Source organism: Trifolium pratense, linkage group LG2, assembly GCF_020283565.1.
Source record: "Trifolium pratense cultivar HEN17-A07 linkage group LG2, ARS_RC_1.1, whole genome shotgun sequence".
Classification (NCBI taxonomy): domain Eukaryota; kingdom Viridiplantae; phylum Streptophyta; class Magnoliopsida; order Fabales; family Fabaceae; genus Trifolium; species Trifolium pratense.
Genome location: NC_060060.1, coordinates 11,851,112 through 11,910,437, shown reverse-complemented (window position 1 = coordinate 11,910,437; position 59,326 = coordinate 11,851,112). Strand labels below are relative to the sequence as shown.

The following is a 59,326-nucleotide window of genomic DNA, read 5'->3' as shown; positions in this document are numbered from 1 at the left end:
CTATTTTGGCATACAACGCCAGATACAAATTCCTCAACGGTGTTATTCCAAGCCATTTTTCTTGCCATAAAAGAAGTGCATTACCATCTCCCAACAGATTACTAACATGAAAAAAAAAAAAAAAATCTGTTTTATTGTTTTTATAAGACAACCATTCATCACATTTTCATTTTCATAACACAATCAGTCATCACATTTTCATACAATGTCTGGAGGAGGAAAAAAGACTGTCCACCAAATTATTAAAGAATTTGAAGATAGGGCAAAGAAAGAGATAAGAACAATGCCTCAACGTCAAACAATAGAAATGAGCAACAAATGCCGAGTTTAACCGAGTTAACTCGGAGTGAAAACAGTAAACTCGGATAAATTCGGGCGAGTTAACATGTTTTTCCGAGTTTACCTTTTTAAACTTTTCTGGCCTAATTTCATTTTTTTTGGCCCATTAGACAAAAACTTTCACTGCACGTTTTTCGAAGAAAAAAACACAGTTTGAAGATGATGTTGTAGACTTTTATTAGGAGACTATAATTAAGTAAGAAACTTATGAATATTCTTATTTTGAATTGTTATTTGGATATATATATATGATTTTGTTGAGATAATTATGTATTTTGATGCAAGTTTATGGATATGATGCTATTTATATGGTGATTTAGTATATTTTGGCTTTATAATAATATTTTGAAATATTGTGATATATATATATATATATATATATATATATATATATATATATATATATATATATATATATATATATATATATATATATATATCATCCATGCATTTTTTGAAAAAAATTGAAAACCATTTGATATGTTATATATATATATCGTAAAGATCATCCATACATTTTTTGAAAAAAATTGAAAACTATTTGATATGTTATTGAGATCTATCAAAATTAACGGTTTATGGATTTTTATTGAATACCATTAATTTTGATAGGTCCTAAAACCATTTTATATAATAATTATATAATTTATATATTTTAACACACATGCAAGCATGCACGCACGCATATACGCACATACACACAATAAATAAATAAATAAAAAATCGGTGCCAATAAAATTCGAGTGCCCATAAAATTGGCTTTACACTCTCAATTACTCTTTCTAATTATACCAGACTGGTTTGTTTTAAGCAACAAATTTATTGCCAGCATTTAAATTTAATCATCTCAAGAAATTTGAGACAAATTTCATACCTCACAGAAAGTATGTCTACATGGCAAACTGTGATATGTTTGTGTGTTTGCAAAATCTTGCAAACATATTACAAATCCAATTTGCCCAAATGGAGGAGGGTTAGATGTGTCATACGTTGACACTGTCACCCTCTCTAGTCAAGCAGCAAGGCATGCTCGGTTTCTAAACCAAATATATATACGGTATACCCCAGCATACTAATGCAAGGGATACAATACCTTTGAGCGTTCCTTCTTCTACTCTCTATGTTCACCATTCTTCTTTTTTATTCTCTGTTTTGTTTCTGTCATTGTTGCTCTATTTCTATGCAAGGGTTTGTTTTTTCATTTCCTTTTTGTTTGTGTTTTATTTTCCTTCTCATCTGTTTTTGAGTATATTGATTTTTGCATACTCTCCTAGGTTATAATTTTTAATTCTTCAAATAGATTTCACCACCAAAATCATAAGAGTCTAAAAACACTAAGTCTATTTTAAAATTTAGTTATAATAATTATATAATTTATATATTTTAACACACATACATGCATGCACGCACGCATGTACGCACATACACACACTAAGTAAAAAAAATAAAATTGGTGCCCATAAAATTTGAGTGCCTTGTCTGGTTGCTTCTCTCGAATCCTCCAGTTTCCACCCATACATTGAACTAATTGTGCTTTGCCCTTTCTCTGGTCTTATATTTAGGAAGCCAGAGGTAAAAGTAGTTAACACTTAACACCTTTCACCAAATCTATATGGTTGTTCAGTCATCAAATATTTAACGGTTATTGCAATTAAATAAACAAAATCCTTCTGTAAAATAACACTAATAACAACTGGTTGTAGAAACAAATATGAATGTATTAAAAAAAAAAAACAACTGGCACAAATTACACTCATATCTGTTTTTACAATCATTATCAAGCCTCAAAATGTAGAAGTGTTTAATATATATACAAATAAGAATAAACAAAATAAAAATTGAGAGTGGTAGTACTCTAACAATATTAGCAACCCCTACTGTTACAGTGCCTACTATAAACATAAGCACAACTATACATTACAATTACTTACAATGCCTGCTGTTACAGTACAAAATTATGCAGCTGAAGCATTGTGAATGAATATTTTAGAACTTAATATGTTACAAGTTGAGATTTAGTATTAATCTTAAGAAAGGCAAAACCAATATATCACACATCCACAAAGATTGAGGAACCATATATAAATCATATCAGCTATATCCATCAATTCAAAGTAGCTCTTATCAAGCATGTTGAGGAATTCATTTCACTTTTTGTTTTTTGAGAACAATCCTAGTTTCTTCAGAAATGGCGATTTTCTTGATGATCTATTTTCTTCAGTGTGACTGCTGGATTCTCCAGAAGTGTTGTTGGTAATTGGTTGAGAGGATCTATTATCTTCATTCTCAACATCTTTAGCATCTTTCAAAAGTTGAATCAATTCCAAGGCACTTTCCTTTCCTTTATCATTTCCATTCTGTGAGATATAGAAAAGAGTAGTGATGATATTCTCTTCCTCATCCAAAATCAACTTACAATAATCCACACTTTGAGAGCATGAACATAAAGATTGTAGAACAGAAAGTGCATGTTGTTGCTCCTCATTACTTCCGGTATCAAGTATTTCAGCAATAGAAGATATGCATCCCCTAGTTTCAACAATTGAGTTTCTACCCTCTTCAGTGTCACACATGTTTTTCAATATATATATGCAGTATCGCAAAACCGATCTGTCTTTGAAAAATGGAAGCAATTTTTGGATGCAATTGAGAGATACCATGCGTGGACAAACTTCACTATTGAAGGACAAATTGTAGATTGTTCTTATAGCTTTTTGTTGGAACTCTTTGCTATCAGAATCAAGCAACTTTAAGACAGAAGTGAGTGCACTCGATGCTGCAATTTTGGTTTTACTATTTCCATCTCCAGAAAGTTCTTCCATTATGTCAAGTACTTCTCCTATCACTTCTGAATCAAGAAGATTTGCCAACTTTATGAATGTATCTTCACTTATGTCAGCCATACCATTTCTGCATTAAATTTTCACACAAAAAAGTCATTCTAATATCGAAACAAGGTGCAAAGATAAAGCAATCAAGCAAACAATTTTTCAGGTCTGCAAGAAACTTAAAATTGGCGTGGATCAACTTGGTCACTGAAATGATTAATATTTTCAAAATAGCTTCCGAGATTCAAAATCCTCGATCACTAGTCCACAACGGACAACTTTAGGAACTAAGTTGACTGACCCCAAATGATTAATGTGATCGAAAGTTTTCTATTTCAGACACTACTTTGAAACATTTATAGCTTTATTAGACTAAGTTAACTCCGTTCTACAATTTAAGAAACTTTTTGGTGACTCACTTTAGGACAATGCATCAGATAGAGATAGAGAACGGTTTTTGAACCATTAATAAGACCACATTTACAATTGAGAATAGTTTTATATGGATAAATGTTTAATAGTAGTTTTTATAAAACACCATACAAAGATCAAAATTGGGTAAGGAAAGAAAAAATCATACCTGCAGTTGTTCACAAATTCCAACAGCAGCTGAGTTCCGTCTCTCAGCGCTTTTGCGTCTTGCAGATCATATGCATTGCACAAAAATCTGACTACTGGTTCAACTAAATTTTCAGCTGACACAGACAAAATAGCTTGGCTATTACTTTTCATATGATCTTTCAAATCTTCAATGACCTTACATTGAGAATCCCATTGAAGATCATGAAGTGTAGGCAAGAGCATCAAATCTGAATCATGTATCTCTGGTACATGAGCTCTTTGCATGTGAGACTGAGAGTTTTCACTACTCCTGGCCATCATCAAATTCAAGTCATGATTAGGCTGAACTCGTGACACATCTGAATTAAAACTAGTATCCAATGATCCAAGAGACATGTTGCTAAAATCCATTGGCAAGTTCAAATCATTGAAATAACTTCCCAAACTCTTGATAGAGGTGATTGAAGCATCCATTAAGTGAAAATCTTCTGTATGTCTACTTGGATCAGGAATGGAGACACCGTTACTTTTGCACCACTTTGATATTATGTCCTTCATGGCAACATTTGGAGTCAATGTCGTATGAGTTAGTTCCATTTTTGTTTTTGGACATGTAGTTTTACCTTCATTAATCCACTTTCTTATCCACATTCTTTCATACGTAACTCCAGAAGCAATGATAACAGGATCATACATCAATCTTAAGGATATTGGACACTTATATTCCTCAGGCGGTGTCACTCTATCCGACTGATTCATGTGAGTTCTATTCTGATCAAAGTTCATGCTACGTTCCGACTCAACTCGATTGCTTCGTAGAGAATTGCGACTAGAGTTATCCCTTGCAATTTCTTCTCTTCGAGAATAAAAATTCTCAATGTGTTCTCCCGCCACCATGTAGTTTCCATGCTTTTTCAATAGATACATAAGATATCTCAAGATCTTCCACTTTTTCAGGTCACTTTGTCCAATTTTATCTAGCAACTTCTTGATCGCCCGTCTCTCGAATAATAAGGCCTTTTGTGATGTTATATTCAGTCTTGGTGCTGCAAACTGAAGTGCTTTAAGTTCAAAATCTTCCACTGAATCTGAATTTGAATTACCATGCTGAAGCAGTTCCGTTAAAACTTTCCCAGCCTCTTCTTCGGCATAGTCCAGAACAAATGTAGCACACTCAAGATCATCAATTATTCTAGAAACCTGCAACAGAAAAGATAAAACTCAGTTTGGATTAACTTGTTTATAGAAGTTCTTCAACTACAATAAGTACTTATGTTTTTAATTTATGAAAAAACACTTAGACTTATGAAAAAGTTATAAATTTTGAAGAAAAAATTGACTAACCTCTACAGCCAACAGAACTGGAACCATACCCTGAATGGGAATTAAGCTTTGTTCTAATGACTTTTTTGCCTTTAGGCATCTTGTAAGTACTGTATCCCCTGTCACAGCCTGAAAGCAATTTTAAAAAACCAAACAAAAATATCAATTAAACCTGTTACTATGAAGTACAAACCATCGATATTATCCGCATAAGCTTGATTAAGAAATAGCAGTCATATTTCATTGACTTGTTAAGAAAGCTATACAAGTTAATTTCATTATGTTTGATAAGAAAAGGTACACACCAGGTAGAGTTTGCTGCATTCAGAACAATGTTGCAGAAGTAGTCTGGCTTTCTCAATTGAGTTGTGCAGCGAACATAGAGACTCTATTCCGGATGAGCATCTAGGCCTTGCTTCCTCTATGTTTGGAAGTATCCTCATGATGCTTTCGACTATATTCATCAGTTGTATGCATATTTTACTATGTGCCTGTTAATTGAAAGAATTCTTAGTTCTAAGTTCTAACATCAGTTATGAGTATATGTAGCACGGATACAGATATGAACACCAGACACGACACACACTAACATGTTTGACACCAACAATAATTTGAGAAAATGATATATTCAATGTAAACATATGTATCGGTATCGTGTCAGTGTCCATGTGTGTGATATCAGGACATGCTTAATCCGACGAGTGTTCGTGCTTCATAGTATAGCAAATATCTGAATGGAAGAGAAATCACTTAACATAACTAACTCTTATGATATTTTTTGTGAACAATTAAATCATTAATTCATACAATAAATATTGAAAATAGAATATCTCAACTGCAATTGTAGTATTTATTTATATGTACCTGAAAGGAGCGGGTATTTAGTAAAGTCTCCACGTTTTCACCACTAGTTGTTCTCATTAGTGTCCTACAGCTATAGATTAGAGAAAGAAAGAACATATAATAAGCAACAAAACAGATTCATGAATTTTTAACTTAAATGAAAGAACAAAATTCACTATATAAGGACAAAGTTATTTTGGAATAAAACAAGTAAAACAAAAGTAACTTTCATCACCTAAATCTAAATTTAGAAGTTTAGAAGCAGTCAACTTTCAACAAACATCTTTGAACATAATACTATACTATTATTATATGATATTCTGCAATATATCTTATTTTATTACTCAACAAGCAATAAAAAATTAGACGTGAGTTTAGCAGAATCACGGTGTATCACGGTAATTTTGGTAAAAACTACTTTTAGTTTTAACAAAATTATGGTGTCGCCATAATTCCAAACATGCACTTATAATTCTCTCCGATCAAATTGTAAGTCATTGGATTAATCAAACAAGTGATAAATCTAGTGTCTGACAATTTGACCTGAGAGGAGCGCAGAGAGTATTGTTGTACTATGTGCGTCATGAAGCTACCAAACACAGTTTGAACGTAAGGATAAAATAATAGAAATTTGAAGAGTAAGGAGAATGAATTACCTAGAATTATATGGTAATAATTAAGAAACAAGTAAGTAATCTCTTCCTATGCTTAACAATAGTGAACAAAAAGCAACGGTTGAATGAAAATTTGATTGATGTATAAAAAAGTGGCATAGTATTTCCCAGCTTATCATAATCTCTTACATTAAAGAGAGAAATTTAAGAACAAAAAATGGAAGATTGATTGATGAAAGAAAGGATGGTAAAGAAAAGGATAATGAATGATTAGAATGAAATGATAAAAGAATTAGAGGTATTCTATTGGTGCAAGTATGTGGTGGCGGGGTTTCAAGGAAAGAGAGAGAGTCTCGTCAACGTGAGAGATTAAGCAAAATATGAGTGTTGGGATTTTCCATGACCAAGTCGAGAGAAAAACAAACAACAACCTCATCATATTTGCGGCTTTCTATGTCTTTTTAGGTAAATTAAAAGTATTATCATAGTGACTAGTAGACATCAGAGATATATCTAGTAGTACTAATCTTATATCTCTTTGTTCATATATATATATACTATATATATATATATTTGCGGCTTTCTATGTCTTTTTAGGTAAATTAAAAGCATTATGATAGTGACTAGTTGACATCAGAGATACATCTAGTAATACTAATCTTATATCTCTTTGTTCATATATATATACTCCCTCCGTCCCAAATTATAAGGGAAAATAAAAAAATCACATTTATTAAGAAAAAGTAAAACATGAGAATTTGAAGTATGTTTTTGTGAATTTTTCTTGGAATAAGTTGCATAGGAAGATGTAAAAACCATTTTTATTGGTTGTTGTTTATTGAGAAAATGAGAGAGAGAAGAAATTAAATGCAATTTGCATTTAATTTTATGAAAATAAGGAAAAAACATTCTTGAAAATGATTTTTTCTCTTATAATTTGGGACAAAAAAAATGGACTTTTTTCCCTTATAATTTGGGACGGAGGGAGTACTATATATATATATATATATTTGCGGCTTTCTATGTCGCCCAATAGTCAAATTATTTTAAGGAAAATGCTACTAGTACTAGGGAGTACAATAATTTCCTTTAAAAAAAAAATACTTTTAAAAGTATAAATAATGTTTGTTTCATGTAAAAATTCATTTTTATTCACTTTTAAAAATTGAACTTCTAGTCACTAAACTACTTGACAAAAAATAAATAAATTAATATATTTTTAACTTTCTTGACTAGTGTCATAGGGAGCTTCTTTTGACTTCATTATCGAGTCTACAAGGCAGTAGCCATATTCGAAGGCAACTTCAGTTAACTACTGATTGATGCATAATGACTAAGTTAATTAATGATGCAAATTTTGAGGCATATGTATTCCAATTACTTTAATCTTATCACATTATATGTAGGCATAGTATACCGTTTAACTTGAGTGATGTGAGTTTGTTCACGGATTTATCATTTTTGTTTATACATGTACTCTACCAATTTAAACGAATGAATATATTTTATTTTAGGAAAAACGTATACATCTATGTTTTACATTGGGGCAAATATTGTATCTTAGATAATTTTATCATTTTTAACAATTAGGTTAAAAAAGACGTAATAAAATTTATAGATTCAACGGTAAAAAATATATTTGTAGACGAAGTTATTTTTCACTGCCACTTGTCTATTTACTATCTTCATTTATCTTTAATAATGTAAGTATATAAGTATAAAATAGTCTATAAAAAGCAAATATAATTTAAAAAAGATAGTTTTTTTTAGTTAAATAATCGGGTGGTTAGATCGACGTCCTTGCAGCTATTAATTAAGTTGTACAAGTGACACAATTTATAATAAATATAAACAAAACTTTAAAATTTAAAAAGAATTTTGCTAACGAGTGTCTCTAGAATACTATTTAAGAATTTTATTTTTAAAGAAATTATTTATTTAAAAAGTTAAATATTTTAATTTTTAATGTATTGACTTCACATATTTTCATAAAAAATTAATTAATGTTCTAGAACACTTGTTAGCATTTTCCATTTAAAAATAACCAATAATAGAATCATATTTGTGAAAAAGTACAATTAAAATTCTACAATAAAACCAAACAATAAGTTGATTTAGATGATAAGATATCCTCTCAAACACATCATCACGAGTTTGGTTATTTACTTCTAAATAATTAGTTGAAAGGAAAAAACTAATTTTATATGTCTTACATATATTTGATAAAGATCAATATTAAATGGATGTGAAAAATTTGTACTCTGGTCCTATTTAGAAATAAATTTAACTTTTTTGATACATTGAAAAATAAATGTTATGTAATCTATAATATAGATCAATTCATTCATTTTTCAATGTACAAAAACAAATCAAATTTATGTATAAATATGACTAGAGGGAGTACTAGTATCTATATGAAGCATGAACAGAAACACGGACACCGGACACGACACCGATAAAAATTTGAAAAAATGACATAATTTAGTGTAATTATAAGTGTCCGTGTCCGTCCGACACGGACACCGACACATGTACGACACGGACACGCCTAATCTGAAGAGTGTCAGTACTTCGTATATAGCACACAGACACCGACATGTGTTCGACACGGACACACCTAATCTGAGAAGTGTCGTGCTTCGTAGGCATATAGTGTAGTACTCCAAATCTACAAGCATACGATACCACTAATGATGACCAAATCTATGATGCGATGAGAACAGTCATCATCATTGTTATTGAAAGTAAACTTACAAGCCTGTGAGGGCTGTGATATCTCTCGACCGTCCATCATGAGGAAATGAGGTGGGTAAGCGATTAAGGTGGCTGTGACATTGACTGGGACAAAAACAACTTACGTTAACAACCCACGGACTCATTGAATATGCAACGACGAGTAAAAGTAAGTTACTGGTAGTAGTACATTTTTTGTAAAGTCAAAAGGCAAATTTTATAGGTGTGGAAAATTATGATTTAGTATAAAAGTAGTAGGTTGACCACAGATAATTTTCACGCGTTATTTTTATGCATGTTACGTAGGTACACATAGAGCTGGGTATACGGACCAAGGTCCGCGGGCCAACCCGTTTAACCCGCAGCCCGCGCGGTCTTAAGACCATTTTTTTTTGGCCCGTTTATATTTTTGCCCGTGTGGGTTGGACCGTTAAAACCGCGGGTTATGCGGGTTAAATCCGCGGGTTCGCGGGTTAGCCCGTGACCCGCACTCTTTTTTTATATATATAATTTATTACAAAATTTACCATTTATAAATAATTTGGTCCATATCCAAATCCAACACTTTTAACAAAAAAAAAAAAAAGTCTAAACCTAATTATAAAAAGCAATAACACACTCCTATTTTTACTCACGTGGACAACAACAACACAAAACATCAGGATCCAATTCAAGTGTTACAATGGAGGCATCAAGCAGGAGTGACTATTTTGCTTCAGTTTTCAATTAGTTAATTATATACATTACTGTTTTGTTTTTGAATCGGTTGGTGGTATTAGATTTTTGGTTGTACTTTTAATATTGGTTTGAATTATTAAATTTCTTTTTTATATTTTGAACAAGTTAAAGTTCTTATTCAATATCATATGGGTTTATTTTATGGATTTGAAGTATGTGTGGAGAAATAATTACGATAAAAACGAGTTGAATTTGATTTTAGTTGCATTATTTTCAAAGAGAAGATAGATAAACTCAATGATATATCACAAACTTTATTTATTTTTATTTGTTAGTTCAAGTTATAACATAAAATTATTAATAATATATTTTTTTTTAGCTTTTATTATATCAATATTTTACTAATTTTGTTTATTTTTTTGAAAAAAGTTTTTTTTTTGTAATAGTCCGCGGGTTAACCGTTTAACCCGCGGGCTTACGCGGACCGAACTCGGACTTAATTTTAAAACTCGTTTATATTTGATGACGGGCTTGTTCGCCCCGTTTAATATGCGGGCTTATGCGGGGCGGGTTAAACGGGGCGGGCTAGCCCGCATACCCAGCTCTAGGTACACACATACCATATCTAGAAAAATGGATGAAATTAAAATTAGTTTTCAATTTTCATCCGGTCCAGCGTTACGTCAAAGTTAAAATTGGTGGGCGAAATATTTACAAATACTTTTGACACTAGTTCCTAAAATGCGTGAAATGAAAAATATTAAATTTAGAGATCGTGTACATTATTAGGATGTGTGTATACGCGCGCGTGCTCGGTGCAGAGCTTCGTTGGTGAAGAGGAGGTGATTAGTGAATCTCAACAATGGTACGAGAGAATTAAAGCCGTTAAAGTCTTTATTGATATTGAACGGACGTTACAGTTCGGTCCGTTGGTATTCCATGAAACTGTTTATTAAGAAGTCTCACATCGAATGAGATGATGGCTTAAAGATGAATTTATAAAATAGATGCAATATTCATCATCTTACAAATTAGATTTTATAAGATTCATTTCCTAATTCTAAAACTAACGTGAGCCTTGGACATAGTTCAAAACAATTTTATTTATATTTGTTTGGAAAATAATACTATAGTTTCGTTTATAAATAACAATCACCAGTCCACTCACTGGTTTTTGAAAGAATCTGACTTGAACAAAAGCACTTCTTATTGGACTACCAAAATTCCAAAGTCAAAAAAGACTACCAAAAAAAAGCACTTCTTATTGTGATCGGGACGTGAACAATGATATAGAGGTTGTGGTTGTGGACAAATCAACCTCTCTCTTTCTCCAATTCATTTTCCAAATGTATTTGTCTTTAAATTGGATCCACATATAGTTTTAATCCTTTTCCACTCGAAGAATCGTTCTATCTCAATAAAAAAAGAAAAAACGTTTATTTATTAATGTCTTCATCATCTTCATAAACTTGACGTTAATTTTGGTTTGGAGTTTATGAAGATTAAGACAAAGAAAAGAAGATTAAAGATTAAATTGTACATTTTATCCTCTAATTAATTTTCACAAACTAATTTTGGCTCCCTAACTTTTATAATAGTATTTTTAGCCTCTAACATTAGCCCCTTTTACGAAAAGTTGTCCCCCTTATTGATTTTGACCAAATCAGCGCACACATAAACAATGACTCACATATTACATTAGCATGTTTTGTCACACAGACAATGACTCACATATCACGTGACATGTAAGTCACTCTGTTCACATGTGTATTGAATTGATCAAAATCAACGAGAACAATCTTTTACAAAAGAGCTTAAAGTTAACGCGACAAAAGTACTATTGTGAAAGTTAGTGGAATAAAATTGTAAGTTTGTGAATATTAGGAAATCAAAAGTACAATTTAATCTAGATAAAAAGTAAAATAAAAGTAATTGTTAGCGATTTACAATTAGATATAGTAGACCTACAAATTCAATGATTTTCTTTCTAAAAAATATAATTAAATCTTTGTGGAAACAAAAATACAAAATGCATTTACTTGACTATATAGTCAAGGGGCCAAAACTTAACAAAAAAACAATTATATGACTAAAATGAAACCAAAAAATTAATTAAGGTATCAAAAGAAAAACATAACACACACAAATACGGAGTACATAAACAAACAAACACACACTAAATGACAAAGACATTTAGAAATGTAAAATATATAAATATAAATATTAAGTTATAAATAAATAAATTTAAATGAAAATGATTCATAATAATATACTAAATTTTTTAAGTGGTAACATTATAAAATAAAATTGTTAATTTTAGTCTATAAATTTTAGTTCAACCGATAAATATCAATATTGTTAGATTGAACATTTTTATCTAATAGGTTAAATTTAGAATTTTACAATTATGTGTGAGTTTTAGTAGTATTTACCGGTTGTCATTTTATCCACATACGAAGAAAGAAAGAAAAAATCAACTGTTATGTATGAGTTTTAGTAGTAGTATTTTTCGGTTGTCACTTTATTTTCATATAAAAAACAATTCAAATCCTTTTTTATTTTAGATATTTATCAATAGTAGGTGCAACTATTTTTTTTTATTTTGTGTGTCACAAGATTGGGTAAGAAGCCCAAAATACCACTACAACCTATTCTTTTAAAAAGGTTTTTTTTTTACCATTTAATTTAGTTTGAGGGTCAGTTCTGACATTAAGTGGTTTCAGCCCCCTTCTGATCGCAGTTATGGAGAATCGAACCACGGTTCTCCCTACTAAATTTAACATCAATCACCACTAAACCAACTAACGATTGATCATTTTAAAAAGGTTTTTGACAACAACAAAAAGTGGTCCAATAAAAAAAAATACTATAAAGAGGTACACAGACCTTTGTCCTTCTTGTGGTGAGACCATTCTTTGCAGAAGAGCCAATGACGTGAATACATGAGCTTCTTTCTGCACAATCTGATAGAGTAGTGCAAGGTACACATAAAAAGAAACACAAAAGGAAAGAAAAATAGTAAAAAGAAAATAAAAATTAAATGATATATATAGTGAGAAAGAGTATTCTTATGGGAGTAAAAGAAAAAATTATCAGCCGTTTGGATAAAAATGTACAGATGAGATTAAAAGAAAATTTAAGTGGCTAAAGTGCTCCAATATTCAACTATCTTAACTTGGAAATGGGTAGATTGAAGATAGCTCCTTGCTTGTTGTATGCAGGGGTAGGCAAACTAAACTGAGCCATAACTAAGTTTTAAAATTGAAATAGTTTGATTCGGTTCATGATTATCAGTTTGGTTCGATTTAGTTCGGTTTAATGGTTCGGTTCACTTTAGTGAAAATGTTAGTTAGGGTTTGGTTCAGAATCATAAAACCCAACCACTTTAACAGTTCGGTTTGGTTCGAAAGACAAACAGTTCGGTTCGGTTAATTACTATGGATTTTGAAAACAGTTTAGATCAACAGTTTCTTTGATTGTATTGTGAATCTGTTCTTAGGTGTTTCTGTTCGGCCGGGGTTTTTGTTTGTTATTGATTGCTTGTTTGTTGTTTCTGGGGTGTAGTGCGTTGGTGCAAATTGTTTTGTTTTTGGACTTGTGTTCCCTTCCCTATCTGGTGTTGCTCTATCCGTGGTTTGTTTGTTCTTGTATTTTGCTTTCATTGTTTTTGGGTTAGAGTCTTTGAATATCTCTTATACTCTCTTTAATTCAAATTTTGATTACAAGAAAAAAAATTATAAATCCTAAGGCAATACTTTTTTGAAGTGATAATGATTCCATATTTAGAAAATAGTAATATTATGGAAGAACAAAGACCACCAAATTCAGATTCTTCACACTTCATATGCTAGTCACTCTCACCAAAGGATGTCTACTTCCACTGCCCCCTAGCTCACGATACCGGAATAGCAATATATGTCCACTTGCAAAATCAAGTTGAATGAGTGCAAATGCTTTTCCCGGGAATCTACCATCATAATATCCCCCAACATATATATGTGGTATAATTTTATTTTAATTTTTTATAAATAACATATGAACTATGGGATAAATGTACTGGTGCTAAGATTCTACTAGATTTATCGGTGGTTCAGTGAAAAATACAGGGGCTAAAAGATATGATTTAATTATTGGCAGCATGTAAGTAAAAGTAATCAATATACAAACTATAGTGGAGATATGGAATAACATTTTATTAAAGAATCATGCTACTAGGGTGGGAATGGGATGGATAGCTCAACTAAGAGTTATCGAGTTGGAGGTATAAGGTTTAAATTCCGACAAAGAAAAAAATTAACATAACATTGTAATATACTACAGTAACAACTAATAATTTGTCATTTTAAAAAAAAAAAAATTATCATGCTACTAATAATACACTTTTCTCAAGACACATTAGAGTCCTACTAGTACTAATAATACACTTTGGATAACTGTTTATCATAGCTAGGTTGATGTTTCTTATAGGTGAATTTGGAGAGCAAATGTTGAAGAAGGTTACACGGTGAGGTTTATAATATTTTGATTCATATTGATTAGCTGATTTTGGTAGAGATTGACGATATTATTTGGAACAAAATAGTTTCGTTGAAGGGTAGAATCTTTATTTTGAGGTTATTGTCTAATCGAATATATCTACAAAAGATAATATGTCTAGATGATGAATTGTTGATTTTGTTCTTTGTTGTGTTCTAGTGATTATGGAAAAGATGAGAATGTTACTCATTTATTTTTTAAATGTAAGTTTTTTTTTTTATAAGCTTTGGGTTGATGTGCTTATAAATTGGTTGGATATATATTGTGCTTTATCTGTTGATCTTAAAGAGTGTGTTCTTCAGCTAGGTGGTGCTCATGTTTTTCTAAATTAGGTTAAGCAAAGTATTCATTTGATTTAGATGACTTATTGTTGGATTATTTGGCAAGAAATTCAATGATCAGGTGATATCACATATTCAACTATCGGATAAAAAGTTAAAGTTTTTATTTGGTGGTGGTTTAAGACTAAAAAGCCGAGTTTTAGTTTTGATGTTAATATGTGATGGAGTAATAATTTGTTCTGTATAGTTTTTTTTACCTTGACTTTCTTGATGTTCTTTACCTTTTTTTTCCACCACCAACATCTGATCCACTGGACCGCTTAATCTGAATCATGATCAGTTCTAGTATCATGTGATTTCAGTCTCTTCCCTACTAAGTTCAGCGTCAATCACCGCTTGAACAATTAACGATTGGTTGAGGCTTTAAATTTTATTTTTCTGCTTTCACCGCCAGTTTAATCTGGTTCGGGAGTCAATTCTGGCATAAAGTGGTTTCAGCCCCCTCCCAATCGCAGTTATAGTGAATTGAACTGTAATTCTCCCTACCAAGTTCAGCATCAATCACCAATAAATTAACTAAAGATTGATTGCAGTTTTGATGTTTGTGCTAAAATGAATTATGTTGGTATCTACCATTAAAAAGCATAAGATTCTACAATTTTAAAAATATAAATAGGAATCTTGGTTTTAATGATAAGTCACATTTGATTCCAATTCCTAAAATGTTAAACATTTGAGGTGGATATAAAGGCTTCCTATAAGCATAGATCTAGTAAAAAAAAATGTTCAAAATATCCGTATTCTATATTTGACTTGCCGACTTTTAAAAAACAGTATATACGTCATCAACTTTGTATCACTGTACACAAAAAAAAAAAAAAATCATCACTAATTTTATTTCTCAATTTCTATTGGATGTATCTAAAAGACGAATGGTCCATATCATGTTGAGAATCAAATATTATTATCGGAAATGAGAAATTACATTAATAGATTGTAAATTGTGTGTCCCGTGAGTTGGCAAGGACATTGCACTATATGTGCAAGAATTGATGTTTGAATCCCGTCATTATTCACATTTAAGGTGGATTTTCTAACGACTAAATTATTTGAAAAAAATTGTAAATTGTGTAAGAACTTTGTATTTTTTTTTTGGTACATAAAAAAAAGCTTTGTATTTAATTCAAGGGAGACACACTCATGTTAGAAAGAAGATGATATGAGAGATAATTCATTGATAAATATCCACTCATTGATATCTATGTAAAGGGGGTCTAGTAATTATACAAAAAAAAGAAAAGAAAAGAAAAGAGTGTAGTAAAAAGTTGAATAATCTCATTAATCCAATATCATATCATATCAAAGATCAGGTGTGTGTTAGGAGTTAATTAGTACAAAGATTAGTAGTTTCTTAAAACACATTAATATTGTACAATAGCGTGGCTAATATTGTTGTGGCATGTATGAGCTAAGTATATAATATTTTTTAGAAAAGTTGAGACCGAACACTTTACAAGTAAGAAGACATATAAGTGTAATGGCTTAATATTTTGTGTTAACATGCAGCAGTGTTAAACTCATTTGTATATAGTTGTTCTGAGCACAATATGTAGATAATCTCTCGACTGCGTTATCGTGACCCAACAATGATATCAGAGTCAATGACTAATAAATCTAATATCTTTTGGGTAACATAACCCACTTGTATAGTTTTTTTTTTTTTTACATGAACTCACTCACTTGTATAGTTGATTTGAACCTAATATAAATAATCTATAGACAGTATCTTCGACATGGGCGGATTCAAAGGGGGGCAGGCAGTGGCCAAAGCCCCCCCTCCCCCCCCCCCTCTCATATATATGTATATAATAATATATATTATCAAGTCTTAACTCAACTATCTATTTACAACACTTTAGTTTAGTATTATACATACATAAAATAATATTATAATATGATAAAAATACACGCATAAAAAAATAGTATATATATGGGGAGATCAAACAGTGATTTCTTCTTTAAATATATGAGATGTTGTCAATACAGCGTATTAAAATAATAAAAATATTTTTAAATCTGTCTATTATTAGTAATGTTTTGGACAAATTGACTAATACAAAGCATATTTGAGGATCAAACTAACAAACAAAAGATAAATTTGAGGGTTTGAGAATCAAAATAATTAAAAAAATATATATATATTCAAGAGTCAAAATAATTGTTCTTATTTTTGATCCCCTGTATAGTAAGTTTCTGGATCCGTCCCTGATTTTTGATAAAAAAAAATCCCACAGACTATAGTGTACTATATAGAATAGAAAAGCAAAGTTCAACTAGCCAATGATTTGCTTAAAATATCAATGCTAAATTCTCCCAAAGAATATTTCTAAGAAAACAATTAAATGAGTGTCTTTTGATCAAAATTCTCCTCTTCCCACTTGTTGTCCATTGTCCTGATTCTTGTCGTGGAAAGGAGAACAAATCATCACCTCAATTTCGACCCATTTTGAAGATTTATTCATCCTACAAAATTAACTAGTAACCCCACCAACATTGTTCTTCCTATTTATATGGAACCATTCTTCTCTTGGCCACACTATGATCCCTTTGTTGAGAATAAAGAATTAGAGATTCACTTAGAAAGAGGAATAGCTAGTGACGAGGGTCTCAATAACAATGAAAAGTGGTAAATACAAAGATCAATCACAAAGATTAATTACAAAGAAAAAAATAGTAAAGCATAAATGTATATACTAGACTACTCCAATCCAATTATAATAATAAAAAAAATTACATATTACTCCCTCTAATATTTTTTTTAAAGCATAGATGTATACTAGACTACTCCCTCTAATTCTTATTATAAGAAAAAAATTATATTTTTTAGGATCATTGGCTAGATACATCAGTGATTCAATCAATCTACAAAATAATTTTTTTTATAATAGAAATCCTTTTTTTAAAATAAATTGAAGAAAATAAAAGATAGACTAAAATAACACTAACAACCTATTTTATAGTTCTTAAAATCACTTTTAAACACTATTTAATTTATTATTATTTTCGTAAAACAAATGTTGATTTTTGTTTGCTTGTAAAAATGAAATTGATTTGTTCACATATTTTAACTCAACTAATAAATAAATACTGATATTGTTAGACCAAACTTTTTTCCTCAAGTTCGAACGTAGGATTTTTAATCTATTATTATTATTGTAACTAAATAGATAGAAATTATGAAAAATTGTAATAATTAATTGAATACAAAGTATTTTTCAGATAAAATAGTTTATAGATTTTCTTTTTATAATTTTTTTCGTAAAAATGTTGATTTCTATTTGCTTGTAAAAATGAAATCGATTTGTCCATAAATTTTAACTCAACTAATAAATAAATCGATATTGTTAGGCCGGACTTCTTTCCCCAAATTCGAATGTAGGATTTTATAATTGTGCGTATGAATTTTAGTTGTATATGTCTTGACAAAAAAAACAATTAAATGATTTTTAATATTGATTATTTGATAATGAAAATATGGATCACTTCTCAAAGAACAGAGTTGATGATTTATTAGAATCAATAAAAAGAAAGAAAAAAAATTAATAAGAGTGCTGATAATAGTAATGCAGTAAATCATGAGCAAGGTTAGTGAATGATTAAGAAAGCAACTAGTAACAATTAACAAAGAAGTGACAAAACTAACAAACAGAAAGAACAAGAATTTCTTTTCAACAATGATTAAAGCTTGCGTAGCACGGAACAGTACTATTTTATTGCATGGATTATGTGCATTAAGTAAATGATGCTGGTTACCCCATTCTTGATTCTTCCCATAGCGTTCAACAAAACATATATATATGGCGCATAAGAATCGGTAATCACCAAAGGATGAAGCGCAGGAAGCAACAATCTATCCCACAAAATTTATAGTCGATGTGAGATTAATCGTTCGCCCTTAAACTTAATAAACTTTCCTCTTAAGTGAATTTCATGTCTTGCATGTCACTTTACTTGATTTATGATGTATTTATACTCAGGTGTCAGGATCGAGCCAAATCAAAATTTTGATATCACTTGTTGAGAGTAAGAGGAAGTACCGCGAGCAACAAATAAAACCAATCACGAGCACAAGAGACCTTAAAACATATTCACCAAAATTTTAAATCATTTGATATATGAATTATATTTAAAACGTGTTTTTGGTTTCTATTTTAATTGAAACAAGATTTTATAGTTCTTAATAATTTCTAATTTCGGGATTCAAGTCCTCTATTTTCCAAGTTTCAAATTATCTTTTCCACAACTAATTTTGTGGCTTATTTTTTATGATGTGACATATATATTTAATAATCATCTAAAATTACATTTGATGATATGATATTGCTGATTTGAACTAGAAAAAATAAATCTCAAACTTGGTTGTGTGAAAAAATCTAAAAACTTATTAATTGGTTATTTTACTAAAATCTCCTTTTGGGGAGAAAGGTGGAATGTTATAGCACTATGGACAATTTGGAAGACATAATTGTTGATAACTTGCATTTGAAGTTAATCAATGCTATTGAGATTGTAATCAAATATGTTATGCAATGCAATACCCCCTAAATTAATGTGCTACATTGAGTCTGAGTTTGCACTTTGTAGTAACACTAACATTAGAATCTTTAATATGGATTCGTTTCAATCTTTCCTTGATGCTATTCATAGCTAGCATTTTAACACAAAGAAAAGATCCTGGAAATTAATGGAAATTAATTCCAAGTTGCAATGACACAATGAAAACATAATGAAGTATCTTTCCTTAATTAAAACAAAAGTGTGTCCTTTGATCTTGATTCTCTTTTTCCACTTGCTGTTTATGTCCTAATTTATCTTTTACTCCAAAATATCATCATGTCACAATATCTTTGTCATTTATGGGAAGATATATTCGGTCATGCCACTAATTAACACTATATACCTTTCCTTCTATATATTCATCTCTTTGCCATACAATCCAAATATAGAGATAGAGTACTATAATTTGTTCTCTAAAGCAAACCATCATTTCATTTCATTTCATTTTGTGTTCTTGTTGAAATGGCATCTTGGACAGCAAGGCAAAACAAACTATTTGAAGAAGCTCTTGCTATATATGATAGGGAAACACCTGACAGGTGGCACAATGTTGCTAAAGTGGTTGGAAAATCTGTTGAGGATGTTAAAAGACATTATGAGGTACTCATAGAAGATATCAAGCGCATTGAGCGTGGTGAGGTTCCTTTTCCATATAAAAAAGGTATGACATTGCTAAATTTGACTCTTTTTATTTGTTTATAACTTTATATTACTCTCTCGAATCCATATTATAAAGAGTTTGTTTTTTTAAATTCGTTGAATGATTAATGTATATGATATATGTCATATATATATTATCTATATATTAGTTATTCAATGATTCTAAAAAATGATTTTTTTTTTTTAATTATAGTAATCAAGACTACATCAAGCATATAACCCTTTTAATTTTGTCAAAACCCCTAAAAATAAATAACCCTTCTAATTAATAAGTCAATAAGAAAAAATGCTAACAAGTATCTGTAGGGTACTTTTTAAAAAACTTAAATAGTAAGTTTTTATAAAACCATGTGAATTCACTGTATTAAAAACTATAATGTTTGTCTTTTTGAATATGTAACCTTTTTTATCTAGAATTGTCAAAGAGCTGAGTGTCTTAAGGGCACACGTAAGTAAGACGAATACAAAAATAACTCTAATTAAGTAATGTGTCTTGTTTATTTTTGTTATTTATATGTAATGAAGCCGACGATCGAATTCAGGACCTCAAACAAACTATCAAAATCTCTCACCATTAGACCAAAACATAATGGCTTAATAATGTGTCTCGCTAACAAGTGCTCTAAGAGAACTAATTAAAATAACAAAAAATAAACCCACTTGAGTTGGTGCATTGGTATTGGCTTGGGACCTGGGAGTGTGCTCCTCTTGAGGTCTGAGGTTAGATTCTCTCTGGCGCCAATTTGAGTGGGCTAATTTAGCTTCTTCAAAAAAAAAATAACAAAAAAAAAAGTTTATGTTAAAAATGATAATTTTTTACAAAAAGTTTTTCCCTAACATGTTATTTATTTTTTGATAAATTCCCTAACATGTTATTTTAATGCTTGCAGGTTAATCATTATTTAAAATCCAAGATTTGCAGTCGACATCTTCCGTGTGCCTTAGCAAAAAAAATGCATCTCCAAAAGTGATTTGTAAAGGAATTTGCTTTCCATGTAAACTGTGTTATTTATAGGTTGTGTTTGTTGTCCCATGTATATATCACTCGAGTGAAATAAAATTGTTTGTCAAGTTATTTCCAAGGTTTTATAGGATTATTTTAGGCCAAATACACGGTCATTTAAATTAGATTTTTTTTTTTACCTAAAAACAAAAGATTTTTTAGAAAAGTAATCATATAATGTTTTTAGTAAAATTTGGTTTAAAATTATTTTTAAAAGAGTTTATTAATCATTCAAACAAAATTTCTTGATTTAAGACCTCAAACACATATTTTTCTTCCTGGATAGGCCAAATAAATTGTTCTAACCACACTATGTAAATAACGCAAATATTTTTTAAAGTTAAATTTGTTGTACACTTTAACAGACTAAAAATAATTTAACTTGTTACAATTTTTTTCGAAGGACCGAAATGTTACAAATATTTAGTTTAAATGATCAAATATGTTAAACCAGGGCCGGTTTTGACATTTTGGAGGTCCACGACAAATAATTAAAAGGACCCCTAATAAGTTTTTTTCCATTTTTTTTAAAACAACATTATCTATTTAAATTGAAAATAGCATATGGCCGTCCCAATACATTTGGAGCTCCCAGATAAACTGGATAAAAAAACCCTATAAAGATAACATAAATTTAGTAAAGTTAATGTTTTTTATTTAAAAAAAATGCAATTTTTAAAAGAGAGTAACTTTTTTTTAAAGAAAATGAAAATATCAATAATATAAAAACTGTCATATTCTAACCAATAACAACAAAATACACCTTAAAAAAATAATAGTGTTTTTAATCTTGTAAAAAAAAAACTTACGTTTTAATAAAAATTGCAACTTAATTTTAAAAATGAATTATTTATTTTCAAAGAAATAACAAAATATAGTTTTTTTTTAAAAAAAGAAAAAAATTAAAACTATTTGTAAGCTATAGAGTAATTCTGTTTATAAGAAACTCATTATTTTATAAAAGGAAACAATTTTTGTCATATTCAATATGAAATATAAATAATATTAAATTAAAATTAACTGTATTTATTATGCATTGATCACTTAAAATAAAATCAAAAAACTATTATAAGTGGGATTCAAACACACCACCCTCAACACCGGCACTAAGGACTCTTGCGCGCACCACTAGACCAGGCAACGCTTCATGAAAATGTTTTTCCAAAACATATACATAACCCATATTTACATGATGGACTTGAAAAAAAAATTTGAGGCACCAATATTTTGGAGGCTCTGAACTGGGGGCCTGGTTGCCCCGGCCCAAAACCAGGCCTGTGTTAAACACATTTTCCATCAAGGCCACATTATGCTAGACTAGACTTTGTAACTTTATATTTGTTCGGATTTTAGAATTCAAACAAATAAAAACTGTGAAAATAGTTTGCAAGTCCCATAAATATAAATGAATATAAATTATTTTTTACCAAAAAAAAATCTTAAAACAATAATATGAAAGCAAAAATATATTAACCACTAAGATGATATGTTCAAAGTATATTACAAAATATTCTCATAACTTATAGACTAAACGTGACAAAGTATTAAAATCATCATGCAAAAAAATGTGTTTGTTGTGGAGCCCCCTTACTCTTCCTCGGTATCCGGTCTGATTAGGGATGACAATGAGTGGTACGAGGTAGAGTATTATAGTATTTATCTTCGTACATGTAGTTTGAACAATACTCGTATCAGAATCTATATCCACTAAGAATAAATCAATCAATTAGAATATATCATATAATTATAATAGATTTTTTTTAAAAAAAAAAAAATCAAAGATTTTAATGTTGATTTGTGAAAATTGTAAAAAAAAATCATTAATCAGGTTAAAGTTCATATTTTTGTTAACATATTCACATTGTATTTGCATTATGATATAAATAAACATTGGGTGTTGTTAACATGTGCATATAAGGCACATGTTAAGTGTAACAGCCCGGGCCCCTTTTCTACGTATTTAGTAGGCAATTCCGGCTGTCACCTATTAAGTTTACTCACTTATTCTCAATTTATTCAATTTGGAATTATTAAGTTTACTCACTTATTCTCAATTTACTTCATAACATATCCATTCTTTGAATGACTAACATATGAAAATTTTAACAGAGTCAAAGACCCTTTTTGAAATATTCATGAACTCAGAGACCTATTTGAGATGTGATAACAAAAATGTTATACAAACACAATAATTTGACAAATATACAACACATATTCACTTTTTCTAAAGAAAAATCATGGGACCACACATAACAAAACACACATTTCCACATGTGTTGTATATTTGTCAATTTATTGTGTTTGTATAACACTTCTTTGTTTATGCCTGAATCATCATTAGTTGAAACTGATCGATCTACGACGCACCAAGACAGGAAAATCAATCTATGCTGCACACTCAAAAAACAAACTATGCTGCACTTTGGCGACAAAAATATATAATAAAAAAGAAAATTTATTTTGCCACCATATCAATTTTCTCGCGCGCCCTACGAATTTACCAAAATATAATTGTCCGCTATTTAGGTAGCTGATACCCCAAATACACCCTACCAATTTTTTTTATAACGTGTGCAACTTAAACAGCGGACGATATTTACAAAATTTCTCATTTTTATAACACCCGTTACTTAAGTAACGGAAGGATAAAAATAGAAGCTCGTAAGGCGCGCGAAGTAGGTAGGTGACAAGAGAAAATCTCAATAAAAAATCCATGTGAATACTGAAATACAACAATGAAAAATGGCCCATGGGCTAAGAGCCCACTACGGTTGTAAACTGGTCCAAGTGAATTGCTCTTCACGCAACGACAATACCTTCTTCTTTCTCTTCCAATTCCGCTTAAACCCTAACAAAGGGTTTAACCTCGCGCCATGAACCACCGAACTTCTTCATAATAATCAAAATCCAAACCGCATTCTAATTCCATAACAATGTCCACCGCTAAATTAACCTCATGCGCCGCCATAGCAGCCGCCGCAGCGGCTTCAATGTCCACTCGCTCCGATCGTGCTTATTCCGAATCTTACTTTCGTTTCCCTTTTTTCTCTTCTTCACCTTCCAATTCATCTTCTCCGACGGACCAATCATCTGACAACAAGTCGGAGTCTCCACCTTCTGAAGAATCTAACAACTCCGGTTTTGATCCTCAATCGTTTGAAAGAGCTGCTAATGCTTCCCGTGAAATCAAAAATTCTCCTCATTTCAAAAAGGTTTTTTGATTTTCTAGAGTTTAATCTGCATATTTTTGTTATAATCTAAACAAGTATTAATTCGAGTTTATTGAATTGGTAAGGGTTATTAATTATTATTATAGTTTCGTGATGTATTTTGGTTTTGCTCTTCAGGTGAAGGAATTACTGTATAAACAGGAACAAACTCGGCTTGCCGAGATAGATGCTGAAAAAATTCATTATGAACTTATTCAGATTCAAGGAGATATTGTAAGTAATCACTTTATAAAAGATTGTTTTCTAAGCTTTTATGTTGAGTAGTTTTTAAGTTGGTTTGATTGGTGGTTCAGACTCGTTATATATATTCTTATATAGTTAGTTCTGTTTTGCTTAAGACATATGCTTTATGTTGTTAGAAGTTTGTACAAAAAATTGTGTATTTATTTAGTATTCAAATGCTACTAAAATTTTCAGTGAAGTGGGAAACTAAGCTCAAATTAGAATTAAAGAACTAGTATATTCATGTTTAAAGTTTGTTTTGAATTCAACAACCAACTAGAAACGGGGAGAATTAGAATTATTACCTTTACGATTTTCCTGTTTTGAACCAAGCTATCCCTATATTTTAAACTCGTTATCTTTATCATCATGATCCTCCCGCTAGGCCATAAGTGCAATGACAAATTGACAATGATTAGATGGTATTGGAAGTTTATAAAGAATATAATTTTGGTTAGCTCTTAAAGTTTTTTAGGTCTCTTTTAAAATCAAACAATTCCAACGAATTGAGTATGATTACATGTGTGATAGCACCTACTACACCAGGAATATCAATCTATAATCTGTGCCAAATATTTTGATTGCAGGACAGGGTGCGTAACATGTACGAAGAACAACGGAATCTAATACAAGAGCAGAACCAGAGGCAGGCTCAGGTGTTACGATTGGAAGATGAACATGCAAGGAAAAGATTGCAGGTGCAGGCTGAACGAACAGCAATATACTCTTTTCATTGAATATGTGAATTTTTAAAGTTCTGACATTTAATTAATGTTAGAATTTAGAAACATTGTTTTTCCATGGTTAAAGGTCGTAATATATGAAAATCATGCGGAGCTTGATCTTATCATATGGTTTCTAAATTCTTTTTTGCTCTTTTAGTCTAGGCACTTGGTGTTTTTTTATTTATAGAAATAGAAACATCAACCTTAAATTTTGTTTTAGAAATATGACCTTTGCTAATGATTGCCTTGACGATTCCTGATATTTATCCCCTTTCTTGGTGTTCAAAACACTAGTAGTAGGTGTGTCAAAAAAAAAAACACTAGTAGTAGGATTTATGATGAAATTTCCTTGAGTAGCCTAACTGTGGGTAAATCTTTGCCTTGACGAATCCTGAAATTTATCCCCTTTATTTTTTGGGTGTTCAAAACACTGGTAATAGGATTTATGGTGATAAATTCATAAAGTAATCTAACTGTGGGTAAATCTTTGAATGTTCAGAATTAAGCTTCTACATCTTTGAAATTTTTAAGACAAATCTTGAGCAAAAAATAATTACCCTTATCCATAATTTTCCATTCGCAGACAGATCACGAAAACCAAAGGCGACATAATGCTGAGTTGGTCCAGATGCAAGAGAAATCTTCTGAAAGAAAGGAGCAGGCAAGACAGGCTACTGAAGAACAGATTCAATCTCAGAAGCGTCAGACTGAAAGAGAGAGAGCTGAAATAGAAAGAGAAACCATTAGAGTTAAGAAAATGGCAGAGGCTGAAGCCAATGTCCTTGAGGCAAAATTGACTGCGGATCATAACAGCAGAATGCTTATAGATCGGATGCATGGGGAAAGGGATAAATGGCTTGCTGCAATTGACGCTACTTTTAGTCATATTGAAGGTATGACAACTGATAAGAATTCCTTTGCAGAATATATTTTTGGCTTATTTATGAAGTTCATATTATGTGCATTGACTGGTTTGTCTTTATTAATGTATTAATATTAATATATGCATAGATAAATTTCTATGTAGTTTCCTTGTATAGATATATGTATTCCTATTTGTAACAGTGATTATTGCATGTAAGTGTGAATGCTATTAACTTATTGGCCATTGCTATTGATAAATTTTTCCAAATAATATCCATAATAATACAACAAATTAAATTGTCATGTATGTGTAAAACCAAAACTTATGATACCACTCAAGTCCTTCCATGTTTGTGTGTACATATCTATGGTATTTCTTCTGTAATTTTCCATCGCTGAAAAGTATCAACGCGTATTGTTTCACATCTTCTGTTTGTATAGGAAAAGTCTTGCTGGTAATGTTTATTAAAATAAGATTTAATCAATACAACACGGGTTTATAAGCTTGCTATTGTACAAGCTTATCATTTGATTTGACAAGTTCATAATGTTTGACTCAGCAGCATCCTTGGTTCCATGATATTATAGCTCCCGTGCCACTTACAGACCATATTTGTTATGAGTTTTGGTTTCTTTCATTGCCTAGGCAGTGTTAGTTGTTACATAGTACTTGCAAAGTTAAAATGTTGTTGGCTTTCAATTTTCATCTCAAAGAAACTTTGTGCTTCTCACCTTGTTTTGTATCAACTGTTTTCACTGGGAGTAGATGACGGCTGCATGGCCTATTATTTGGAAATTATGAGATTCAAATTTGTTGGTATAACCGTTGTCTCTCTACTTAATGCAGGTGGTCTAAGGGTCTTATTGACCGATAGGGACAAATTGCTTATGGCTGTTGGAGGAGCTACTGCATTAGCTGCAGGAGTATATACAACAAGGTAGACATATTTTTTTCCTTTCTCGTGGTGCATTTCATTTTGGACTTGGTAACATCATCATTGATTTTGAAAGTTTGTTGGCAGTAAGTTTTGTTTACTTTCTGCCAAACATTACTCTTGTAATGTTAATATATACAATCGTGTCCATGAACCTCTGAAGCATGTGTACTTGTAAAATGGGGAAGTGCCGGTACCTACCCAATACCGGTACACATATGGTACTTGTTGGTACTCTTTTTTTCTCATTATTCTATTTCTAGTGAAATTTGAGGTTTTCTCATATAATAATGTAATACTCCCTCCATACCCCAATATGAGATCCATTTGACCATTTCTCACATATTAAGAAAAGTGTATAAATGGAAGAGAGGGAATATTACTCTTACTAAATAAAGTATTTAAATCAAGTATTGGTGTATTTACCATTACTACAAATGCAAAGTGCAAGATGTTGACTTGGGAGAGGGCACCATTTAATTTTTTATTTTTTTAATATTGTATTGAAATAGTTTTTCAAATAGTTCACTTATCATGGGATGGAGGGAGTATTATTTATGTATTTGAGTTTCTTTGTTGTTGTCACCTAAAACAATTTTTGACTTTTTAAATTTTTATTGTTATGTTTCGCTGTGAATTGAACAATTTAGCTCTCTCTCTCTCTCTCTCTCTCTCATGTTACATTATATATAAAGAAACTCTCATTTTTTATTGATGTACCCATACCTTGATTTATTTATATTTTTTAGAAAATAACTTGTGTACTCATGTAATTTGTACCTATGCATGCTTGCATTTCTTTTGTAGCAGTAGTTGACCTGATTGCAAAATAGTTGTATCCAAAATACGTAACCTAGATGCATAATAGTGTTTATATGGCGCTGTTGAGTACTAGCAAAGGTATTGGGACACAACAGTAATATCCACATTATATATGGCCGCTACAAAAGTACAATTTGAGAATGAAGGAGTTTAAGCTAGGAAAAAAGATTTAGTCAAAAAAAAAAGCTAGGAAAAAAGATAATAATATCTCGTATGCCACAGAAGTGGTTGCCACTACTTAGTCATTCAATTTCCAGGCCTATTATCAATCCTTTCATTTCCAGACCCCATAAAAAAGTTTAAAAAACCAAAGTGCAAATATAATCAAGGTTTTGCATGCTATGATACTATCTCCTCCCTTTTCATTCAATGAACTATAAAACTCATTTATTCTGAAATATTTTTGTCATGATTTGTTCACCAATTGCAAATTCTAAAATCTAATCCTGAAAACAACCCGAGGCAATAAAGTTTTTGTCCTTCTGTTCCTAATAAATAATATCTAAATATTTTTTCTTGCTTTCTATTTCCACAGAGAAGGTGCAAAAGTTTCATGGGGCTATATTAATCGGATTTTGGGGCAGCCATCATTGATCCGGGAATCATCCATGGCAAAGTTTCCAGGATCAAGGTTTCTGTCTCAAGCCAAAAATAAAGTTTTAAATTATAGTACCTTGGCTAAGGCAGAAAAGCCTGTTGGGAGTCAAAATGGACTTGGAAATGTAATCCTGCATCCATCATTGCAGAGAAGAATAGCGCATCTAGCACGGGCAACATCAAATACCAAGGCCCATCAGGCACCATTTCGTAACATGCTTTTTTATGGGCCTCCTGGGACTGGCAAAACCATGGTTGCAAGGGAAATAGCTAGAAAATCGGTATGATAATTAGTTCATCTATGCAAAGTGCTGATTTACATGTTTGACTTGTTAATATTTTTGTATGATCTATTGACCTTGCACTAACAAATTGGCATAATAAATTGCTGGTTGTAAATCCTTTACTGTCAAAAAAAAAAACAGAACAAATGGATTAAACTTAATTACTAAGATGATCAAATTATTTTTTATACAAACACTGCTGCCTACAAATGGATTTGATTTATCTTGCTATCTTATTCTGCTAATAAGTCATGGAATTCTTTAGATTTTATTTTATTACTTGCTACTCTAAAGTGAAGAAGTCACTCCCTTTGGAGGAGAAAACAATAAATTATAGCCGTCGGTAATAAAATTAATGGTCGAGATTGTTAACACATGCATGTAGATAAACTATAAACTATGAAGTTAATTAAATCTTAACCATTTGATTTTCTAATCTATATGACTATAACTACACAATTTTCCCTTTAAAGTGAGGTACAAATGCATTATTTCACAGTTCATTTTCAGTACTTTATTTGCAGAAATTGTGGTAAAACTTGGTCATTAACTATCTTTGACTATTTCAATTTTTCTATGAAGGGTTTGGATTATGCAATGATGACCGGAGGAGATGTTGCGCCTCTGGGCCCACAAGCTGTTACCAAAATTCATGAGATATTCGATTGGGCCAAGAAATCTAAAAGAGGCCTATTGCTTTTTATTGATGAGGCAGATGCTTTCCTTTGCGAGTAAGTTGTGCAGAATTAAAATGCATCGAGTAAGTTGTGCAGAATAAGAGTTTAATTGATATGCACCGACGGTGTAAAATAGTTTTACACGATCGTCCAATAAACAACCACCATTTTGCCATGTCATATCAAGAAAGTGGGGTGATGTGGTGGAAAACATGGTTGGTATTGATTGACGGTGTAAAATTATTTTACACCGTCGGTGTATTTAAATTAAATCCATAAAATAAAACCTTTCTAAATTGCTCCAGTGCAGCAAAGCTTTAAAATTATTTGGTGTATGTAATTTATCTTCTTTGTTTTGGTCAAGTAGCCTAGTGGCTCGAAATTCCATCCTTAAGATGGATAAGTGGAATGACCAGGGTTCGAACCCCGGCCCCCTGCATATATAATGGAATATCCTGCCAACCGAGCTAAACTCACGGGACCGTCTATGTAATTTATCTAAATGAGTGAAATGGAATATAAAATTATAGACGTCTGCATGGAATATCTTAATGTTTTTACATTTTATAATTATTTAGATTGGATTTAAGTTGTATTTATGATAAATTTTGCTATTTAAAAGCCTGAAGTGTTTATGTACCAAAAAAAAGCCTGAAGTATTTCAACTTCACTTATTTGTCATATTAAAATAAAATAAAATGCGAATCACTTGACCAATAAAAAAATGTAAATCAACAACTTTTGTGGATCTTTTCTGTGTGTGTATGTTTTTACAATATTTTATCCTTTACTATAGAAACAAGTGGTATCGTAAGTTGTTTAATAATTATAATATTTTCTTGTAAGATTTAATCATCATTTTAATTCAATGCAGGCGGAACAGCATACACATGAGTGAAGCCCAACGAAGCGCCCTAAATGCACTGCTTTTCAGAACTGGTGATCAGTCTAGAGACATAGTACTTGTGCTTGCCACAAACAGACCAGGAGATCTAGATAGTGCAATTACTGATCGGATTGACGAAGTGATTGAATTCCCAGTCCCAGGAGAGGAGGAACGTCTTAAGTTATTGAACCTCTATTTGAACAAGTATCTACGTGATGAAAGTAATAATTCCAAGGGGGGCTTATTTCTTAAGAAGCAACCCCAGAAGATTACCATAAAAGATATATCCGAAGATGTGCTGAAAGAGGCTGCAAAGAAAACAGAGGGGTTTTCTGGCCGTGAGATAGCCAAACTCATGGCCAGCGTTCAAGCGGCTGTCTATGGGCGCCCTGACTGCTCCTTGGATTCTAAGTTGTTTAAAGAAATTGTAGATTACAAGGTGGTGGAACATCATCAGAGATTAAAACTGGCAGCTGAAGGCGGCCTCCCTGCATGATTGTAACTTCTCTTTCCAGTCTGTTACTATCGGCCCTCGAAGTTTTCTTCTGGATATCATTCTTCATATTGTTACTTGTGCCATTATTTGTGGTCCATGAAGCACATTCTTTATAAAACTTCACCCAGATGCATTGTGTAAGGCAAATTGATAGCAAGTTTTAGCTTTACTAATTACTAGGAGAGGAAGGCTTTAGTTTCATGGAAGTAGCATTCCAGCAGAACCTGTTCTTTTTGTTCTATATATTGAACAAGAAGCCAGGTCTTGAGAGGTAGAGGTCAATTTACCTTGTTTATTAAATTAATTTCATAAAATACGAATGCTCAAAGTTGTAACTTAAATTTGCATCTTGTTTTAAATTTGAGTTTTGTTAAATTCCAATAATAATATGTAGGAATGGATATGTCGAATAACTAGGTTTTTTTTTTTTTTTTGTCTTAAATGAAGTGGTAATCCATTGAATTTATTTTTTTTGACTTTTGATAAGAGTACATCGATGCAATACAAATTCAAAATTGCTAAAAACAAAAAGGATGAATCTACGGATAAACTCACAGTATCCGTGTTAATAGCATAAAACGGCATATTGCATAAGCCTACATATTTGACTATATTTAAGTTTCCGGAATATCAATGTCTCTGGTTAAAGGATTAAGGTTGATTCATGATTTTGGTGCCATCATGCTATATTTAAGTTTCCGGGATATATGTGGAAATCATACTTATTTAATTAAAATAGAAAGAAAATCAATTTGGAGGGTGATTTTAGGCCTAAGTTGACCCTAAATCGCCCCTCTCTAGTAGATCAAGAAGAAGAGAAAAAAGTGGTGACGACTAGGGTTAGAGGAGGAGGAGAAGTAATCCATTGAAATTAAACTCAAATATAATTGTGAGATCCCGTGTTCGAACTCATGTCACGATGTCCGACCTAACAATTTCTGCATTTTTGTCGGTTGAACTAGAACTTATGGGACATGTCGAATAAGTGTTCTATTAAGTTATTAACTCTCATTTTTCCATACATTTTAATAAAGTTCACTTTATTTTTTGTTAAATAATGTTTTTTTTTTCGGTACAATGTTTTTGTTTTATACTATACAATTGATATGATTTAATTTGCATATACTATTGGATGGTATAAAGAAGTCTTATATACATTCAATTACGGCTCTGTTTTGTAAAATTAGGCTATAAGCTAGGTTATAGCTGATAGCGGAAAAGCTAGCTGATTGAAATTAAAATGTTTGGTAAAATTAGCTTTTTAAATGATTGATAAATATAAAAAGACATAAAAGGATATTATATGTAGTTGGTAGTTTTTTTTAGTGGGTAGTTTTTTATTTTATAAAAAATAATAAAATTAAATTAAAGGTTAAAAATGGAAAAAACCGTAAAAAGCTATAAGCTATAAGCTCAAACGCTACTTAAAATAGCATCTCAAAAAAAGCTATAAGCTCGTGAGAAAAGCTTTTTACCAAACACTTCTATTTTTTTCAAACAAGCTTATAAGCTAGTCCAATAAGCTATAAGCTAGCTTATTGGACTTACCAAACACACCCTACATCTCTTCATTATATATACGTGTATACGAAGAAAGTCAACACTCCTATATTCTAAGGAGAAAAAAAATATGTAATAATTTTACAACTAACAATCAATCACAACCATGTTTTCTGTCATGTTATCCACTTAACTTCATTTTCTTAATATAATAAGGAAGGTTGAAGCATTTTTATTAGTTGAGTGTGTAAATATTTTTTTTATGTCCATTAAACACTTTTTTTTTATAGATAAGGTATATCAAGAAAAAATAAAATAAAATAAATTTAATGTTGCCTTTATACAAACTTTTGAATTTAGCATCCAATAACTTAAATTGAAACAAAAGTTTATTTTCTTCTTTTAAACCATTGCCATTTTTTTTATATGCAAATGAATATCTTAATAAGAAAAGTACTTTGGATACTTCAAACATTACAATAGAGAGTTTAGATGCTTCGAAGGCAATCTAAAAGCTTCGAAAGCAATCTAAGGGATTTGTATACCAATTGGTGAACGAATAACATAAATTTCTACCACTCCTGCCAACAAACCAAATCCAGGAGGAGAATTTGATCTTTTGTACTAAATTACAAAGAGAGAATAAAACTCCTTTAAAAATAATATTGTTTCTAAGAGTCCAAATAATTCAAGTAGTAGCACGCTAAATTAAATATCTCACATTCTTATATTTGGTAGATTTAAGAGGTTCCCAAAAGCAAGAAACTACGCGAAACTCCTTTTAAACCATCACCGTTGACGGATTCTAGCATGGGTTACCGCAACATGTCTCTCACTTATGAGAGAGTGGGTTTTAACCGTGTGATATGCTGAAAAACAATTAAACGGCTGTGATGAAGTATGATGAAGTATAAGGAACCTGTTGCTACAGTACAATAGCAGGTTTTTATTATTTAATTTATTATTTTACTTTAATAATTTATTTCACTTAAATATTTTATTTTAATACATGTACCAAAAAAAATCACGGGTAACATGGAAGCACCTCCAGATTTATCTCCCCCACCCCACCTCCAGTCCTATACTAACTATGGAAGAAGATGCAACAAACCCAGAAATTTTTTTATGCTAATTAACAATAACTTGATAACCGAGTTTGACAAACCCAAAATTCTCAAAAGAACTGGAGCAAAAATTTTGCGTCGTCATATACTCTTGTTGTTGTGTTCACTTTCCTTCCCCATGAGCCATCAAACTGTTCATCTTCCCATTTCACAACAAATTGATTATTTCAAACAAATCACTCAAAGAAGATGACTAATTCTTCCCCTCATCAACATAGATCTGATTCATTTTATTTTTATTTCCACGTTTTTAGATTTGTTCTTTGATATGAGTTTGAAGCTATTATTGATTGAAAATACAATTGAAAATCATTGGAAATATATTTTGTATGATTTATAAGATAAACAATTTATAACCAGAATATTTATAAGATAAACAACATAGATCGGATTCCGTAGGAAATTCTGCAGAGAAACTATTATAACCAGAATATTTATAAATAATTTAAAGTATAAATAAATCATGTTTTAAAAAAAAATATAAATAACAGGCTCCACCTGCTATAACAGGTATTTTAGCTCTCCCATGTGTGAGAGATATGTTTCAATGTCCCACGCTAGAATCTGCCTGCTTTTGAACTTTGATGGTAAAAATTTGTAACTATTTTACAATTAAAATCTGTAATATTTTTGCAATCCTGAAATGTAGAGTAGAGCAAAAAAGGCGTTTAAACAATGAAAAGATTGGTCGCGAAGCGGGTCATGCGGGTCCCATCCAACACCCCTGTGTTAACACGTGTCATAAAATTGGAATTAACCTTCTAAATTTCGCCACGTTACTTTCAAAAATTCCACGTGGACATCCTTTCATTCCAACCGCCTCGGATTCTTCATTTTATTATTATAGTTGGTTACTTCAACAAGAAAAGAGAGAGAGAGAAAAACAGAGAAAAGGAAAATGGCGAAAACAAAACTGTTGTTGTTGGTGTTGTTTCTGGCTGTGTGTTTGGGAATGTGCAGATCATGGATTGAAGATGTTGCTGAAGAAGAACAGACCAATTCCGAAGCTGTCCAAAACGCAGATTCTGTGTCTGATTTGGCTCGTCAACAATTCTCCCAGTAACTAATCTTCTCTATCTCTTTTCCTCCATCTAATCTAATTTCATTATATTTCACTTTTATGATTTTTCTTCTATATAATCCCTTAGAATTAAAAATTGTTGATCTCAAACTTAATCCTAATATATACTAGACTATTAATTTGTTTATTTATAATATTTTCATTTTTTCTGGAGCAAAACAAAAATATAAATTAGTTAGGCACACAAAAATAATTACTACTATTGTACATTAAAATAAGAAAGAAAGCAAATTATTTGGATTTGTGATTATAATAATAATAATCATATAAGAATAAGAATTCATAAATAGTCTATCACCAAAAAAAAATAAAGAATTCATAAATAGTCCCACATATGGCCTCAATATGTGTAGGGGTAGTGGTTCCATGCTTTTATAATTCTTTTGGTCCCCATTTAATACTTCATATTGTCTTAATTATAAGACTATATAATATATCATTTATTCAATAAATCTGAAAAGTGAATATTGTCTTAAAATTAAGGCAAGAGAGTATTTTTATTTTTTTTGTGTAAAGTAGTCTAATGGTTAAAAATTCACCACTTGAGATGGATAAGTGAAAGATCCTGAGTTTGAACCATGGCCCTACATATAAAATGCAATATCAGTAAGCTATGCTCATGGGGACGACAAGAGAGTATTTATTTATTTTTTGGTACATCAACGGCAAGAGAGTATTTATTATGGACAATGTTGTCAATTGTAGAAATTAAACGTGTTGCTATTTGACAATATTATGGAGCGTGGTTCCAATTTTGTAATAATAGGTTAATTTTTTTTGAAGAGGAATAATAGGTTAATTAACTGCGATAAATTCAAGTCCATATGAATGGAGAGATATCAAGAGTATCACTTTGGTTGCAATAAAGTTAACATTGAGTTACCGATTGGTTCAATGGTGATTGACACTGAACTTGGTAGGTAGGATCACGGTTCGATCCCCTGCAACTGCGATCGGGGTTAGAACCATTTGATGCCATAACCGATGCCCGAACCAGATTAAACTGGTGGTGAAAGCCAAAAAAAAAAAGTTAACAATAAGTTTATAAGAAGAGTAAGCCATCCTCACGCTACAACTGCAAGTCGATTTTGGAGAAGTTAACTTAGGTCAAACCCAAATTCTGATAGATGATTCATAATGCTTAATTTTCCTATTTGAAGATATTATTAGTCTTTGTAAGTAAATCAATTGGGAAATCCAAATAAACAACTTGGAATAGCATAAAATAAGAAAAGTAGAAAACATATCAAGTGGGGGAGCAAGCATGCTAGCTATTATGCTTAGGATTTGAGAAATTAAGAATCATGCATCTGTACATGGATATGCCCAATTACTAAAATTCTTTATTTGGCAAGCTATTTTCTAAGCAAGTTGTTAAACTAGTCTCTAAATCAAATTAAATCCTGTGCTATGCCCCTATGAATTAGGGTATTGATGAAAGATCAGTTTTTTTTTCTCGCATATATATTCGGCCAAACCTTAAATGTATGTTTATCATTGTTGCAGAAGTTTGGGGTTGGGAAATGATGATGCTTCTCAAAACATAAATTATAAAGCTCAAGATGCTGCTTCAAGGGTCGCAGACACAATCAAATCTGCAGCATCGGGTACTTGTTCATTCTTTGCCACTATTGATCTTATATATTCATTCATGCACTGCTCAATTTTGTGAGAGAATTTCCAATATGTGTTTTCAAAAGATGTGACTTTTACATAATTATTTTGATAAAAATATGTTGTTTGGTTTCGTGGCTGTGGCATATGCGGACGCAGGTTTGAATCCAAGGTTTAATGTGTCGAACGTTTTTGTTATAATAACAAACAGAAAATTTTAATTATGAATGAATGCAAAAATTACCACCAGACCAAAAGGTCATTGGTATTATGCTAGGTTAAGTGTATATACTATTTCAGATTAATCGATGTTACCAAATCAAAGAGTTGTTTCTTCATTAAGTGACTTAAATTTCTCTATAATTTGAGGCATTTTGGATGCAGAAAAAGAATGTGAGTTTCATACTTTTATGTGTCAATTATTTCAAAATCATTTATTCTTTTCTCTATTGTATGAGATAATTGAAAGAATTTTATTTGGTAAAATATCAATGATTTATACGTTTGAAGTTAATGTACAATTCACTTCAAGGATTTTAAAGTATTTTGAAGGACTCTGGTTGCATTCATTTTGCATAAATTGGTAGGGACGAATCTAACTTAAAGCTTAACGTGTCGACACACGTATTGAAATTATTTGTGCACCATCATCATTATCTTCTTTTTGTTCAAGTAATTGCAGTATTCTTCAACACAAGATCTCACAATCTTTATTGTTAGAAAATTGTTGGTGAAGATGTTGCAACACTTAAACAAAGAAGTTGATAATGAAGATGACACCAATAAATTCCATGACGTGTGTGTCACACTAAGTTTTAGGTTCGATTCGCCCTCCCAATCTATATGAATATTGGATGCAAGTGCGAAGGACAAATTTTCCCTTTAGATACTTTGGAAAACCTTGAAGTGAATTGAGCACTTACTTGAAGCCTATTTTTTGAGTATTTTACAGAAAAAAGTTTCTTTCACTTGCTCTCACGCATAAGAGAAGCGAAAAATGATTCAGGGAATGAAAATGAAAACAAAATGCTTGAGAACAATGCTCAAAATTGTCGGTTTTTCTTGTGTGTTTGTTGCAGTTTTTTTACAGCACAAGAAACAACTTCACTTCAAGAGTCACATTTATACATGATCAGATTTCTAATTCGAATGAAATATGTTTTTATTCAATGACTATTATATCTTAAACATGTAACAAATCATCATTATCAAACATGCAATACATTGGAACCGAAAACAATGAGAAAATTGTTTATGAATAAGAAAACAGCCGCCACGAGGGCGCTCGGCATTGAAAATCACTCACAAGTTTTACATTGTTGAATCCATTTCAAGTAATGCAATTGCTTTAATTTGTTTGTCTACACAGAAGCTTCTGATTATGCTTCCCAAAAAGCCGCATATGCTTCCCAAACGGCTGCAGATACTAAGGAAGCAATTTCAGGAGCCATGACATATGGAAAGGAAAAAACATCAGAGGCTTATAATGGAATTGGACGTGACGAAATCATCAGAATGCCAACAGATAAAGTACACGATACCTATGAAGATGCTAAACAAAAACTAAGTACTGCTTCAGATAAGGCTTCAAATATTGCTCAAAATGCCAAAGATAACATTGGTGATGCCGTGGAATATGCAAGGGAAGGAGCAGCCAATGTTTATGACCAAGGGAAGCAGAAATTAAGCACGGCTTCAGACGTGGCATCAGAAAAATTCTACGATGCTAAGGACACAATGGAAAATGAAAAGGACAAAGCGAGGAATGCTTATGCTGAATTTGTGCAGAAAATAAGTGATTTAGCTTCAAGTAATGATAATGGTTATGATGAAGCAAAGGAGAAGATCAAGATAGATTCACGAAAAATGTATAATGAAGCAAAGGAGGGAATGAATGATATGGTTGGAAGTAAGGGCAATGATGCGAAAAGTAAGATAGGATGTGGAGGACACAAATCGGACGAAACTTTTGAACGGCTCAAACGTGAGGTGCATGAAGCTTATATGACAGCAAGGAAGTCCATGGATGAAGAGGCTAAGGCTAATTATGAGGCTACTAAGGAGAAGGCTTCAGAAGCTACAGGGAATCTTGGAGCTAAGATGAGGAATACCCCATAACTGTAAGAAGTAAGAACCTCACTAGTCTACTTTAGCTCTAGTTTTTAGTTCTTCATGTTACTTGTATACTAAGTTTTCTTGTGGTACCTGTATATGATTTTATGAGTGAAAAAGTTTAGGAATTAGTTGTTAGTAATGTTATAGTGAGGGAATCGAGTTATGCATGTTTGGATTGGCGGTGTATTTGGCAAAATTAAAAATCGCAATGACGCACTGCGATTCTGCCAAATTCAGTGTCAACCTAAACATTAGTAACTTCTATTCCTCCCCCAATCAACCTACTTTAAATAGATATATAATAACACTGTCCCATGTAATATGCTATGGGGATTTTTCATTATCATAAACCTATGTATCTATAACATTTTGTAGTTATATAGTGTATACTATACTCTAATATATTGTCATAATAAATAGATAAATTGTTGGGGCCTTTTTGATAAGAAAATGCATGAATCATCTAGAAGGTGCATGGTTAGTTATATAAAGGTAACCCCCCACCACCACTTTTAATATCTCTTATGCATTTTGTTAGTGGTCCACACTCTATAAAATCTGAATTTTTAAGTCCATGATTACTTGCTATTTAAAATAAACATCATTTATGCTGTACTTTGGCTTTTTCTTTTTTTGGACAAAAGATGGCAACTTTTGCTTAACTTCACTGTACTAGTATAATATAATGGTACATTATTACTCAGATAGGAAAGAAATTACATTTGTTAAATCTTTGTCCCATAAAGTGGGAGAACTTAATTATAAGTGTATATATCCAGACTGGTACTTGCACGTAGAATGGTCAGGTAGCCAAGCATATTATTTTTTTGTTAGAAATTCTTGTAGTACTTCATCTTACAGGAAGAGCTAAATTGTCTTGTTGCAAATTAAATTTAGTCAATGCTAGATTAAATTGTAGTATTAATACAGCTTGTAGTATTGATATAGCTTGATTAATTTGTGGTGATGTGTGGGACTGTCATCGATAACTTGAACAATGAAGATGTCAAAGCATGTTGTTTTCCTACTATTTTCTTTTCTTTTTTTGTTACAGTTTTCCTACTATTTTCTATCTCTAAATCATCTTTCTCTTCTCTAATGCATAAGGACAAGAGTAAGAAACTTTTTCTTTGAACTATTTTTGAAAAATAGGCTTAGTGTTTGGTGCAAAATGTTTTCAAAGAGAATTCGCCATTCATCTCATTTGTATCAAATATACAGAGCTTTAGTAGGGTTGAATCGAACCAAAAGATTAGTCTAAAAACACACACTTTGTTCTCTAAGTTTATTCTCCATCTTCTACTTCATTGTTCAGGTTATCTAGCAGCAACCCGACATTACAAGCCGACATTACAAGTTATAACACTATGACTCTGTTTCTTAAAATTAAGTTTTAAGCTAGCTGATAGCTGATAAAAACTAGTAGAATGAAATTGAAATAGAATGAAATTAAAGTGTTTAGTAAATTTAGCTTTGTAGTCATAAAATGACATAAAATACATGGTTATTTTATGCGAGTGAGTAGTTATTTTTGTGAGTAGGTAGTTTTTTTATTAAAAAAATAAAAAAATTAAAATAATAAGCTATAAGTTCAAATGCTACTTGAAATAACATCTGAAAAAAAAACTATAAGCTAGTAAAAAAAAAGTTTGTTACCAAACACCTTTAATTTTATGAAACAAGCTTATAAGTTACTATAATAAGCTAGCTTATTTGTGTTGCGAAACACACTCTATATTTATAACAGTGTATTCTACACACTGCTTGTATTTGTGGTTCAACACATTTGATTTTTATGCCATGTATGTGAGTTTGGAGGAAGGGGGAGGAAATAGATAGAAAAATTGAGAGATCTTTATCACATTTTTTGAAAGCATTCAATAAATATTTATGATAAATATATTTTTAATTTTATTAAGAGTATTATAACAACTTAGATTAGGTGTGAAAATTTTATATAAACTCTGTAAGCTAGATCGTCTTCCAATTTAATTTTTGAGTCCTCTCATTTTGAAGGAATTTTGTATTTGAGTTGGGGGACGATCATTCTTTCCCTTTCCTCCTTCCTTTTACCCAAATCTCTTTCCTCTTCTCTTTAATGTTGAAGCACTTTTTAGAATAAGGAGAAACATGATTTGCTTATATTGAGTGAACTTCGTGGGACTTCCACCATGTCATGTCATGTGAGACACATTTTGAAAGCGTGGAATTCACATTAATTTCATCTAATAATGTCTCGTGCATGATAAATATTAAAGTTAAAGAAGTGAGTGTTGAAAAAAGAGCGTTCCAAATCAAATCATACTTCACAAAAACTACTTAGTTTTGCTTTTGCTTATTGGTTAGGAAATTAGGATCATGGTTTATAAATTTTGGTTGCAGCCTTGAATCTTCTTGATATTGCACTAAAATGCCGACTTCTAAAAAACATTGTACTACACTCTCAATTGCAATGCAGACAGCAATTTAGATCAATGTAGAGATTTTCTTATTTATGTTCAACTGATTAGGCAGGCCACAATTTTGTGTGACCTAAGAACCTTGACAATGTGACTCTAACCTTAATACCTACTTATGTCGAATTCTAACATTTCGTCATAAATCCGGCTTATAAAATGAAGACATTTAAACACATGTACAGGTACAACACGACCTAGAAATAAATCCTCATAATGTAAGACTACAACATAACTTCAATACCACTATACTTAATAACATTCATAATAATAGATTTCAATGGTTCATTCGATTTAGAAACTGATTGAGCTTATTACTTTCTGGCTATCATGATGATGACCACTCTCATCAGATCTCATAAATTTCTCACACAAAACAAAATGACAAAAAATAATTTACTTTCACCATCTGCAAGATGTACAATGGACAAATAAATATGATGAGTCCCCTCCACCATTTTTCATCCTTGTTCATTTGTAATCATTTTAGTTATTTCTTCATCTTACTCATATAGAGACAATATATAAACTTTAATCAAATTCGAGAAAAGAACAGATGTTGTCTCCTAAAATCATGTTTCGGTGTTGTCCTATATGAAGTACAAAATTGTGGTGGGATCCAATTTTCTTCAACATTGATTACCATAGAAACCCAATAGGTTCAAGAACCAAGGCCCCCATTATATTAAAAAATATAGTTCTCAAACATTACGCATCAAATCAAATATTGTTACAACCTACAAATAGTACCCTAATCCTTAGTTAGTTATAACAAACAACATAATAAAGCGTTATAATAAATTTGTCCTCATCCCTCTTATTTTTCTTCTTTCTCTCAAATGTCTACTCTAAGAACAAAATGGCTAGTCACTGAAAAGGAATAAAGGGGTGAGAAACTAAGAATCAATGCATATTTTCATATTAATATAACTAAAAATCCGGATTGGTTTGGTGGCTGAAGTGGAAGAGTTAAAGAGTGAAACGATGAGAGTGGTCTCAGATTCAATTCTCACCTCCAACAAAAATTAACAAATTAACGCACTAACATATGTCGTTTTTTTTTTTAAAAAAAAAAACAAATAAAATATAATAAATGTGTTTGGTTAAAAATTTGGACTAGACCACACATTGTAATTGAATATACCAATCATAGGTGGATGAACGATGAGTTCGACGAAATTAGAGTAAATATATCACTTAGTTGAATTTCGAAAATGTAGTTTTTGTAAAACTTGCATTAATTCAGTGTGATTCTGATAATTTCATTGCAAATTCAAACATATTAGATTCTACTACTACTACTATTGTCTTAAAATATATGAACATCTAATCTAATTTTTATTCATTTAATATGCTATTCTTATTCCTTTTCCTTCTATTATTTTTGAAACAACATGAACAAAAAATGAAATGAGTTAATTAACCTTACATTTGTTGTTGTTGTTGTTGTTGTTTCTTCATAGCTTGTTTGTTATTATGCATCCAAACTTTAAAAACTTGTCTCTTAATACCAACTTGTGAACAAAACTGTTGAACTTCATGTTCATCATGTTTCTGAATCTTCCATCCAATTTTTTCACCAAACTCCATCATCTTATCCTTTTGTTCCTGCGAGAATTTCGTCCTTATCCGCTTCTTCAACGCCGGTTTCTTCTGCTGATTCTGAATTGAAAATTCTCCACCTGAGATATTTAGATCTTCACTTGATGATTCTGCTGCTCCTGATCCAAAATTCATCATCAAAGGTGGAACAATAATTGCTTGTTGTGAATTAGCATGTGAAAATCTTTGTGATGATGATGAAGGTGTATGAAAATTATGAACATTATGAACATTTTCAACATTTTGAACATTTTGTGTTTGTTGTTGATGTTGTTGATGAAGTTGTTGAAAATGTTTTCGATGGAAATTCCGGTGACAGTTACAAGCGGCGCATACGAAGGATTGTGGTGAACCTTCTTCACCACTTGGCATGAATTCTCCACATCCATCTACCACGTGGCTTCCCATGCTTGCAGCATGGTTTCTCAGACATTCACGGTAACATGTTTTTGTTTGTTCCTGCTGTTGTTGTTGTGGTGGTTCTGGTGGTGGTGGTGGTGGTGGTGGTATTGTTGTTGTAACGGTTAGATCTGGATCTGTGATTGTTGGATGAAGATTATTATGTGAAATTTGAGTTTGATTATTGAAGATTAATGTGTGAACTTGTTGAGGTGGTGAAGAAGAAGAAGAATTTTTATTGTAACCTAAAGTTGTTGTTGACATGTTTGTTTCCATTAGGTGTGTGTGTGTTTGAGATCTAAATTAGAATTAATAATCACACTTAGATTATAATCAGTGGTTTTTGTGGATGTTAAACCCTAAATAATCCCATCTAATAGGAGAATAAGCTATAGAAATAAAGAAAGATATATATGATTAGTCGTAGTAGTAGTAAAGTGTTACTGTTATTGTTTGATTTTTGTGGTTATTCTGATACTCCCACCAACCCAAATTTCACTAATTAGTCCTATTCTTACAAATCTAAGGAAGTGTGCTTTAACTGTTTATATAGGACCACTAATTGGAATTGGAATTGGAATATTGGTTTATTTTGTTTTTTTGGGGAAAAATGAATTTCGGAAAAAGGGGGGAAATTAAATAGAGAATATATAGGATAAATATTTTTGGTGGATATCTATCTATGTAATCTAATCTAATCTAATCTAAGTAAAAAGAAATATCACTCACCTCCGTAGGTAAGATTGGACTAAAGGGAATGGTGGGGGTGTAAAGTTGAAAAAAACAAGAAAAGGTGACTTCTTCTTCTTTTTTTTTAACATTAGATATCCGGTTTAAGAATCGACTATTATGAAGGAAATCAATTATTTAATTGAATTAAAATTAGAGCTTTATTCAATATGCAATGATCCAACACATGAAATAGCGTTAACAGGATTCAATACTTCAAGATCCTAAATTTTTGCCAACAAATCGACCTATGCGGGTTAAAAGGGTAGCTTTGTTAATTTGATTAAGGAAAGACATTTGTGATGGAGAAATACTTAAATAGGTATTTAATTATTTTTTTTATACATTTTATCTGAGTGATCAAAATCTTGAAATTAAACTTTTGTTATCATACAAGAATTTCTTAATGTGATGTGAGTATTCTTAATGTTGGTTTAATTTTATGAGATGTTGTGGTGGGGGAGAGAGGGCCTAGTGTAGAAGTATTAGAAGGCCATGTTGTTTCCTTGCAGCCATCAAGACAGAGCCATGAAATGTAAATAAAGTAGAAAGGAATGGAGTAGGGGGATTGCACTGAGAAAGAGTGAATGGTCTTGCAGAACAACCGACAAGGTCATGTTTGGTTCTCTACAACTAGTAGTAATAGTACTCCCTTATTCTGCAGCAGTACCCTGCTCCAGGTTTAAATTATTGTCCTTCACAATAATTTCATCAATTTCTCTTATCAAATCTCCATTAATTCAACCTTTAGTCAAATATTGTCTCTTATATTTTCACATCAATTTTTTTTTATATTAAATATGGTGTTTTTTTTTTACTTATAAGCTAAATGACTATGAACCTTAAAATTGCACGAACAATATATGGATCGAGTAAATAGGAATCGGGGGAGGAATCGAACCTTCCGGCCGGCTAACCCGCGTTCCAACCAATCCGCCTCCATCCTCCACTCCCGGGTGGCCCACTTTTTTACATGATATTTGTTTTTAAACGTCCAAATTAACTTGTTTTTAATTTACTCCTTGATAATTTAGGTGTATTTACTCATCAACTAATAAGAACAAGTATGTTGAATACAAGTTAGTTGTGGGTACCAAATACAAGTTTACTTATATGACTTGTTCTCCTTGTTTGTTGGATAAATACCTCTAAATTATCAATGAGTAAATTATAAGTCACCTTAAAAAAAATTACACATTTTACTTAGGGCTGTACAAACACGTAGAAAGATGTATTCCTTGAATTACCTAAATCTGTTGTTTTAATGTGTAAAATCAAATCCTATCCATGTTAGTTAGTTAGTTATAGTTTGTTATAACTAAACTAATAGTTAGTTGGAAAAGTTAGTTAACCACTTCATTATGGTTAAGCTAACTTGCAACACAAGTTAAGAGATTAGTTAGGAGTTAGTTTCAATTTTTGTCTATATAAAGCTATTAGCACATAGCTTATTGTAACTCTCATTCACTCTTGTTTTCATTAATAAAATCTCTTATCTTTCTCCCACATTGATTCATCACATTCATCTTCTAGTTTCTTAGTTTTTCTTCTTCAACTGGTTTGTGCACTAACAAAATCTAATTAACTTAGAGATATTTACTTTGTCAAAACCTATGTTGGTATCCAGAGCCTTTAGGTTCCTTGTGTAGCATCACAAGATTCAGTTTCTTGGGTTGAATTCATCAACATTCAGTAGCAATGTCAGGTGGAAATGGTGGATTACCTAACAATCTTCCAATTCTTGATGGCAAGAATTGGGAAAGATGGCATAAACAGATGAAGTCTTTGTTTGGTTTTCAATATACACTAGAGGTAGTTACCACTGGGGTGCCTGCATTGCCTGCAAATGCCAATGCTGAGGCCAGAAACAATCACAAAGACATGAAGAAGAAGGATTGCAAGGCCATGTATGCAATCCAAGCTGCAGTGGATACTGCAAATTTTGATAAGATTTCCCATGCTGAGTCTGCAAAACAGGCTTGGGATATCTTAGCAACATACTATGAAGGTGGAGCACAGGTAAAGGGTGTGAAATTGCAATCCTACAGAAGACAATTTGAGCTATTGCAGATGGATAAGGCTGATTCCATTGGCTCTTATGTTTCAAAGGTTCAAGGGTTGGTTCATTCAATGAGGTCCTGTGGCGAAGAGATAACTGAAAGAATGATGGTGGAAAAGGTAATGAGAACTCTAATCCCTAGCTTTGATCATGTTGTAGTAGCTATTCAAACAGCTGGTCAAGTGCCTACCATGCAAATAGAAAATTTGGTTGGTACTCTTGAGGCACATGAATTAGTGATTAATGAAAGAAAGCAAGTACAAGAGACTGTACAAGCTTTCCAGGTTCAGTCATTCAAGAAACATGGTGGAAACAAGGGTAAAGGTAAAGACAAGTCCAAGAATTTTTCACAAAAACCAGGAAAATTTGATGCTAAATCTGAATCCTTCAAGAAAGGAGGAGGAACATCAAATACACAGAAAAAAGACAAAAGTCATATTCAATGCTATAATTGTGAAAAATGGGGGCATTATGCATCTGATTGTAGATCAAAGAAGGTGCAAGATAATGATGATGAAGCTAATTTTGTACAAGACAAAGAGGATAAAGGAGTTGTAACCTTCATGGCAGCTATATCTGATGAACTGTGTGAAACCAGTGGAGCATATGCTGCTAGGGTTAACTGTGTCAGTGGAGCATAGTTCTTGGATACAGGTTGTTCAAATCATATGACAGGTCATAGAGATTGGCTTATCAGGTTTGATCAATACAAGAAAAGCACAGTAAGACTAGCTGATAATAGTTCTATTCAGGCCATAGGAACAGGTGACATGGTAATCAAAAGAAGCAATGGAGATTCTGCAGTGATTGAAGAAGTCTTGTATGTGCCAGGTATGAGATGTAACTTGCTTAGTGTTGGTCAATTAATTGAAAAAGGTTTTTCAGTTATCATCAAGGATGAATATTTTGAGTTGTTTGATTCTACAAATGTGTTAGTGTTAAGAACACCTCTAGCTAAGAACAGGACATTCAAAACTATGATTAACACTACAACAATTGAATGCATGAAAGCTGTGACTGATGAGATGCAAAGTTGGATTTGGCACCTAAGATTTGGACACTTAAACTTTAGGTATCTCACTCAGCTAGTTAGCAAAGGGATGGTTACAGGCTTGCCAAGAATTAAAACACCAGATAAGTTATGTGATGGTTGCTTGATTGGCAAGCAATCTAGAAATACATTCAACAAATCACTACCAATGAGATCTTCAAGTGTGCTGGGAGTTGTCCATTCAGATGTATGTGGACCTTTTGATGTAAATTCTCTTGGTGGAAACAGATATTTTCTGACCTTTGTAGATGAATATAGCAGGAAAATTTGGTTGTATTTGCTAAAAACAAAGGATGAAGCATTTGAGATTTTCAAAAACTTCAAAGTACTTGTTGAAAAACAAAGTGGCAAAAGCATAAAAATTCTTAGGACTGATGGTGGAGGAGAGTACAATTCTAAGAATTTTGAGTCCTTTTGCACTAGTCATGGGATAGAACATGAAATCACTGCACCATATACTCCTCAGCATAATGGACTGGCAGAGAGGAGGAATAGAACTATACTAGACATGGCAAGGTGTATGGTCAAACACAAAGGATTGCCTAAGTCATTTTGGGGAGAGGCAGTGAATACTGCAGTATATGTGTTGAACAGGTGTCCAACAAAGAAATTGAAAGATAAAGTGCCTGAGGAGATATGGACTGGTAAGAAGCCTAGTGTGAGTCACTTTAAAGTGTTTGGTGCTCTATGTCATAAGTATGTACCTGAGGCAAAGAGAAACAAGTTGGATGATAGGAGTGAACCTATGATCCTAGTGGGTTATCATGTGACTGGTGCTTATAAATTGTACAATCCAACTTCAAAGAAGATGATATATAGCAGAGATGTTATAGTGGATGAAGCTAAGAGCTGGGATTGGATAGCTGGTAGTAGTACTAGCAGGCCACAGTTAAGCCAAATTTCTGATGATGAAACTGATGCAGTGGAGTCAAGTGATGAAATTGAAGAAACTGAAGCACTAGTAGTGGCTAATCAAGACAACAATGTCATCATAGATAATGAAATTGATGAAGCTACAGACAACAACAATGGCACCAGGAAATCAAATAGAACAAAGAAAGTACCTCCAAGAATACAAGACTGTATAACTGCAAATGACAATGAAGTAGATGAGGATGGTGATCTAGTACACTTTGCACTACTAGCAGGAGCAGAACCTATAAACTACCTTGAAGCTATGAGTAACTTGAAATGGAAGCAAGCCATGGAAGAAGAGTTGTGTGCCATTGAGAAAAATCAGACATGGCAATTGGTTAAACTTCCAACAGGTAAGAAAGCTATAGCAGTCAAGTGGGTGTTCAAATTGAAGCTTAATCCTGATGGTTCAGTAGCAAAACATAAAGCAAGGCTAGTTACTAGAGGTTTTTTGCAAAGAGAAGGTTTAGATTACTCAGAGGTTTTTTCACCTGTGGCAAGGATTGAGACTGTAAGGTTGGTTGTAGCTATAGCAAATGCAAACAGCTGGCCTATGTATCACTTGGATGTGAAATCTGCTTTTCTAAATGGTCCATTAGAAGAAGTGGTTTTTGTGACTCAACCACCTGGCTTTATGATTACAGGTAAAGAAAACATGGTATATAGGCTGAAGAAAGCTCTATATGGTTTGAAGCAAGCTCCAGAGCTTGGAACAAGAGAATTGATGGGTTTCTTGTGAAGCAAGGTTTCAGTAAGTGCAAGTCAGAATATGGTGTTTATGTGCAAAAATCAACATCAAGCATCATCCTTATATGCTTGTATGTTGATGATTTGTTGGTTACAGGTAGTGACTTGGCTGAGATTAAGAAATTCAAGTCTGACATGATGAATGAATTTGAGATGACAGACTTGGGAACAATTTCTTACTTCTTAGGAATTGAATTTTTGAATACTTCAAAAGGCTTAATGTTGCATCAAAGGAAGTATGCTGGTGAGATTTTGAAGAGATTCAACATGACAGATTGCACACCTGCTATAACACCCATGGCCCATGGAGACAAATCTCAAGCTAGAGAAAAATGAAAATGAAGATACTATAGATCCTACAATGTTCAAACAAATTGTTGGCTCATTGAGATATCTATGTAATAGCAGACCAAACATATGCTTTGCAGTAGGATTGGTGAGTAGATTTATGGAGGATCCTAGGCAATCACACATGAAGGCTGCTACTAGAATTCTAAGGTACATAGCAGGCACACTAGACTATGGAATTCTCTTTCCAAAGTCAGCAAAGAATACAAAGTTGGAGATTGTATGCTACTCAGATGCTGACTGGTGTGGTGACAAAGTGGATAGAAGAAGCACAACAGGTTACTTCTTCAAATTTTTGAAAGCTCCAGTTGCTTGGTGTTCAAGGAAGCAACCGGTAGTAGCTCTCTCTTCCTGTGAAGCAGAGTATATAGCTGGATCTTATGCAGCTTGTCAAGCCTTGTGGATGAGGTCAGTGTTGGAAGAATTAAAAATTGATGTGAAGAAACCAATTACATTGCAAATTGACAACCAATCTGCAATCAACTTAGCTAAAAATTCAGTGTTACATGGTAGAAGCAAGCACATAGAGGCTAGGTTTCATTTCTTAAGGGAGCAGGTAAATCAAGGGAGCTTGGAAGTTGTTCATTGTGCTACTGCTTCACAAATTGCTGATGTTATGACCAAGAGCTTGAAGATTGACAGGTTTCTGACTCTGAGAAATGAACTTGGAGTATTTCAACTTAGATCATGACGTATGGATTTGTTTTTAAGGGAGCATGTTGTTTTAATGTGTAAAATCAAATCCTATCCATGTTAGTTAGTTAGTTATAGTTTGTTATAACTAAACTAATAGTTAGTTGGAGAAGTTAGTTAACCACTTCATTATGGTTAAGCTAACTTGCAACACAAGTTAAGAGATTAGTTAGGAGTTAGTTTCAATTTTTGTCTATATAAAGCTATTAGCACATAGCTTATTGTAACTCTCATTCACTCTTGTTTTCATTAATAAAATCTCTTATCTTTCTCCCACATTGATTCATCACATTCATCTTCTAGTTTCTTAGTTTTTCTTCTTCAACTGGTTTGTGCACTAACAAAATCTAATTAACTTAGAGATATTTACTTTGTCAAAACCTATGTTGGTTCATTTTAAAGTAAAGAAAATTATTAACAAGTATACCTAAGACATTGTTTGAGTAATTACAGGAGGTGATTTTTGCATAAATTTCCTACACTTTTTATTTTTATTATTTTTAAGACAATGAATACATGATAATGGTTGGACCGACGATCAAAAAGTTTGGAAAAAGTATCGTGTGAGAACTGAGTTCAAGAATATTGACTGTACCCTGATTTATTTATCTGTAGCTGAACTTTATTACACAATATTTTCTTTTAGAATTGGTGGGTTAGGAAGAATAAATGTACTAGTAGTACAAAGAATACATTCCACTTCTTCTTTATTATTTATTATCAAGTAATTTATTGGTTAAAAAATTCACCTTAAACTTAAAACGAATAAGTGGAGTATGCGGGGTCCTAATCCAGAATACATAAAATACGATATTCCTATCAACTAAATTAAGTTCACCGCAATCAAACCCATATTCTTTTTAAGTGTGCGAGGAAGTGAATGATGGGTCACTCCTCCATAGCACTTGTCCTGTTCCCATGTGTCATACACTATCTTTAAGAGGGTTATATATGGGTGGGATTGAGTAGGATATGAACAAATCCAAAATCCAAACTATATACAGTAATTTGAATGAAAATTACTTTTTGCGCATCCTAAAAATTTTCACGAGTTTTCTGAAATTATCAAAATAATTTTTTCGCATTTTAGAATACAAACACTGTTTGAACCCTATTTTACCAGTGACAATTTTATTTAACTCAAACATAACGTTTGCGCCCCCATAAATGAAAATATTATGGAAAAAACAATTCGTAACATATTATTTTTTAAAAATAAAAATAAGAGTTAGAATATCTTTTACTTTTGTTGATTAATTAATAAACCATGTTATTGTATCGTCTATAGATATTTCAACTCAATTTATAAAAAAGTTAAAATTGTTAGATCGATCAAACGTTTTTAATAACTATAGTAATTTTATCTATTAAAACAACCATTTTTTTTTATACATATTAAAAAAAAAATCTTATTATCTCATTCAACCGACCATAATATTAATTTGCTAAAAAAAAAAAAAAAAAAAAAACCATAATGTCAATTCAATAACCTTATCTTAATTTAAGTTCTCAATTAAATTTGAAGGACATTTATTCAGGTAACGACTAGGGCCACATAAGTAAGGTTTACGATACTGACAAATGATAATACCGACCTAATTAGCCATTGATCGATTGTGAAGTAGAAAAATCATTGAACATCATTTAAGATTAAGTGCATGTCATGCATGATAATTAGTACAACGAAAAAGAACAAAACTTTATATAAGCACGATCCATATTTTTTTGTCGTCTTGTTCTTGTCACATTGTGGTGTGATCTATCAAATATAATGTCGATTATGTGGTGATTATTACAAAGCAGCTTATGATATTTGATCCTCCTTTTCCTTCTTAATTATCGTGGTAAGAGAAGTTCTTTTCTTTTTGGTATTTTCCATTAAATAGATGTGACGGCGTATAGAATATAGTAAGATTGAAGAAAAAATGATTGAGCCTTATTGTCAAAAAAAGAATAGGATCGAGCCTTTTATTTTTCCTGCTCAAGATTAAAGAGAATAATCCTTACTTCACTGTTTCTTTTCCGTTAATCCTTAATTTACCGCTCACCTCTGCTCAGATTCCGACCTCTATCTCGAAGTATTTACTCCATCTGTCTATCATTGTGAGTTCCTTTACCTCTATTTTATCCTCTTTAGATAATTTTGAGTTCTTTTTAAAACAATTTTCAATTCAAACTTTCAACTCTTTTATATTATAATATCTCTACCAATTAAGTTACCTTCACATTAACTTTACCAAATTATTTTAATGATTCTCACATGAAAAAGGGCTTGTGAAAAAGAAAAAGTAGAGATGATTGTTACACGAGTCCATAAAATGTGAGATTAAATGCAAAATGCTAGGGAAAACTTTTTTCATCCTCTATCATTTTGTTCGGAAATACACATTCAAAAATATATAATACGTGAATCCCTTATTCCACTTTTAATATTGTAGAAGTCAAACATTTACGCCTCCAAAATTTACAAATACATAAAAATAAAAAATAAAAACTTGATTTTGAATGACGTTTAGAGGTAAAAATAGATTGGACTGAGTTAGATTATGCAAAATCTAGCTAAATCTGACTTTTCAAAAAATTTAAGGCATAAGTTTGACATCTTGAAAGTTTGAGATATGATTTGCTTAAGATGGTATCTCTTCCCACCCCCAAGTTTCTTTTTTCGCGCAAAACACGCAGAAAACTTCGGAAAATATTTTCAAATTTACATTGAAAAAAATTCGAAAAATGTTTTCCAAAATTTTCTACACGAAAAGTGAAATTTGGGGTGAAAAGAGAAATCATATTTGCTTAATAGGTTTGGTCCCGATAATTTGGAGGCCCGTATCGAAAAATAAAAATTGACACAAGTAAATGAGTATTTCTTTTAGTCAGTAGCTAACTGGTGCATGATCAAGTAGTATTGAGGTACCTTACCCGTGTGTATATCTGTACATCATATTCGGCTGTTTTCATAAATTAAACATAAAATATTTTTCTTGTGTTTTCTTATATCTAAATAAAGTACTTGGAGTTGGAGCTTGGAACCATAAAAAAACAGAATTTTGTAGATAAAGTTAATACATGCATTGAACAAAACTGAGAACAAATATAGTCAGCCACTAAAATAAAGGTAATTGACTTATATATTCAGGAAATCACACTATGCAGGGGGAGATGATATTACCTGGACTAAGGATATGAGAAAGTCACTATAAAAAGGCTTAAATATTGCATTGAACAAACTGAGAACAAATAACCACAAAAATAGAGGTAAATGACATATTATTAGCATTTCATTTATTCAAAAAAAATATATGAAAATTTTCTTAGTTACAAGGGATTCTGACCTAGAATTACATCTAAAAAAAATGTACAAAATTATACACAAAGGGATAGCACCGAAATAATTGGACTGGAATTAGGGGCTAATAAGAATTGAACATGAAAGTACAGAAAGAAAGTAGCAATATCATAGTGTTCGATAAGGAGATGCAGCCTATGATGCAGCAGTTCGAGGGTATGGATAAGGTGGTGCAGCAATTCGGGGGATAAGGCGGTGCAGCATGTGGTGCATCAGTTTGGGGGTATGGACTAGGAAACGCGGCATATGGTGCCCCTGTTTGGGGGTATGCATAAGGTGGTGCATATCTTTTTGGGGGTATGGATAAGGAGGCGCAGCAATTTGGGGGAATCAAATTGCCTTCAAATGATGTTGCTCTTTTTTTTTTTTTTGAAACATGCGCGCCTGAAATTACAAATGCAGCTATATGATTTATGATTTGCTTGTGTGGAAAATCAAAATTGTCTTCATGTAAAAGAGACAGGATGCTTTGATTTATATCAGGTTTACTTGCAAGACAATCTTCGTGTTCATTATTTATTTAGTTGACAATGATAATTAATAATAATAATAATAATAAGTATATCTCCTAATTATTTAGTTGATTAGGACATGACTGGAAAAAATTTACTCCCTCCATCTCAAAATTATTGTCACAATTTGACTGTGTACACTATTCATACAAGCTACTTTGACCATATTTTCTTACTAATGTATAAAGATAAATATTAGCATATATATGAGATCTTGTTAGATTTGTCTCGATGGGTACTATCAAAATATCAATTTTTCATAATTTTTAATAATACACAACTAAAAATATTAATGATCAAAATTGTGCATCAACAAGTGTGCAATGGTAAAATGTGACAATTATTTTGGAATGGAGGGGTAAACAACATCAAAAACCATATTTCTTCTTTATTCTTTCTGCACTTTTATCAATGTTTTCTGTTTTAGTTACTGAGGATAGACCTCAAACCTATGTTGCATAGGTGCGGGTACGGTACCGGTATCCGGTACTGGTACCGGAACGTGATACGGCATTTTAAAAGAATTAAGGTACGGGTACGCTCGTATAGTTATTTTTAATGTAATTATATACTTAAAATAATAAAATTATATTCTTAAAACAAATAATTAAACATAGAAAATATAGCAAACTTTAAAAGTAGTTATCTTGTGGTTTACACGTTTAGGAAATTAGGAGTAGTAGTAAGACTATGCGGCTCTACTTTTAAAAATAAATAAAAAGGGAAGGAGACTGAATCGATTCTAATTTTAAACTAAAGTAAATCTTTATTAAAAAAAATAAACAAATAAAAAAAAGAATGAGATTGGAAAGTGTTGCAAAAAAAAAAAGAGAATTTCTTTTGATGAAATATGTACCACGTGTGTACCCTGAGAGTACCACGCGTGTACCAGCATGAAAAAACAAAAAAAAAAACTCGGTACTTTGAGGGTACGTACCATGAGAGTACCATACGCGTACCGATACCCGGTACGTATCCGGTACCGGTACTCTGTCTAAAACGGAGTACCCGTGCAACATAGCCTCAAACTATAAGGAGCAGACCTCAATACATTTTTTTCCCCTATCTATCATATTACTTACTTCAGATAATAAACTATACATGTGTTAATTAATAAAACAAACCTCTTCATTATTGTGTGGCTGCAAAAAATTAATCATTAAAAAATTAATTAATAAAACGAACGAAATTGAAGGCGGGAGAATATTGAATTTCTGTGTTGAAATCTTGAAGTTTTGGAGGGATTGTTTGAAGCATGGTTTGAATGTTCAGAGATTAGACTGAATCCTGCCTAAGGTTTTGAATCAATGAGTCATGAAAATGGTAAGTTATGGACATTGGGGAAGGGTTTATCAAAAGACAAATTAACTTGAACTCAAATTAGGACAAATATTTGAATAGAGTTGAAATCAAATCCCTGAACTCTGAAGATATGAGACAGAAGTTGCATAAATTTGTGATATGCTGAGATTTTGTTTTCTCTATTCATACACTTTGTTAAGCCAAATTAAGAAAACTTACTTCACAGACAGTGAAAACGACAACACCTTCCTTCACAGTTGACCGTTTTTTTTGCTCAGTTGAGTGGGCTTATTGGACTGGGCCGATGAAAAAATTATGGCCCATTACAACTAAAACCTCCAACAACTCACTCTCATTGGTTAATTTTAAAATTTGGCTCAAAGTACCAAAATAACCTGATTTTAAGGTAACAGAAGCCCTACAAATACGAGTATCTATCAGAAGACTCTTCACATCACAGTCACAAACCAACATGAGATCTCCATCGATGAACCATTTTTCTTCCTTGTTTACAACAAACATTGGTTCACCAACATCATGGTTCACTATATATGCTTCCTTCTCTTCATTTATGATGATTTTAAGAACTGTAATCAATGATCTCATTCCCTTAAGGCTTAGAACATTCATCATCTCAAAGCTACAATCTTTCTTCACAAATTACCAACCCAACAATCATCAAGTCTCACTTCAAATCTATCAACTTTGGGATGGAACTCCCAACAATCTTTTCCATGCAGCCAAAGAGTATCTCCCTACTAAAATATCCAACACTTACAAATCCCTCAAAGTAGGGAAACTATTCAATCAAAACAACATACTAGTAGCTTTTGATGGAAAGCAACCAGTGGTAGATGAATTTGAAGGTATCAAGATTAAATGGCTACTTGTTGAAAAAACCAAAAATCGTCCTTCAGGAAATACCAAAAGTGAACTTGATGAAATATATGATGGTGAAATGTATGTGTATCAGAATATGCCAAGAGAATATGAGGGGAATGGATTTGTGTTAAGTTTTGATGAGAAGCATAGAGATAAAGTAATGGAGAAGTATCTTCCACATGTTTTAAGTACTTATGAAACTATAAAAGCTGAGCAGAGGATTCTCAAGATACATTCAGGTGGAGGTGGTGGTTGGAGATCAAGTAATTTTAATCATCCAGCTTCATTTGATTCACTTGCTTTGGATCCTGATTTAAGGAAAACTATAACAGATGATTTAGATAGATTTTTGAGGAGGAAAAAGATCTATAAAAAAGTTGGTAAACCTTGGAAACGTGGTTATCTATTGTATGGTCCACCAGGAACAGGAAAATCTAGTCTTATTGTTGCTATAGCAAAATATTTGAAATTTGATGTCTATGATTTGGATCTAAGTTCTGTGATGTCTAACTCAGTACTCACTACAGTCTTGAGAGCGACATCTAACCGATCCATCATCGTCATTGAAGACATTGACTGCAACAAAGAGGTGCTCGATCGATCAAAATCTGCTGCTGACATGAATCCAGATATGGATCCAGTAGGCTCTTTCTTGGGGGTTAAGGTTTGTTGTTTTACTCCCTCTGATTCTCATATTAAATATTCTGCTAAGTACATTTACTTATGTCATAAATGTATTTACTTGTGTCAAATTATTTTTCGCATTACTTAGTGTCAAATGCATTAAGAGTCGTCAAGTTTCGTGTTTATAACGGTAAATCCTTAAGTTTTTTAGGTAAGAAATATGTCCTTTAAATTTTTTAGCTAATGAATAGGTCTTTGGGTTTCTAATTTGTTGCACCATCAACATTTTTATAATTGTAGGATGAGTAACGGTGCAGCAAGTTAGAAACTTAAAACATGTTTTGTTACTTGGAAAGTAAAAAAAACTTAACTGTTACATACACAAAATTTAGAAGTACATGACATGGTTAATTTCCTGCAGCAGATGGCTATGGGTGGTAGAGGTAGATCTGACAATTCTGGAAAGTTTACTCTATCAGGACTTCTTAACTATATGGATGGTTTGTGGGCATGTTGCGGGGAGGAACGAATTTTGATATTTACTACGAACCATAAAGACAAAATAGATCCAGCATTGTTGCGCCCTGGTCGCATGGACATGCATATTGAGTTGTCTTATCTTAAAGCCAAGGCATTCAGAATCTTAGCTTCTAATTATTTGGACATTGAAGAACATCACCACCCTTTCTTAGAACAAGTTGATGAACTATTGGATAAAATGGATGTCACCCCTGCATTAGTGGCAGAGCATTTGTTGAGAGGTGAAGATGCTGATGTTGCTCTCAAAACACTTATTAAACTTCTTCAAGGAATGGACATTTCAAGAGGGAATGAATGAAGACTATAGTCAGCAAGTATAGAGTCAAGTCTTCTCATTAGGGTCCTTACTAGTGAAAAACTAACATTAAAATTTCATTATTATGTCATTTAAATTTCATTATTATGTCATTTAAATTAAGCACTTGGTTGAGTAGATTTTAATATCCAATGACAATTTCAACTATCTAAATTACGACATTGGTCTTCTAGATATCAGGTTGCGTTTTTTTTTTTTTCTTCCCATATTTCATTTTATCTCATTGTTAAAAGTTCATGCTATCACAACACTATTTTGGCTATATATGTCAGCTACCATCTCTAATCAAGATTGTTGTACACTAATCCTCTTACTCTCCTAAATATACTAACGTGAGTATCAACATGGGTTTTTTGTGGCCTCTCTTTTGAGGGCAATCCCTCTATAGTTCAACATGGATTTAAAAATGGAATTTCATTTCAATTTAGGATGGCAAAAACTCACATTGACAATATGCTCACAAACACCATATGCTCATGTTTATTCTTTTAACCAATGCAGCACATAAATGTTTTCCCTCTTCATCAGTACTCCTCTGAGTTCATCAATACCACTTAAACATACCTTAAACAATAAACTGTGCACCATAATTCACATCAAAGATTCAAAGCACCAAAACCTAGTTGCAGACCTAGACTGATCATTCCTTTAGACTTAACTAGATCTTTCATCTTTGGTATATAATAATCTCAACAAAATCTCTGCACACAATATGTTCAATAGCAAAGTCCTACAAAATAATTATCATCCCAAGCAAACAATATAAGGCATTACTATAAGGCATTGCCCGAGAGAGAATCGTCCTACACACACATCTGATCCAACAAACGAATCAAACAAATACCTTGACACAGCATGTGCGTTTTTGGTTTGGCAATGGCAGAATCATAACCTGTACTATAATTTTGACAAAAACTATACTTCCGAGTCTCAAAATAATATCAAACTCACAATCAATTCAAACATGCACAAAGCAACTAAAGGCCGTGTAAATATTCATTCATCTCAGATGTTAATATCATGACATTTATCTCTCTAAACTTGTCCTCCAAAAGTTTCATATTATCCATCCAAACCACACACCCCTATACCTATGCCTTAGCATCTTCAAACAACTTTTCCTTCTCAAACAAGCAACCCAATTGATTTTCACTAAACCATAAATACAAAACATTACTGATTGTCTGGTTCTAACACAAATCAGCCACATGTTCAAAGACTAACAAAATAGCAAAGGTTAGAACTTGAAACACAAATACAACTTCATGACACTAAGCAAGTGTTTGTTTTAGCGTTTAGAAAGCCTGCAAACACGCATTGTTTTGACACACCAAATCCCAGCTTCTCATTTTCCGCGTTTAAGAGGCTCCAGACACACAACTGCGGCAGCCCACCACGCAACCAAACACGCTATAAAACTTTGTTTGGATCATCGGTCAAATTGGCAGGTGAACCACTGTAATTCTGGCAAAGGCCTACACTTTGAAACTTCACTAAATCTTCGAACATAAACTAAGTAGTATGACTTGGCAAAACCCCTTTAGCTTCAAGAAACCTATACATATACCAAGACCCAACAGACCTATAAGGCTTCCATTTCTCACACAAAACCTCCATTTGTGAAGGTGAAGGCAAACCCTTAAGACCATACAATTTTTCCACACCTCTTCTCACAACAAGATCACCAACAGGCAAAACATCAGGACGATGAAGTGTAAAAATCATAAACATATGAACAGACCAAGGTCCAATTCCTTTAACCGAAGTTAATTTCTCATACAACATTTCATCATCCATTTCAATAATCGATGAATCCGACAAAAAACCATTAGCGTATTTCGTCGAAAGATCATGAATGTAGGTTGATTTTGGTCCTGAGATTCCGACTTCACGAAGCTGAGTTGGGGTAAGGGATAGAACCGCGTTTGGGAGAATTGAAGATTGTGAATCAAAGAGAGAAATGAAACGGTTTTCGATTGATGATGAAGCTTTGTTTGACAGTTGTTGGGAAATTAGGGTTTTGATGAGAGAAAAGAAAGGCGTGATTTTGTTTGAGAATTGGGGAGAAGGGAAGGTGTTGATTATGGTTGAGAGGAGTGGATCGGCGGCACGGAGGTGGTTGAGGGCGGTTTCGAGTTCTCCGGTTGATGATAATGGTTTTGCGATTGGTGGTGGTGATGATGAAGGTGAAAGAATTGGTTTTTTGGTGGTGAGTTTTGGGATTTTTTTGGCGGGGAAAGGGATTTTTGAAGAGTTTAGGGTTTTGATTTGGGGTTGTGGATTGTTGTTGGAAATGGAATTGGATTTGGTTTGGGATCGAGTTCGTTTCATGGTTTTGGGGGTGAAGAAATTATGATGTTTCTGATTTAGGGTTTGGTGATTGGTTTGCATATATATATATATATATATATAGGGGGAGTTGGGTCTAAATTAGCAAGGTGCACCTTTTGAGTTGGGCAAAAATACCCATTTTTTAATTTTTTGGAAGAATAGAGCAACAGGGGCATTTCTGTAATTTTACGCAACAGTACACGCGCCCCCACTTCTTTTTCCCCCCCAGGACACGTGGCAGCGTGTTAGTGGACAAGATCAGCGCGCGTGCATCACACGCGCCGAC

The 59,326-nt window shown here is 32.1% G+C and overlaps 6 protein-coding genes and 2 long non-coding RNA genes across 9 annotated transcripts; 5 read left to right on the top strand and 3 right to left on the bottom strand.

Annotated features, from left to right (window-relative positions):
* Positions 1-2,129: 2,129 nt before the first annotated feature.
* LOC123910336 (U-box domain-containing protein 5-like) lies at positions 2,130-7,038 on the bottom strand. The gene is made up of 6 exons (XM_045961432.1): positions 6,551-7,038; positions 5,916-5,985; positions 5,357-5,542; positions 5,073-5,180; positions 3,748-4,928; positions 2,130-3,249 (listed from the first exon to the last, which is right to left on the bottom strand). Exons 2-6 carry the CDS (start codon positions 5,970-5,972, stop codon positions 2,487-2,489), a joined length of 2,295 nt encoding a protein of 764 aa, XP_045817388.1. The 5' UTR covers positions 5,973-5,985; positions 6,551-7,038; the 3' UTR covers positions 2,130-2,486.
* A 12,673-nt stretch (positions 7,039-19,711) lies between these two features.
* Positions 19,712-21,088, top strand: LOC123910335. The gene is made up of 2 exons (XR_006810192.1): positions 19,712-20,014; positions 20,904-21,088. It is a non-coding gene; the product is annotated as an uncharacterized LOC123910335 (long non-coding RNA).
* Positions 21,089-23,755: 2,667 nt separating this feature from the next.
* Positions 23,756-31,167, top strand: LOC123910334 (ATPase family AAA domain-containing protein 3C). Its single transcript, XM_045961430.1, has 8 exons — positions 23,756-24,228; positions 24,364-24,459; positions 25,056-25,166; positions 25,777-26,086; positions 26,905-26,995; positions 28,350-28,692; positions 29,278-29,426; positions 30,247-31,167. Exons 1-8 carry the CDS (start codon positions 23,950-23,952, stop codon positions 30,752-30,754), a joined length of 1,887 nt encoding a protein of 628 aa, XP_045817386.1. The 5' UTR covers positions 23,756-23,949; the 3' UTR covers positions 30,755-31,167.
* A 3,048-nt stretch (positions 31,168-34,215) lies between these two features.
* Positions 34,216-38,639, top strand: LOC123910333. Its single transcript, XM_045961429.1, has 3 exons — positions 34,216-34,437; positions 35,966-36,066; positions 37,443-38,639. Exons 1-3 carry the CDS (start codon positions 34,277-34,279, stop codon positions 38,189-38,191), a joined length of 1,011 nt encoding a protein of 336 aa, XP_045817385.1. The 5' UTR covers positions 34,216-34,276; the 3' UTR covers positions 38,192-38,639.
* Positions 38,640-40,807: 2,168 nt separating this feature from the next.
* LOC123910332 (zinc-finger homeodomain protein 6-like) lies at positions 40,808-43,365 on the bottom strand. Its single transcript, XM_045961428.1, has one exon. The coding sequence runs from the start codon at positions 42,919-42,921 to the stop codon at positions 42,070-42,072; it is 852 nt and encodes a 283-aa protein (XP_045817384.1). The 5' UTR covers positions 42,922-43,365; the 3' UTR covers positions 40,808-42,069.
* A 7,689-nt stretch (positions 43,366-51,054) lies between these two features.
* Positions 51,055-52,886, top strand: LOC123910331. The gene is made up of 3 exons (XR_006810191.1): positions 51,055-51,290; positions 52,324-52,442; positions 52,563-52,886. It is a non-coding gene; the product is annotated as an uncharacterized LOC123910331 (long non-coding RNA).
* A 1,329-nt stretch (positions 52,887-54,215) lies between these two features.
* On the top strand, positions 54,216-56,807 carry LOC123910328 (AAA-ATPase At3g50940-like). Of its 2 annotated transcripts, none has more exons than XM_045961426.1 (2): positions 54,216-55,893; positions 56,278-56,807. In XM_045961426.1, the coding sequence occupies exons 1-2, from the start codon at positions 54,820-54,822 to the stop codon at positions 56,689-56,691; spliced, it is 1,488 nt and encodes a 495-aa protein (XP_045817382.1). In that variant the 5' UTR covers positions 54,216-54,819; the 3' UTR covers positions 56,692-56,807. The 2 variants fall into 2 exon arrangements, with proteins under 2 accessions (XP_045817382.1, XP_045817381.1); XM_045961425.1 differs by having other exon boundaries at positions 56,275-56,807.
* A 617-nt stretch (positions 56,808-57,424) lies between these two features.
* On the bottom strand, positions 57,425-59,085 carry LOC123910330 (alkylbase DNA glycosidase-like protein mag2). Its single transcript, XM_045961427.1, has one exon. It carries the CDS (start codon positions 59,038-59,040, stop codon positions 58,222-58,224), a length of 819 nt encoding a protein of 272 aa, XP_045817383.1. The 5' UTR covers positions 59,041-59,085; the 3' UTR covers positions 57,425-58,221.
* Between the last annotated feature and the right edge of the window lie 241 nt (positions 59,086-59,326).

Excerpts from the sequence above, each read along its gene's own strand:
- LOC123910333 (XM_045961429.1), top strand. The coding sequence starts at position 34,277 with ATGGCGAAAACAAAACTGTTGTTGTTGGTGTTGTTTCTGGCTGTGTGT. Across the intron at positions 34,438-35,965 it reads GCTCGTCAACAATTCTCCCA|AAGTTTGGGGTTGGGAAATG; the intron begins GTAACTAATCTT and ends TCATTGTTGCAG. Across the intron at positions 36,067-37,442 it reads AATCAAATCTGCAGCATCGG|AAGCTTCTGATTATGCTTCC; the intron begins GTACTTGTTCAT and ends TTGTCTACACAG.
- LOC123910336 (XM_045961432.1), bottom strand. The coding sequence starts at position 5,972 with ATGAGAACAACTAGTGGTGAAAACGTGGAGACTTTACTAAATACCCGC. Across the intron at positions 5,543-5,915 it reads TAAATACCCGCTCCTTTCAG|GCACATAGTAAAATATGCAT; the intron begins GTACATATAAAT and ends TTCAATTAACAG. Across the intron at positions 3,250-3,747 it reads GAATTTGTGAACAACTGCAG|AAATGGTATGGCTGACATAA; the intron begins GTATGATTTTTT and ends AATTTAATGCAG.
- LOC123910330 (XM_045961427.1), bottom strand. The coding sequence starts at position 59,040 with ATGAAACGAACTCGATCCCAAACCAAATCCAATTCCATTTCCAACAAC.
- LOC123910332 (XM_045961428.1), bottom strand. The coding sequence starts at position 42,921 with ATGGAAACAAACATGTCAACAACAACTTTAGGTTACAATAAAAATTCT.
- LOC123910334 (XM_045961430.1), top strand. The coding sequence starts at position 23,950 with ATGTCCACCGCTAAATTAACCTCATGCGCCGCCATAGCAGCCGCCGCA. Across the intron at positions 24,460-25,055 it reads TTCAGATTCAAGGAGATATT|GACAGGGTGCGTAACATGTA; the intron begins GTAAGTAATCAC and ends TTTTGATTGCAG. Across the intron at positions 28,693-29,277 it reads GGGAAATAGCTAGAAAATCG|GGTTTGGATTATGCAATGAT; the intron begins GTATGATAATTA and ends TTTTCTATGAAG.
- LOC123910328 (XM_045961425.1), top strand. The coding sequence starts at position 54,820 with ATGAGATCTCCATCGATGAACCATTTTTCTTCCTTGTTTACAACAAAC. Across the intron at positions 55,894-56,274 it reads GCTCTTTCTTGGGGGTTAAG|CAGATGGCTATGGGTGGTAG; the intron begins GTTTGTTGTTTT and ends AATTTCCTGCAG.